The following is a 72,089-nucleotide window of genomic DNA, read 5'->3' as shown; positions in this document are numbered from 1 at the left end:
TGCTCTAACACTTTATTTTTAATTTTTTTCTCTACCTTCTATAGTAACTTGTCTTGTCCATTTATATCTTCATTTGACTTTTGGACTACCTCTACTAGTTGATACAAAATTGGTTTTGATGAATCAACCTCTATACCTATAGCTTCTTCCAAAATATTCTTGGCATCCTCAATGATTTTAAATTCTTTGTACCTTTCCTCTCTTAGCCTCTTCTACTTGGCTTTCTTTTGGAGAAGTTCACCAAATGTCTACATTTGATCTGGATTGAGTTTGGATATGTCCCAATTTGGGATTACTATATCCTCATCAAGGTCTATTTCTTCCTTTTCTTTTTCTTTACCCAAAAATTTTCTGCTCAGTTGAGGCTTGGTCTTAGTTCTCCTTACACTGATTTCTTGCTTACTAGGAATGGAAACAATAGTAGACATAATAGGACTCACCATAAAAATTGATATTGCAGTTATTGAAGAAGTTCTTGTAGAAATACCTATAGTAGCCAAAATTGATGTATCCAAAATTGATGTGTCCAAAACTAATGTGTTCAACACGATAAAAGAGGGAAGATTTTGTAGCTTCATAGATGAAGTGAAGGTTGCTTTAGTCGATGATGTGCTGAGCTAAATTGGTGCAAAGATTGATTGGATGTTTATGTTGTCAGTGGTAGTCACAATTAATCTAACTGATGTTGTCTCTGCACTTGATGTTGTCACTATTTTTCTTGGAGAGTGAGGGAGTGACATAATAATTGTTGCATTTATCTTTATTGGATCAATTTCCTCATCATCCTATGTTCCTTCCTTAGTGGCCTCTTTTTCTTATTCCTCTTCATCATCAATGTTATCAAAATGTGTTGTTTCTTTATCATTATCCTCTTCATCATTCTCTTCTTTATCATCATAACCATCTCTCACATCAATAGGAAAATCACTCGGTTTATGAAGATGATATACATTCTTCCATGTATGTGTTACATTTCTTAGAACATGCTCAATATCATTTATCAGAGTCAAACAAGTGTTGAATTTTACAGTTAGTTTCTCCTCATTTTTCTTTAGAGATTCCTTAACCTCCTTGTCTGTTAAGCTTGGAATATGCTACCTCAGGATTTTGAGCATAAATGTCTTTTACAATTTGCATGGAATTCCCATCTTGGCTTAATCTTATCCATCAAAATATTAGTAATCTAAGAAGTAAGCTAGTATGTTGAGTATTTCCACTTACCCATTTTATCCATCACCAAATCTTCAATTTTCTTTTGTCCTTCCTTAGTACTGATTTCATACTTTAATGCTTTAAAATTTGTTATACCTACCCCTACCTATAAATCCTTCAATCTATCTTGGAAGGTGGGTGGAGGTTTTTTGAGTATTATATCTCCTTCTTCCTTATCAACTTTCTTCCTTGAGGATCTCCTATTAAACATAGCAATCGATGGCTTACTAGGCTTTGTAATGATTACCTTGCCCTTCTTTTTTAGTGGTTCCTCTTCCTCTGATTCTTCCTCATCCTTTAATTATTCATCCTCCCCTTTTCCCTCAGTCAACAAAATAGTAGAGCTAGTTTTCAACATGGCAATTATCTTCTTGCCTTTGTTTATCGCCTGAGGGAGTTTGTGACTGTGCTCCACTCAGATCTAAGGTTTCAGCAATCGTAGAAGTGAGCTTGAAGTCCGGTGCCTTCCATTCTATACCACCAACTAGTATGTCTAAACCTTGCTTTGCCTTGTTGTTTCTGAATGCTATCTTCACTTAGTAGGGTTTGAGATAACTTGAAATCTTTCGATAGTAATTCACTCAAATCACTTGGATGCTCTTGAAGATTGCACTACGTAATAGCTCTTGAAATTTCATGGTCAAAATGACTTTGATTTCATTCTTTTTATCAAATTTTGCCACAAATGCTCAGTACAAATGGTAGATCAAATTGACAAACTGTCATCCACTTTCTTTTATTGATTACTCAGTGAAGTCTTCATGACTCAGTAACCATATGCATCTTAGTTACTCTCAACCTCGCTCGATAAGTAAAATAACTTGGTAGTAATTGGTACCCTTTTTACTCGATGATCCTTTTGTATCTTGAATATAGATATAGATCCTTTTGTCCTTTCAATCTAGAACTGAATTGGATGTCTTCTTTGGTAGCCTAATTCTAGTTCTCCTTTGTGAAATCAAGTAGAAATTTTGGAGCCACCCAATTCTTGAGTGACTTGTTCATCATTGTTTGGACTTGCATTCTTGGTAGACTATGGAACCCATTGATGTCTCATCTATTTTCAAATGTTATCAACCTTTGTCTTCTTTTCATCTTCAATTCTACCATTATTCATATAGTTCTTGGCAAGGTGACCAAGTTCATTATAAATAAAACATCTTTTAGTAGTATCTCTCCTCCTCATACAATTCTTTACACAATTCATTCCAATATGTCCAAACTCTCCATAGTAATGACATATGGACTAGGTGTTGTAGTCCCAACCAAATACAACTTTTACAATTTCTTCTACTAGATTCAATATCTTGGTTTTGCATTCTAATAACTTGTGTCCATGCTTCTTAAATTTTTGACTTTTTCCTTCAAATTTTGGTTTCTCTTTGCATTCATTTTCCTCATGACCATGTTGATTACAATTGTAGCATTTTCCATTGAATTTTTCTTTCCCATTGCTCCAACATTTATTTGATGTATGACCTAAAATGACTACAAGTAGGTCTTTGATTCTTTTGAGCTCCTTGCTTAGAAGATTAACCTTCTTCTATATATCCAATACCTACTTTTCCTTTCTGTCTATGATGATTTTTTTCATTCAATTGATTCATGTCTGCTTGGGATTTCATTATTCTTTCATTGATTTTCCTTTCAGAGTTTAGATCATTCTACAATCTTTCATTTTTTGACCTTAGATTCATGATTTATTCATTTGCATTTGTAAGCTAATTAATGAAGTCTGTCTGCTGGAGGGATAGATGTTGAATCTCATTATCCTTTCCTTCTATTTCTTCTTTTATCTTGTTTTTCTCTTCCATGACTTCACATAACCTTACTAACTGAATTTCTTATTCTCTTCTTATCTTTCTTACATCTTCTTGTAGTGAACCATTCTTTTCCAAGAGTTCTTTGATTGATTCATTTGCTTCATCTACACTACTTGAATGAAGGTATTTAATTCTTTCTTCAATGTAGAGGTAATCATTCATTTGGATTGCAAGATCTTTTCATCTTTACATGGATTGAGAGAGTTTCTCCTTTTCTTTCTTGACTTGGGCAATAGCCATTTTCAAATCTATCTTCTCATTGTCAATAGCCTTGTCAAGTCTAAATATCTCCATGGTCTTTGATCTTTTCTCAAGTTGTTAAACTTTCTCCTGAGAACCACAATGCTTTGATACCAATTGTTGAAAATATTATTAAAGGCTAAGTTACTAGGAGTGGAGGGATGAATTAGTAACTTCTAAAACTTTAACTTTAACACTTAATCCAACTATCCAATTAGTTTTTAGTCCTTCACATATAATCTAATCTAATTGCATGCATAAGAAATTGAAAACATGAAAACATACATAACACTTTGACACATAGATTCGGTGACCCAAAAACCTTTCAAATAGAAAGTAAAATTAGGGTGGGGATGATACCCACAAGCTTTAGTACTGCAGTATAAAATTGGTCCATTAAGGCTTTGACCTACCCTATTAGGAGCAATAAGGACTACTAGGTCCACCTTGTGAAAGGATTTACAAACATACAATGATGTATGCACTTGATAAAGAGATTTGCATAAGACTGTTAGGTCTACCTTGTTAAAGGATTTGATTGATCTGCCTATTAGGATGAAGTAGTAGCTGATCTATAATCTATAACTCAGTTTGCTAAATGAGATTCCTTTAAGTGTATAAATCACCTTGCTATGATAGATGAATCTTTGCTGCTCCTTATACTATTGTAGCCTTTGTAATTCATGCTTCTACTCTTACATTACTTTCTTTTGATACCATACACTCACACATTGGATGTGATACAATACATTACATATATACCAATCCAATTACACAATTACAAAGTCAACCACAATATAAGTTTATTGGCTCAAGTGTAGACACTTGGGCTCTAAAGGCTGACTCGGTGAGGTTCTGATAATCAGCATCCACTGTCAATGCTTGAAATCATCATGCACTTAGTAGACATAGAAGCTCAGTCCATACTGATCACTTCCAAGTATTCTTGAACTCAGTATGCACTGGTGACTTGATGAATACTATGAAACTCATCATATAAACTAAGTCTCTTAGTTTATATTGTATGACTCGGTAAACACTATCACCTTGAGCTCAGCATAAACTGAGTCTCTTGGTTACAACTGCATAGCTTGATAAATGCTAAACTCCCATTATATCAACTATGAACTCGATAAGCATTGCACAACTCAGTTTGTACTGGTAAGCTCAACATACACTAAAATGATTGGTTTACATTGCTGATCTTCACAATAATTGTAACTATTTGGCATACACTAGAGTTTGTCCAAAGGACTTGGTAGTAACTATAGGACTCAGTGACAATTAAAATGCTTGGTTAACACTATTAATTTTACAATAAGCTCAGTAGATACTTACAATCTGAATAAGTGTATGTCACTAATAACAAGTTTGACTGATATGTCAACAGATGGTAACCATAAAATGATCCACTTATTGAAAGTATCTGGTTAAAGATATTGACCTTGCTAGGAATCTAATACATGCATATAGTATCTTGGTCATTGTTAGAGTACTTAGGCCTTGTTAGAAGCCTCAAACCCAACAGGATTTCCTTCAACCCTATTAGGAGTTATTACATATACATATACAAAATGTCTCACAAGGTGAGCTCACTGCCCAAACCTGTAATTATACAATAAGAATCTTCAATATAAGAGATAATTACAAAACTTTTTCACAGTGTTGATATCTTCAATATCTAATCTTTCCTTTCCTACTCATAAAAAAAATTTCATTCCTCCAATAATACATCAAAATTTGCATATAATATAGTTTTCACAATCTTCATTATATCTACACTTAACTTCACACTTTACCTTCTACCTTTAAACCTTTACAATTCTCAAAATACTATCCAGTCGACCTTCAAGCATTCACACACTTGACAAGATATATTATTAAAACTTGTTGTATTAAGGTTAACATCTAGAATATCATCCATAATTAATTAACTAATTATTGTGTAAACAAAATAATTCTTTAATCTGTAATTATCCATTTCCTATCATGCTCTATTGTGTCTATATATTGCCACAACTCATAAAACTATTACACGTTCTTCCATACTAACTATACTAAATTGTACACTAGAACACGTCATCCTGACACTTTGTCCTATATATACCTAACTATGTATGTGCCAATATTGTCTTTGTATCTGTGCGTATCAAAATTGTATCTATTCTCCAAGATAAATTAATTTATACTTAGACAATTTTCTAAGTATGAATGCCATAACTTGGTTTTCAAGCTCTACCTTCTTCCTACTAAAGATATGTTGCCATAAATGTCAACATTCAATATTTACCTTATCCAAATTTCTAGCACACTTCGCCATCTATTATTCCTCATCCTTAGGATCAATATTAATTATTCACACTCTAAGTCATATGAACAACACTCTATCCATCGTTTCTTATTCTTATATGAATGGAAATCAATTTTTCACATTTCTTCCCCTATTGATATAACTCAATGTTTCTTCCCATTGACATATATCTTTCCATGAATAATTATCCATCTATACATCTCCCACATACTCTCAAAAGATATTTTTCATGTACAATTCTCTCCCATTGATGTTAATGACAAAGGCTTCACTATGTCAATCATCTACTCCAAATCTTCAACCAACTCAAGTCTCTAAAGATACTATTATATACCAACTACCAAAAGTCCTTGATGACTCTTCTCATCACAAATACTCCCCCATATAGGAAGCATCAACATTTAGTCTAGATAAACAATAGTGCTATGTACCACTAGAATGGTGCACTCTTGGCATCATTTACTCAAAACTAGGCAGGGGCATAGCCCCAAGCATAACATCCAAATACTCAAATGTATCTTTAGGAAATGACTTCATAAAGATATCTTCAATCTTCTATTTTCTACTGACATACTATAATATGATTTATTTCTCTACAACTTTCTCTCTCAAAACATGATACTTAATGGATAAATGCTTAGTCTTAGAATGCAACACAAGATTCTTAGACATACATATAGTACTTTTGTTATCACAATGTATGATAACAAGTTCTAAAAACTCTATCGTAATGTCCTTCAACATCTTCTTCATCCACATAATATGATTACAAGATTTTTCTACTACTGCATACTCTGCTTCTACTATACTTTGTGAGATACAGTCATGTTTCTTTCTTAGCCAAGAAACATATCTTCTTCCAAGTAAAAATGATCCATCATTGGTGTTTTTTTTTTCATCCATATTGCCTGCCTAATCTGCATCGCTATATGCACACAAAGAAAAATCACTTCATCCATCATACCACAAGACTAAATTATATGTACCCTTAAATATATAAATATTATCTTTACTATTGCATAATGCACTTCTCTAGGATATGCTTGAAATCTTGCCACTATACCAACTACATTTTCTATATATGGTTTAGCGTGAGTTTGATATTGCAAACCTATCATGGATTTATACTTCTTTAGCTCAATTGTAGGTGTCTCATCTTTTTTGGATAACTTGTGACTAGTTATCATAGGTGTACTAATAGGCTTACAACTTTTCAAACCAAATATTTTCAACAAGTCTTTTAAATACTTAGTTTGTGATAGGAAAATACCATCACTGTTCTATATAATTTGTGGACCTAAGGAATATTTCATCTCACCAATTATAATCATCTCAAATTTATTCTTCATATAATTAGAAAAATTCTCACTTTCTTCATCATTACCTCCAAAGATTATGTCATCCACAAATATCACAATAATCAACAATCTATTTTTATCTATTTCAAATACAAATTACTATTTTTCGTACCTTTAACAAATCTCAACATTTCCAGATACTTGTCCAATCTTGCATACCAAGTTCTAGGTGATTTCTTTATACCATACAATGGTTTCTTCAATCTACATACCATGTCCCTTTCTTCTATCAATTGAAATCCTTTAGGTTGCTCTATGTAGATTTCTCCGTCAAGTTCTCCATTCATAAATGTTGACTTTACATCCATCTAATACACTTTGAACTTCTTACTTGTTGCATAAGCCAAGAACATTGTTACTGCTAGCAACACGAAAAAATGTCTCTTCATAATCTATACCTTCTTGCTGTGAATATCCTTTGCATACCAATCTTGCTCTATTTCTCACAACCTCACCTTGTTCATTCATATTATTTTTGAAAACCCATTTATTTCCTATAACATTCTTGTCTTTAAGTATAGGAACCAATTTGAATGTCTAATTATTTACAATCTAATTTAGTTCTTCCTTTATTGCTTGAATCCAATGATCATCCTTGCATGCCTCATCTACACCCTTTGGTTCAAATTGATAAATCAAGTGCAGTTCTTCAAGTACTATTTTTGTTGTTATAACTCCTTTTTCTTTGCTTCAAATAATTTGATTAGATGGGTGATTCTTTGTCAAATTTATGCTAGATGTAGGCCTTACTATTTCAACTCTTACTTCTTCTCTAGGTCCAAGTCTTTGTTCTTCTCTCTATTCAACAACTTGAACATCATTCTACAAATCATTGTTTGTCTCAAATAAAACTTCAATATTTTCTATAATAGGTTTAGGATTATCTTTGTCTTCATCAAAATTATAATCAATCTTTCATTCTTTAACTCCAAACTTTTCATCTACTTTTATATTTGCACACTTAACAATAGTCTTAGTTCATTGATTAAAATATCTATAAGATTTTATTGTCAATCAATAGCTAAGGAACCTAAAATTTACCAATGTCATCATCTCTCTTTATGTAACACTTACTTCCAAAAATTCTAAAATACTTTACCAGGGGAGCATGTCCAAACCATAATTCATAGGGAGTCTTGTTTGTACCCTCTTTGATATGCACTATGTTCATTGTATATGCTAACATGTTTACTGCTTCTATCCAAAATATCTTGATACAACATTTTAAAACATCATGGCTCTTGTTACTTCTATTTAAAATGTCTTTGATACATCATTTTCAAACAGCATAGCTCTTGTTGCTTCTATTAAAAACCTATTTCTTCCTTCAACAATCCAATTTTGTTCACGAGTCTTAGGTCTTGATAGAAATCTCTTGATTCTATTTACTTCACAAAAGATATTGAGCTCATTCAAGGTAAAATCTCCACCTCTATCTTATCCTAAACATTTTATCTTTACTCTAGATTCATTCTCAACTCTATTCTTAAACAACTTAAAATTTTCAAATGTCTCAAACTTTTCTTTAAAAAATGTTATCCACATCATCCTAGTGAAATCCTCAACAAAAGTCATGAAGTACCTTTCACTTTAGAATCCTCTTTTTCTAGTAGGACCACTCAAATTTGTATGAACAATCTCCAATTTTGTTGTGGTAGCTATTAACCTCTTGCTAGAAAAAGAAACGTTCTTCTACTTAACCATAATACATTCTTTATGTACAACATTAGTAGGCTTCATAATGTTTGGTAAATCTTTGAAAACAAATGTACTACTAGCCTTCACAATATTATCAAAATTTATATCAGAAGATATTCTATGAAATAATCAAATTTTATCCACCTTTTCAACCAAACATGTCATTTCTATAGGGTTCAATTGATAAAAATTACATTTGGACCTATATTAGTGTCAATCAACTTACCATCTTTATCCTTGATAATGCATGTCTTTTCTATGAAACTCAATTGATAACCTTTATCAACCAACTATACAGGACTCAATAGGTTATACTTTAATCAAATACAAAATAGACATCATTAGCGTCAATCTTTCTATCAAGAGTAATAGATCATATTCCCTTGATGAAAAGCTTCATTATTACCAACTCTAACAATCCCTCAATCATGACTACTAAACTTAACAAATGTATTCATGTCTCTAGTCATATGATGCAAACAACCACTATCTATAATCCAATCATTTTTTTTTTCAAATTTCATACTCATTGTCTTCATTCCCATACAAACAATATCTTGGCCTTCTAGACTTGAAAATATTCTTATACTTTTTGTCTCTTTTAGGACACTTAGAAGAATAATGGCCAAACTCATTGCACATCCAATGTTTAAAGATTCTCTTACTATCTAGTTATCTCCTCTCAAGTAGAGAAAATCCTTCTTCAATTGTTCTATCCTCTTCAGATCTAGATTTTTTGCTGCTAGCATAGTCTCCATTAGATCTTTCACTTCTTGATAAAGAAGGGTTAACACTTAATGCACTAAAAGCTATTTCCACTCTAGGAAAATCTTCACATTTCATCAAGCTCACTTCTATTTCTTTTGATCTTCCAAGTAGAGTCTCTCTAGTAAAGTTCTCAGTGTAGGTATCACTAACTCAATCATTTGTACTATCTTCTTGAATGATGGAATCAAAGTTTTTAATATCTTCCAAATAATTTAATTTAGTTTTGGATCCATTGCAACACTTAATTCTTGCACCAAATTTTGATATTCTACCAATATAACTTCTTATAGATTCATCTTCCATCATTTTAGCATCTTGAAACAAACATATCCAATTTTGTAATATGATTCTTTTAGCATGCACATCACCTTCAAATGTGGCTTCTAATGATTTCCAAATTACATGAGATATTTCTAAGAATTTTACCTAACTATATTCATTCTCAAGAAGAGCTAACAATAATACTTCTTTGGAAAACATATTGCACATAAACAAATCTTTTTCAACTTCACTACAATCCTCAAGTTTTCTTTCTTCCACAATCTTCTTTCCATTCTTTGTCATTAACTAATATCTAGGACCCATACATACTAAATGAGTCTTCATCTTCTCCTTTCAGCTGTTATAGTTAACTCCATCAAATTTAGGAATGTCTTTTTTGAAGTGGCCCATCATTGATCTACTTAAGTTTTTAAGCTTTTCCTTCATGCACTTGATGCTCTACTACCAATTGTTAGGAATTAAAATCCACAAAGATAACTAAGAGGGTGGGGGGAGGGGTGAATCAGTTATCCAACTAGTAAAACATTTATATACCTTATTATTATTTAACCATGTGAAACAATATAACCAACAACCATAATAATATACACATACACAATAGAACCAAATATATTAACTAGGGACACCCTTGATCAGAGGGAAAACCCCTGTGGGGATGATACCCACAAGATGATGTCCTAATATAAATTTTTTTTTGTTAGACTATAGACCCCATTAGGAGTCTATGAAAACATTTAGTACATATTAGTCCCTATTAGGAGACTTTGAATTCCTATTAGGAGATTCACACTTTGATTCCCCCAAATGAATAATCTCAAACTCCTCTGTTCTCATGATTGAATCAATCCTCTTTGATATCTCATTACTAGATCTACCAACTTGCATCCAACAATCCCTTGGATCATTTACATGCATTTATCAACTTTTCATATCACTTGTACAATTTTCACTTCACACATAAATCACATACTTTACTACAAGGAAAATAGCCTTCCCTTATACTATATCCTCAAAATAATCCATTGAGTCAGCCTTGAGGATTTCCTAACTAATTATAATAGGACCTCATTAAGATATTACAATCATTTTAAAATTACACAATACTGTCATCTCACAAAATTTACAACTTATCACACATGTGACATTTGACCTTTCACACTTGCAGATATCATCATTAGGTTATTTACTATCATTTTCTCACTTCACTCATCACAATTATGTCCCTATTAAGAGATAGAATCCAAACATCAGAAAACACACTTGTTAGGTACTCTATCTATACATTGTCCTCTCTAATTCTTAAATAAATTTCACATGTCTTTGACTCTTTGTAAGCACACTTGTCCACTTCATTAGGACATAATTTAGAATATCTCTTGAATTGCACTCAACCTCATCATCAATACACAATATGTACAACCTCATTATTTTTCTTATACTCTTTGAGCTTTCATTTAAACAATGCTATGTTGACATCAATGACAAGCATAGTCATGAATGCAACATGTCAATCATGCGAACCATCTCTTGAATTCTTAGGAGTACCAAAGGAATACAATCAACATTCATACTAACATTCCCTACTTGTTGTACTGAGTGGTGTCACTCCTATCCTTTCTTTCCAAGGGTGTACACTTGTAGGTGTTGGTGTGCCTAAGAGTTATTAATATTGCTTCCAGGAACATTGGGGCATAGCACAAAAAAAAATCCTATTAAATACATCCTAGTTAGAATCTAACCTAGTTCACCTCCAAAAGGGATTATAATCTTTATGGAAGGAGAGGGAAGAGTCTCTCTTGAAGATACTCACCATAAGTATACATCTGCATGCTTGATGGTGTTATATGACATCGACCCTTGCTAAGAGGGTAACCTTTGAACTTATATTATTGATTCCTTGGAAATACCATAAACACAACCTCTAAGGGGTGACATGGATGTGTGAGGTGCACATTCACACAAAAGATCTAGGAAAATGACTATGTATTCTCTAATATTTTATTTCTAGGGATAAATTGTGTTTGTTAAGTTAGTATTGTCAAAATTAGTGCAGGTTGTTAAAACTTCCTCATCCTTACAAGTTTCTCTTTCCTTAGAATAATTGTATGTGACTACTATCTATATAAAAATCTATCTTCTATCAAAATATTGTCTTGAAATAAACCCTCCAAACTAAAATGGTCAAATTTACCTTGAAATTTTTGAAAACTAAAAATTTGGCATGAACACTCATATGGTTCTATGAGAAATATTATACAAGCTAGCACCCAAAAAGTGGTTATATGTCTTTTCTCATACATACTCTAGGCCTAAGTCATATAAGACCTAGTTATATCTCATACAAGACTTGCTAAGGAAATTTATCAAAAGAATTCTCAAAATTTGTCCAACCTAAAAATATTTGTCATTAATTGTAGGACTCTATATTTCCTTGTATGATTCAAGAAAGCACTCATCTGGGAATACATTTCCTCATATGATCTTATTAAAAAATAATTTCTAGAGCCTCAAAACTTGTTGTCTGATCTCTTTGTCTATCTCGGTCACTATCTAGGAAACCTTTATACATATTTGTATTAATAAATATTCCAAACCTAAAAATAAGTCACTTTGTTGAATAATTTGATCCATGTGGAAATTAGTCTATCAATTTAGTTTCATGCTTAGCTTGTTGTATTGTCACACCTCCTTATCATGGTAGTCAAACATTTTAGTTATTCTATCCACTACTCTAATAATTTGTACCTATTGTAAATCACTCTCCCTTTCATCTTTATGTACCTTGAGAAAAAATTTAAATGTAATATTATTCTAAACTTGTCACACTTTTTTATCTATGACTGTTGTAACTAGAAGTGAAAGAGAGTGACTTAGGAGAGGAAGAGGTAAATGTACAATTAGAGGTATGGTTGTATTATCTTCTTGATACACATTGAGTTGAATAAAGGATCCTCATAGTCTCCTTCCTATGTCACATAGACTCCCATATCTAGTAAAGAGTAGTTAGAGTCTCCATGTCATGTAGATTGACCTTACATAAAATGTACTTTTTCAATAAACTACAACATGATTTGGAATTCACTATTTCAAGAATAATCTAGAGACTGTATCTTTGACAGGTCATATCTTGAACTTGATTTTATCACCATAAATAGGACACCATTACCTAATTTTTTAAACATAAAACTTTCACATATACAACCTATACATACTAAAAAATTACACAAAGATAAAACGGTTGACCAAAACCAAGAAAGAGGGGAAAAGAAAAGAAAACAAATAGAAACAACAATATTAATATATTCAAGCCAATGATCATGAAGAGATACCTCAAGAACACATAGAAAGATGTCAAACTTTTTTGCAAAATGATTGAAATATTGATGAAAGAAGAAAAGATAAATACTTCCTTGAACTAGCCAAAGAAGGAGCCACAATACTTCTACACTATGATGTAGAAACTATTCTAATCAAAAAGGAAGAAACTCAAACATCTAAGCTCCATAAATAAATCTAGGCTATGTAGGAACAATTACAACAAATGATGAAAGAAAGAAAAAAAAACAAAATAATATGCTTTGGATGCCATTTCTTTATTTATATTTGAAAAGAACATGTTCATGCCTCCTTTTCATGCATGATCAAACATATCTCGTGCATTTGTTTCCATGTAGTATGGATGGACAACCTATGGAGTGGTTTTATAGGTTACCCATGAGAATCAAAACCTTTGATGAAATTTCCAACTTGTTCATGAAAAAATACTCCCACAAAATTCAACATCCAATTAACATAAAAGATCTTTTCAACCTTAAACAAAGAATGAGGGAATCATTCTTGAATCTTTTCCAAAGATGGAAACAACTATATACCAAATTCTCTTGCAAGATACCTAAAAATGAGAAACTTGACATCTTCATTGATAACATTTTGCTTGATTTTGGTCATATACTACAACTCCAAGTACCTACCATATTTTATGAGATAATTAAACAAGTTTTTCACCTATAGCAGTTCATGGTAAAGAAGGTTGAGGTGACCCTAAAGAAAGAGAATAAATTGGGGTCTAACTCAAGCAAAGATAAGACCAAATATGTCAACAAAAACCATCGTGTTGTGAATGAAAAATTAGTGGACACTATCAATCCCAAATCTCCTAAAAATGTCTTCTATCTCACAAATATCATAAAAGAAACTAAAGATATAGAAAAGGTTGTCACGAATTCTAAACCAATTGGAAACATCTTGAAAGATACATCTTGAGATCCTATAACCAAGCATGACTATACAACTCTCAATGAACCACTAGAAAGGGTCTACAATACACTTCTTCAAAATCAAATCATCAGTCAAAGAGACAATTCTTGACCATGCACTCCATAACCTCTACCCAAATGGTGCAATATGTAATAACCCTAAAATGGTCCTATAGGCTAGAATGTAGTGCCCCACCTAGAGATCCTTGGAACAACTATAAATATAACCTAAGATAATAAAAATTAAAAATTAAATAAGTATGGATGCACATGAAAATCACATACAAGGATCACAAAGATCATAATGGAAGACTAACCAAACATCCAAATACCGATGGATCTCCAAATGCCACTACCAAAAAGACATGACCAAATTGAAGGACAAAAACCAAGAACAACAGTAGAACACAAAATCATTGAAATGTAGAAGTGAGGAAACACTAGCAAACCCAAAGGGTAGTCAAAATTCCAATTTGTGTTCTCCAAAAAATAGTGGAGATACCCACTATTTTTCATGTGAGAACAACAAACTCATAGAATCTTGTGCGAGGAAGTACCTCTTCATGAGAGGAAGTAAACAACGACATGCAAGGCTCTTCCCTTTACACAAGGAAATGTACCAAATAGCACAAGGAAGTGCTTAGCGCAGCAACCAAAAGAACCCAAACTAGTGTGGGGTCTCACACAAGGGTAAAAAGATAGAAATTAAATTCCCTCCACACTAGGGAGTATCAGATCCACATATCAAGGGAAAGACAATTGAATAGATGATTGAATGATGGATTTTGAATCTAACCATCTAACATAGCAGTAAAAGAATGTACTAAAATCAACAACATAGTGTACAGAAGAAACATCACAATGAACTAAGTGTGCAATCCCTCCAGACCATAATAGCATCATGAGACCTTGAAGGTCCTACCCATCTGTTGTGCCTAACATCCCAAACTACCGACTAGATAGTCAAAGTTGTCTTATGAGGATGTCACTACTAAAGCGTAATAACATCATAAGAACATGAAATCTAACATGCTAAACCAAAAGAAATAGATACGCCAACTTAGAAGATAACATCATCTAATCATATGCTAAACATCATAATAAGGGAATGTGTCAATAAACTAAGATCACCTAAACATGATATACAAGCATTCCAAAGAAAGCATAAATCATAAGAAAGTATACTCTGTAATCTTAACTACCAAGTGAAAACATCCAACAATGGTCGCACTTGGATAATAGATTGTCTATGTATATTGGTCCCTAGTAGTGGTATAAGTAGCTATGCCTCCCAACCACATGAAATGCATAGGTCCACACCCGTCGTGCTGATGGAGATAATGATATAGCCACAACCACACATAAAAAACATGTCAATGGCTAAAACTCACGCTCGACAATAATGATGACTAAAACCAAGATTGTGAGACAATGCAAGTACTACAGGTCCTAATCAGACACTCAATGGGTTACTATGTAGGGGCTTACATCATGGAGTGTCACTTGGCATTGACAAGCCCAAGATTGGATCATGAAGATTGAAATCCTCAACAAAAGGCTCTAACACATAACATTTTTATCATATTAAGTTTAATTACCACCTAGTGTTTTATTTAGTTATCACTTGATTAAAACATCCTCTGCCAACCCTTGGGGGAAAATGATCATGATTTTATGAGATAGAAGCCCCTCCATATGCTACCCTACCCTACCCATGCTCATCCAATGATGAGTGCCCATAGGAATGCATATTCCCAACCCAACCCAAAATGACCATAACTCCACTGAAATACAAATAGGAGATCGAGCCTCATAAGTAACCTGACAATGTACATGCACATACTCATGTGGGCACACCAGCATCAAAAAAAGCATAACAAAAGGACTAGATGAAAACACAAGTAAAAATATCACTCAACCAAAAATAGACTCGAGAGGACACATGTGACACACATCCCAATGCAACAAAAAAGTACAAAAATGATCTAACTAGCATCCCAACTAATGATCCAAGCCCAATGACCAAAATCATGCCACTAAAACTTGAGAAAATAGGATGACACACAAAACGAGGCAAAAACCCCAAAATTGAAAATTTTCAAAATAAAAACCCATTTGGTCTTAGGGAAAAAAAGCCTCAAAAATCCAATAAAATTTTGGTTCAAACACCATATGAAAAAATGGTTAGCATAATGGTACAAAACCCCAAACCCTTATCCCAAAAGCTGGGAAAACATTAATACCCAACCAACAGGGAAAAATTCAGAAAAAATAAATAGAGAGGAACACTGGTTCTTGGCGTCCAAGCAAAAAACTAACAAAAATAGATATAGAAACTAAGCTGAAATGATAAAATGGGAGAGCCCTACCTAATAGCAAAAGGGGCTTAAACAGGAAACAACACAATAAAATAAATCACCCATAGAAACTGCCAAATATGAAGGCAAAGCAATCTCTTCCCAAGCCAAATCCAATGAGACTGACCTCATGAAGATCCCATGCTCTCATCTCTCACAAAGAATAGAAATGTGATCCTCCAAAAGAGGATTCTGAGAAAAGCTCTCAATTTTGTATTTTGCAAAAGTGAGAAGTGAGGGATTAAATTCCTCTTTCAATATGTATTATCTTTTCGAGTGAATAATCGATTAGGGTAAATAGCAAGTTAGAGTAGCTAGACTCCAAATCGACCCAAACAAAAATAGGCTATTACTAGTAATAGGAATTCATCTATGGAAAAGTTGTAAGAAATTAAAAATTAATTAAATAAAGCCCAAAAACCCTAAAACCAAAATCACAGAAGGCCTTAACAACTTTGTAATAATGCAAAACTCTAAATGCACTGACATGCTCACTGGTCTAATCACATAATACAAATGAATCTAGATTTATCAAATCACTGGAGGATTTAATTAAACATTTAATTAAGATATGTCAACCATACAAGGAAGAGATTAGTAAAATATGAATAGTTGAATCAATAACTCCATGTGCCACTTCTAGGGATATAATTACGGTACACTAGAACACATGATCAAGTGCAATTGCATATAATATCATAACCAAAGAAATAAATGCATTAAATACCTAATTTAACCATTTATTAAATTATATTGAAATAATCCATTTACATCACTCATGTTTGCATAAAGCATAATGAAACAAGAATGAAGTAAATCACCATAGCATAAATCCACATATACCCAAATCAAAGAAATGTCCAAATACTGGATAACCAGATATCATCATAAACCTATTGTCATCTCAAAATGGAATCAACATGAAAATATGATAAACTAAACAACATAGTAGTATAGCATCTATGATACTGAAATCAAAGTATAACACTCAACCTTGAGGTCATCTCAAATGTAACATAACAAGTGTACCAAGTATCTCACAAAATAAAATATAACAAGGTTCAAACTACTAACACAAGAGGCACTACATCATCCCCCAATAGTATAGGATTACTCTTGGAAGTTAGAAAATAGATAGGGGTATAGTCCTCTCAATCGTGTAGCATATTCACAAGTTGTAGATGTCTCATTACTCGGGTCCCATTACATCCTTACCTGCTCTATGTCCTAACCTCTCAAAATGAGCCCTCAATGTTGAAGGATACATATGGGCTCCAAAGAAAGCTACCCATCCTCCATTTACAAAGCATCCCAATCAAGAACATGTGTCACATCAGGAGTATACTATCTCAAAATAGAAACATGGAAAACATCATGAATGTGTGATAAATGCTAGTCGATAAGAATTAGGACCAATCCTCTTGAGGATCTCAAACAATTTGAAAAAATGTAGTGCCAACTTAGAGCCTTTCCCATAACAGATGGGGCTCTTCCTTGGATGCACTCTCAAAAACACCCTATCACCAATAGAAAATTACCTATGGGAATCTACATACTTCTTCTACCTATCTTGAGCAGTAATCAAATTCTCCCTAATACGAACAACCTGTTGCTCCATATCATGAAGCATCTTTGAACCTAAAAGAACTCGGTCCTCTAGACAATCCCAACTCAAAGGGATACAAAATAGTCTACTATATAAGGCCTAAAAAGGTGGCATGCCAAGAGAACTATGATATCCATTTTTGTATGAAAACTTAACAAGGTATAAATAATCCTCCCACTTCACTTGCCTGTCCATCACATACATGTGAAGCATATCCTCTAGAACCTAGTTCACTCTCTCAATCTAACCATTGGTCTCTAGGTGATAAGTCAAACTAAAATTGAGCAGCGTAGCCAAAGCATGCTAAAGAGACATCCATAGTGCTAAGGTAAATAGTGGATCTCTATCTGAGATAATCTAACAAGGGATCTCATGCAAACAAAAAATATCTTCCAAGAAAACATGGGCTACAGAAGAAGTTGTGTAGGATGTTCTCCTGGGTGAAAAATGTGCTACCTTGGACAACTTTTTCACATTCCATATTCTGATGTTCTCTTGTCCTGATGATGGATCATGTAGTATGATCCGAAACGTCGTTGTTGCTAAAAAAACTCACACAATCTAATCCAGAAACATTGCTCACATACTAATGGATTGTGGAAATATGATTATGTTAACTTTTCCACTGTCACCATGATACAATCATGTCCCTATGATGACATAAGAAACTATGCGATAAAGTCAATGGATATCATATGCTATTTCTACTCTAGGATGGTATATAGCTACAAAAAGACTTGCCAAATACTGATGATTTGCCTTCACTCTCTTGCACTTGAGATATTGAGCCACAAAATTAGAAACATCATGCCTCATCCCTACCCAAAACTATAGTTGTTTAAGATCAGGATGCATCTTCTTGACACCAGGATGTGAGTAATATGGTGCATAGTATGCTTCTGACAACACTAAGTTAAAAAGATCACTAGACAATGGTACATAGATATGTCCCAAGTTTCATAATAGTCCATCAAACTCAAGCAAATAACTTAAAAATCTCCCCTCAAGGGTATGTCCAGACTCGATCTCCACCCTCACCTCTTCATACCAGGTGTCACTAGGCAAGGCCTCCAAGATATAGCCTTGCAAATCAACTCCCAATGACATCACTAATACCTCATGTTGCCTACTGCTCAAGGCATCCATGAAGAAATTCTCCTTTCCTTCAATGTAATGAACATCAAAGTCATATTCACACAAGAACTCCATCTAGCAATGCTTTCATGCATTCGAGTTTGGCTAAGTAAAAATATATTGCAAGATCCTATGATCACTATGCAACTAAAATCTATGTCCCAAAAGGAAATATCTCTAAGGAATGAGAGCATGCACTATGACTACGAGCTCCAAATAATGAGTGGGTTTAATTAAGCTCATGGTCCTTAAGTTTCATAAACTCATATGCAATCAGCCAACCATCCTACATCAACACCATACCCACACCTTCCAACGAAGCATCGGTGCAAACCATGAAATTGCTTGCAAGATTAGGCATTGGAACGACTAGTGCACCAGTCAAAAACTCTTTCAGAGCATTAAATGTTGCCTTACACTAGTCTGACCAAACATACTTCTTCCCTTTCTACTAAAGAGAAGTAACAGAATGAGCTACTTGTGAGAAGTCCTTCACAAAGTGATGGTAGTAACCTGCCAAACCCATAAAACTATAAACTTCTGGGACATTAGTGGGTATCGACTAATGGATGATAGCACAAATTTTCTCTAGATCCACTACAATACCATCACCAGTGATGATATGCCCCCAAATACTTCAGCTTTGACTGGAAGAACCCACATTTACTCAAGTTGCCATACAACTGATGGTCTCTCAAGCACTACAACATCTAACATAAATGAACTTCATGCTACTCAAAAGTCTTTGAATAGATCAATATGCCATCCAAGAATACAATGATATATCGATTAAGGTACGTGTGAAATACTCCATTCATCAAACTCATAAACATTAATGGCACATTGGTTAACCCAAAGGGTACAACTATGAACTCATAATACCCATACCATGTACAAAAAGTTGTTCAATGAATGTTAGCCTCCTGCATAAGAAGTTGATGGTATCCCAACTTAAGATCAATCTTTGAGAACACTCATCATCCCTTCATGTGATTGAAAAATTCATCTATCCTCAAAAAAGGGCATTGATTCTTCACCATCACCTTATTCAACTACTGGTAGTCAATGTGAAAATGCAAAGATCCATCCTTCCTATTCACAAATATGATTTTTGCACCCCACAAGATACACTAGGATTAATATGAACCTTGGCCAACAATTCCTCCAACTAAAATCTAAGCTCACACAACTCCTAAGTAGTCATGTGGTAAGGAGCTCACGAAATTGACTCTGCTCCTGGTATTAGATCAATCCAAAAATAAATGTCACTTTATGGTGGCATGACTAGAATCTCATCAAGAAACACATTTGCAGTCTCATGAAGGAAAGGTCATTCATCATGTTTCACTGTATGGCTCTTGGCTTCCTTGAGATTATTGAAAAAAAATAAGAAACATTTGGCAACCCTTCTACATACTCCTCTTTAGAAAATTAGTTGAGATCATCTAAAGTGAGACTAGTCATTGAACCCCTACATATTTTGTTAGCATGAATGTTGATGCTATCACTATGGGGGAGCATTGTAGAACATTGATATGATGTATTCATGACTTTTTTTGTCATTGATGACAACATAATAGTAAGTTTGTGCAGAGTGATAGAGTAATAGACTATGATCTTTGATTAAGAACAATAAATTACTAGTCTATTGATGTGCAGTTTCCAAGGTATACTATAGTATGTTTGTTACAAGGGTAAGTGCCTGAAACTTGAATTGATAGTATACAAAAGATATTATTGATCTATAGAGAATCATATGGAAACAGCGTATTAGGAAAGTAGTTCCTATTGTGTGATTGTTGCAGTTAATCATAAATGTAATGAAAGGTTGTGCAGCTAACTAGAGATAGTATACTAGTCGATGATGATGTTAGAGGATGTGCATGTACAAAAGTCTCACAAGTAAAAGTCTACTTATGACCAAAAGCTAATAGCATTAATTAAATGTGTATTAATTTAATTGATGTACTATAATTAAGGTGGAAGCCAACACAAGGATTTATTATTATGCATGGTATAAAGGAAAGATGTTTTCCATGTTTAACATATAGAGAGCATATGAGACTTGTGAACTACTAAGAAAGCAGAGTGCTAAAGAAGCAAAGTGATTTACCTATGCATGTAAGTGACCTTAAGGGTTATTATTATTGAGAACTAAGTTCTAGATCTAATTGCATGGTCTGAAGGAGAAGAAGTCTAACATACTTGGATAGAGGAAGAAGTAGAAGCTTGTTTTACATCTATTATTATGAAAAGAGTACTACCGAGGTCAATTGGATAGTGGGTTCATTGATATTATCTTGAAGCTATTTGAATAGTGGGTTCAACTATCTTCCACAACTCCTAATAGGGTTAGAATTTCCTAACAAGGATTCTCCTAATAGAGACTCATTGTACTGAATGTTGTAATAGACTCCTAAGAGGGTCCATCCTCTAACAAGGAATATTTATATTAGTACATCATCTTGTGGGCATCATTCCTACCAGGGTTTTCTCTTGAATCAAGGGTTTCCCTAGTCAACATATCTGGTGTAATTATTTATGTGCATCTTTATATGGTTGTTGATTACTTTGGTTGAATGGTTAAGTTTGTCTAAAGAGGATAAATGTTTTAACTATTGGATAACTTATTCACCCCTCCTCCTCTTGGTTATCTTGGTGGACTATTGTTTCTAACAAGTTCCACTTGTCCACTTGTGTCATCAATACACTATACTGACTTATGGTAGTGGTCTATGTTTGCTTGATGGGTAGCTAACCAATCCATGCCCAACATAATTTCATATGATCACAAAGGTAGGATACGAAGATCAACTATGGTGGTGAAGGTTCCCAAACTCAAAATAAAACCACTGGTCAAAGAATCTACAACCACTTTGGAACTCATGGCTACCTCAACTTGCCCTCTATCAACTTGATGCACTACCATTAGCCCACATTGTTGAACAAAAGATGGAAAAATGAAAGAATCTAAAGCACCTGAGTCAAACAAAACTAAAGATGAAATACCATCAATGTAACTATAACCTCAACTACTGTACCTTGATGTTCAACTTGATGGTTGTCAACCACTAGAAAGACTTGATGATTCCTTCATCCATCTCTCATAGTAGGCTCAAATCTAGCTTCACTCTTCCTAGGTCCTATAGATGATTTAATATAACACTCAAAATATTTATGGCTAGGATGATCACAAGAATAATAGTTTCCCCTAAAGCAAGAACCTATATCACAACCACCCTGAGTAGCACTAGGATAAGGTGTACTACCCCTGCTAGAATTTTGTTAACCACTTTGAAGAGGATGATCCTACTAATATTTCTACCTATGACTATGATCATCTCCTTTCTTTTTGAAGATACTTGAATATTGTCCACCCTTGTTCCAAAAACTTTTCCTATTCTCATGGTGATAACCACCCTAAAAGGGTGTAGATTGGGCCTAGCCCTTTCTTGAGGACTGAGTAAACTAAAAATATTGCCTTGAGTTCCATGCACTTTGGTTCTGAGAACCTAATTTACTACTGAACCCTCTGGTCACATTACTCTCAACAATCCTTCCCTTCTCTATAGCATGTGCAAGTGTCATCGGCTAGTGAATGTAGACATCTTGAATGATAGTGTCCCAAAGGCCCCTAACAAAATGTTGCATGAGCATTGCCTCATCATGGCATTAACTCAAATATTGTCTCAACCTAAGGAAATTCTTTTCATTCTAATCCACCATCATATTTCTCTATTTGAGCTCATGAAATTCATCAGTATCGACCTCACGGTACTATGGAGAAATAAATTTCTCCCTAAACATCTCCTCTAAGATCTCCCAAGTGAGATCTTCCACATCTATATGGATCTTCTCACTTTACATATCCCACCAAATAGAACCATGTTCTCATAGCTACATGATAGCACAAGAAGACTGTATGCTTGGTTTTTCACTTTTAATAATTTTGTTGCATTTCATGATGAAAACCTAGTGGATTCATGGTTTTAGAGTAAAGATGTGTTTTCAATGCTAATTGAAAACCATAAGTTTCATGGACCCCTTATGGTGCAAGAGCACCTAAGCTACAGAAGGTCAAAGTTTCAAATATGAAAAAATTGAATTTTTTTTTGGTTGATTTATGATGTATAAGGTCATTTGGATATTTTTAAGGTCACATTGAATCATTATGCCAAAATATGTAATGTAATTACAACAAGTTACTAAAGTTTCTTATCAAGGTCCTAATAGATAAATGAAGTAAAATATGTCAAAATAACCCATGAAAGGATAAGAATTATGTAAAAGGCCATAAAATGTCCTTTGTGATATGTTTGGATGGTTTTTGCAAAGTTTTTATAAAAGTTGTAAAAAAGACAAAATAGGAAGTTATATGGTCATAAGAGGAAGTTAAGTAGTGGTAACTTCCATATCAAGACTTAAAGGCTATAAAAACCTCCATAATATTTTTTCATAGGCATAATGTAAAGTTGGAGAAGGATTGGGAAGAATTGGAAGCATTTTGGTATCATATTTTTATTGTTCAATCTATTATTTTGCTCTCTTGAAAATTTTCCCTCTTGTTTCCTGGCCTTGTATGCACCTGCACAATCTAGAAACAAGTGTATTTATATTATTATATTGTATAAAAGTGAATAATATTCCCATTCCAATTTTTTTTGAATTGATTTTATGCAATTTTGAGAAATTTATGAGGGTTTTGGTGAAAATTGTTTGTAACTACCCAAACCCTAATTCACAACAACCAGTTTTGGGAGAATCGTCATAACTTTTTATTTAATTATTGGATCTTCCTATAACTTGGAGAAATTTTCTATATCTATCATTTCTACAACGCAACTAGAGCGATTGGATTTTTTATCAATATTTTGAGAGTTACGAATGATTTTTTATGATTGTATTTTCATGACCAAAATATAGGAAATTTCATAGTTGGAAAACTCTTTGTTTCCTTCTACAAGCAATAGATAGACAAAAGATTTAAATGATTCATATTTCATGAATAAGATATGGATATAAAAGTATAATGGTTTTATATCTTTAGTTAAACTTGGTAGTGGTTATGTGATTTGGATAAAGAAGAAATGCCTCTAATATGAGAATGTATTAATGAATATGTTGTGATCATATGTTGCATTTGGAATTGTATTTAATTTGATGAAGAACTTGAATTTGGATCAACAAGATCCTAAAAAATTTATGGTTTTCCATGATGCTCTACATCAAATTTGTATCAGAGCTTGAAGATCTTGAGTGTGTGGGTAAAGTGCCGAGGGAGGCAATCCACACCACGACCTTAGAGATTTGGTATTTGATCCTTGCTATTAAGTTACTTGGTTGCAGGTGTAGGTTCACTTGCTGTAGATAGGTGGACATGAAGTTCTACCAAATTCCATAGGATATGGTCTTGTGTGTCACCAAGAGACAGGGGAGAGAGGAAAGAGCGGACTCCCAAGTGAGGATAAAAGTTGGTGTTTGTAGCAGCAATGGGGGAGTGGACTTCAGATGAGACATGCACCTTAGAGATAGCCATGTGAAATCCATTGATGGGAGTCTTAGTTTTAAGACATGGTACACTAAAGGTATCAGGAAGACAAAGAAGAAAAGAAGAAAAGGAGGCAAAGAAACAAATGAAGACTTATTTGAAGAAGAAATTTTCAATCTAATTTTCTTGTAAGTTATCTCATCCATGTTTCCAAGGGACTTGGAAACTTTTCAAGCTTGAAAGTATGGTGCAACAGAACCTAAGCTAAAGAAGGTCAAAGTTTAAAATATGAAAAAATTGAATTTTTTTTTTTTTATTTATGATCTATAAGGTCATTTGGATTTTTTAAGGTCACATTGAGTAATTATGCCAAAATATGTAATGTAATTACAACAAGTTGTTAAAGTTTCTTATCAAGGTCCTAATAGATAAATGAAGTAAAATATGTCAAAATAACCCATGGAAGGGTAAGAATTATGTAAAAGGCCATAAAATTTCCTTTGTGATATGTTTGGATGGTTTTTGCAAAGTTTTTGTAAAAGTTGTCAAAAAAGACAAAATAGGAAGTTATATGGTGATAAGAGGAAGTTAAGTAGTTGTAACTTCCTTATGAAGACTTAAAGGCTATAAAAACCTCCATAATGGTCATTCATAGGCATAATGTGAATTTGGAGAAGGATTAGGAAGAATTAGAAGCATTTTGGTATCATATTTTTATTGTTCAATCTATTGTTTTTCTCTCTTGAAAGTTTTCCCTCTTGTTTCTAGGCCTTGTATGCACATGTACAGTCTAGAAACAAGTGTATTTATATTATGATATTTTAGAACGGTGAATAATCTTCCCATTCCTTTTTGTTTGAATTTATTTAATGCAATTTTGAGAAAGTTATGAGGGCTTTGGTGAAATTTGTTTGTAACTGCCCAAAACCCTGACTCACAATGACTAGTTTTGGAAGAATCATCATAACTTTTTATTTAACTATTGGATCTTCCTATAACTTGGAGAAATTTTCTATATCTATCATTTCTACAACTTTACTAGAGAAATTGGATTTTTTATCAATATTTTGAGAGTTATGAATGATTGTTTATGATTGCATTATCATGACCAGAATATAGCAAATTTCATAGTTGGAAAACTCTTTGTTTCCTTTTGGAAGCAATAGATAGACAAAAGATTTAAATGATTCATATTTCATGAATAAGATATGGATATAAAATTATAATGGTTTTATATCTTTTTTTATACTTGGTAATGGTTATGTGATTTGGATAAAGGAGAAATGCCTCTAATATGATACTATATTCAATTTGATGAAGAACTTGAATTTGGATCAACATGATCCTAGAAATTTTATGGTGTTCCACGATGCTCTACATCACCTTATTATTTATACCCTAGTGTTTGAAAAATTAGGAAAATGTTGTTTTATTTAAAAATTTCATAGGAAGCTTTCCATCTTAGAATTTTCTTTTATTTTCCACATGTTTATTTTTAAATACTTTCTCAAAAAAATCTCTTGCTACTAACCTTTGTCTTAAACCATGGTTTTGACTTCGTGTTGACTCACTATTGTTTTTTAAAAGTACTTTAACTATAGTTTGGTCTTTTCTTTCTAATCATTGATCAAAGAAAGATCAACAATGAGAACTTGCCTACAAATTAAAAGTGTGTGAACTTTATGAAATGCAGGGAAGTGTCTTGGTAACGTGTAGCCCCTGATGATGCAGCTTTCTTGCAAATGGAATATGTGAAAACTTTATGAAATGTGGGGAAGCATCTCAATGACATGTAGCCCCTAATGACATCATTTTGTTATGCATTGCTAGCATGCAAAAGTTTCAAAATAGCCGGAGCGTATCAAAATACATCACGTGTCAAAAAAATTTCATTAGCTACTATTGCTAACTAGATTTCAAATAAAATGTGTCTCATGAAACTGTCGATTATTTGAGGATTGATGGAAAGAACTTTCCTACTTTATGAAGATGTTTGATATTTAAAGAAAGTGGGGAAGTGCCCTCATGATATGTGGCCATGTGGGGTCAATCATTCCAAAAGTTTCCCAGGGGTGCTAAGCTAGTACATGTTCTATATGTCTTGTGCTAATTTGTTGAGCATTCTACACATTTACTAAGTTGGAGGGTGACTATGCAAGTGAGCCTAAAATATTAAAGGAGAATAAAGAAATTCTAAAGGTCTTTCATGATTGTTGATCTCATGAGATCGACAACCGATGCTTTCCCACAATTTGAATTTTCTCTAACTTTAGCAAATGTGGGGAAGCACCTTGTTGATGCATGGCTAGTTCCAAAAAAGGTAACATAGTCATTTGGTTTTTAAGCTAAGTCATTTGATTCCTCAAAATCAACAATTGAATTTTAAACTCCATGGTGCAACATAAAATATGACTACTGGGGTAATAATTCTAATAATTGTTATTTTGTGTGATCTTCATTTTACAGTAAGAATTCCAGTTTTCCATTATTGAACATGAAGGTTGCAGAATTATCACAGAGTGAAGATTTTTAGAGCTAAGGGCACAAATTTTTGAGGGTTTTGATTTTCTATTAATAATTTTTAGAATGGATAAATAGTGAAATTGGATAAATTACTAGATTTCTAGAAAATTAGGAAAGAACTTTCACAGTAAGACAACTTCTCAAAATGCCTCCTCAAAGGGACTTTTCAATAAAAGAAAATTACTTAAAAAGGGTTGTGCATGATTATTTCATAGAGAAAATGCCACAATTAATGAATGAGCATGCTAGGGGAAAAGAATTTATACCAAAGAGCCCTAGGTTATTGGTTATTGGGGGTTTTCATGACAAAGAAAACTAGTTAAGAGATGCAGAGATATCTGTCACAGGTTTAGAGCTTTTCCATAAATGGTTTGCAGAAAGAAGACTTGATACTCCCCTGAGTAATGTATGAGATTTTGACATTGGAAAATTAATTATTCTGGGAGTTTTCTTTGATGATGATTTTCTCACAATAATGTCAAGGAAGTATGATCGAATAACTAGAATAGTGAAGAACTGTGTAGGTGATAATCTTTTTAGGGTTTCACTAGAATTGATCAGAGAGATTTTCAAATTAAACCCTAACCATGTAGTTCATGAGAAGATAGATATGGAAGACCTCCAGGCTAGGTATGATACACAGAGAGTGTATCTAAGGGGAGGGCCACTACAAGAACATTTTTTCAAAATAGAACAATTACCCTTGGTTACTCCAGATTCCCTAGAGCCAGTGTTGATAAAATACTTCAACCCCAAAGCACAAACATTGTATTTCTCTCTTAGAGATATTTGGCATGGATGAGAAAGATCACATCCCAAGTTCCATTGTCTTCATCATTTCTCAAACCCTTCAATACAGTATTACTTATATTTTTGACTTTGCTACTCTCTCGGCAAAAGAAATTCACACTAGTTTAATGGGTATTGCAAAGGATAAAGTTAATAAGCCCTTCTGTTATATATATATATATTTGTATAAGGGAGTTGCCTTTTCCTCTAAAGAAATGAAATTGGAATTGGAAAGAGATGCAGAGAAGCTCCCTATCCAATTGTGGAGTGTAGATATGACATGGGAGGTAATAGATACAAGCTTTGTCAGATTTGTTAGGTATTTTCCCTCCAGACATAGAATGTTGTTAGTAGGAGATAGCCCTAGAATAACTCAACCTCTACTAGAACTGATCAAACTAAAGGACCATGCCAAAGGGTTGATGGTAAGTCACAATGGGGGAGACATCATCCCATATCTAGTGTCTACTATATTTAAAGTCTATGGTTTTCTTGGAAAACCACGTGTGCTACCCTATCAGGTGTCTTTGAAAGTAGGAATTGTTGAGCTCCTATGGTAGATAGGATCAATGGAAGAAAGAAAATTGCTGGGAAAATCCAAAGGTACTTTCTTCCCCAAGGTACTATTGTGCATAATTTTGTTTTTATCAAAAAGGGATGGATGACCTTGGACAATTTTTTTGATAAATATTAAATGGCTCAATCCTATGCTCACTTTATAGACCTAGAGGGATTTTATGACTTATTCAAAGAAAGAACTAAAGCCAAAGCTCATAAACACATGGTGTACTTTTTAGAGAATATAGTTAGGAATAATTTCTCATTGCAAGAGTAGGAAGTTAGGAAAGAGAAATGGAAGGAATATAGCAAGGCCCTAGATTTTATAAATTCTTTTGAGCTAGATTATGATCCTTTTGCTAATAAAAAATACTAGGGTTTGAAAATAGATATGTTGATGGATAACTTTGTTGGTTTTATGCAAACTTTGAATGAGAAGAAGGAAATTTTGGCTCAAGCACACCCTAATAAGGCCATTGAAGTGGAGAAGAGATTGGCAAATAAGATGATTTTGAACCCAGGGTAGTACACATTGTAGAAGAAAGTTGGGTATACAGTAACCAAGAGTGTATAGTTTATAATACAAAAGACCACACTCTGAAAACCCACCTATTGCACCTGCACCCAGGAAACAAAAATTGGAGCAGGGATCATCTTCTAAGGTTCAATAATACTCCCCTACCCAAACCCCACTCTAGATAGACGATGAAGTATCCTTAAGAGAGTAGTTGAGACAAATGGGAGGGGAGAGGGATATTGTAATCACAACAATAGATATAGGAGTGTCTAAAGAACCTCCTATGTCAACACTAGCCCTCATTATAGGAGACTAAAAATATGAGGAAATAGATCTTTTAATATCTTGGGCCTTTAATAAATTTATTGATGATGAGAGTTTTGTCAAGTCAAGAACATTCACTCAATTTTTATGGAGGAGACATATTGTCAATTTTGAGGCCAAGTGTAAAATGATCAAAGCAGAGCAACCTGACAAAAAGGAATATTAAAATTGAAGAATACATTAAAGCTAGTGACATGGAAGAGTTTTCATATATAACCCTTGAAGGGGGAAGATAGTTGTTGAATGATTACAAAATTCTAATGTTACTTGAATGGGATATTTCAAATGCCATGGTTTTTGACACTACGAGAAAAGTGAAAGATACTTAGTTCAAATCTTAAGAAGAGGTCTTGCAAGCCCATAAGTGATTGAAATACAAGGAGGATCATCAAGCATTGGTGATATGGTCTATTGAAAAAAGAGATAAAACTAGGATACAAGAAGCCTCAAGTGTTGAACATATAGGTAGCCTCATGGTCTATAGGGTAAAAGAGGTAGATAGGGAAAAGGTATCCAGAATTACCAAAGAAATGGTGGACTTTGGAGTTGTTGTTGCTACAAAGGACAAAAACAAGTTCCTAGAACTTAATGCTAGATTTGAAGAGGTGCTCAAGGCCTATGAGGAATGAGGAAATATAATACATCAATTGGAGGCCCAAATTGCTCAAGTGGACAAATAATTGGGAAAGAGAAAAGTGGGAGAATCTAGCTAACCTAGGATCACTTATCCTCCTCATCCTCCAATTGAACCTTTCAAGTCAACTCCCCTCATAGAGCTACCAAATACACCATGGAGACCTCAATTTTATACAAAAGAGGATTTGGAAGAGGAAAAGAGAAAACTATGGATATTGCATGATGAATTGGATATCATTTATGAGGAAAAACTAAGAAAAAAAATTATGTACCTAGTAGGAAAGATTGTAGGCTGGCCTACATTTTATGAACAATTGGAAAGAATAATGAGCATATGGAATGAGATGAAAAGTAGTGAGGATTATTTGAAGCTAATTGTGAATAAATGGAATAATAGGGACAACGACGTCACTCTCTTATTTTTTTAGTCATTAGTCTGTCTTGTGAGCAAACAGAAAAGACCTTTGACTTGACTAATAATCTCTCTGATTTTGATGATAAAAGAATTGCATTGCAGAAGAGAATCATAAATTATCTTTCAAAATATATGGATAGAAACTTTGATCTTTTCCCCTATGCACTCAAGAAAATAGATAAATTAAAAGATAAAGAGGAATGGGCCAAAGAATTGGATGATTGGTTATGCCTTAGATTCAATAGGGTAATAAATGAAATAGGACATGCATGGCTAGCAAAGACAACTGAGAAGGTTGTTAAGGTACAAGTATTCTATGATTCTTTTAAAGAGGAGTTTATTAAAATAGATAAACTAGAAGAATATTTTTTGAAAAAGCAATATGAAATATTGAGTTTTGATTAACCAGATGACACTTTTCAATAAGTGGATGGTAGGTCTTGTACATTCAAAATAGTTAATATTTGGTGAAACTAATGAAGATGAGGTGGACCAAGATGAGCTATAGATAATTGATGCATTAGTTAAAGAAGAAGAAGAAATTATAAATAATCAACTAGAGAAACAAGTACAAAAATTCAAACTAATGACTTGGTAGCAAAAGAATCAAGAGTAACTATTATTTTGTTCAGTACACGATGACCTAGATGGAGAACCATAAGCTAAAACTCAGCTTCCAAATATTAGATCTTGGTCCCTCATAAGAAAATCTAGTGGTCACACACCCAAAGGAATAACAATTACACCAAGGCCAATCACTAACTCCTTAGCAACAAAGAAGCCATAGCAGAAGTGGTCCCATAAAAAGGAATATTCATGATGAAAACCATTTTATTGCACCAAATTTTGTCTTTTATGATAGTCACTTTTTGTAAATATCTTTCTACCTTAAGGCCAGCTACCAGTGTTCTCTAGGCTTGAAGCTTGTTGCATCTCATTCTATATAAATGAGATCCCAAGGCTAGAGAAAGGGTCTGAACTCTTATGTAACTTTTAGTTTTTCTCAGCTTGCATCCAGTCCAATATTCTTGATGTTAATTTTGTGATGCATTTTTCTATACAAAACTGGGAATACATTAATATTTTATCGATCATGTTGTCTTGTTCTGAGTTGTTCTGAGTCTTACGTTAGTATTATGAGATTTTCAATGAAAATTAATACAAAGAAGAGTTACCACCCTTTTTTTTTTCTTTGAATCTTGTCTCCATTGCTATTAACTAGTTATCTTGAAGTTGTGTGAGCAAAGCTTATTCAATTTAATGCAACTATAATAGGTTGTATATCAGTTTTCTATTATGTTTAACTCAATGGATTAAGTAAAGGCTTTAGTAAGGTGATAAGATTTCTAGACAGTAAGAAGGATATGCATAAGAATGAGGTTTAGAGTAAATTGCTGATAGTATTGTTTGTAATGCAATTGATCAAATCAAAATTGTTCGGTAGACTTTAAATGCCAATGGATGAGGCACTGATTAGTTTATTTAGTTTGCATGAGAAGAGATCATATCATTTCATGAAGCAAAAATTTGAAGTCCAAATAAATTTTACTTTCATGAATGAAAAATTTAATAGGTGGTCATTAATTGTTTGTATTTAATCTGTGTTGTGGTTAGTTGTTGTAACCCAGACTTACCTATAAATTTGAGAAGAATTGTAGCCAAATATATGTTATAAGGGATAACTATTGTGAATAAATATCATTAAGAGAGTGAAGTGTAAAGATAATATCTAGTTTTGAACCATTCTTATCCCTCGGGTGCACCCCTCTTGGCTTTGTAGAACCTAAAGAGTAGAAAATCTTTGTGATTTTTTTGAATTTGGGTCTAGATCTAAAGACTTCTTAGTTGAGCATAGGAAATAGCTAATCTTTAGACTAATTTTTTCTTCACCATGTTGGTATCAAGTATTTTGCTGCTTGGTAATTTAAAAGACCAATAAGGCCTTCATGTTACTCCCATAAGGTAATAAGGAGAAGCAACACCTCATGTCTATTAACTAGCTCTCAACCTTGAGTCCCATCCCATGGCCATCAAAAAGTGGTGGTTTGGATCTTTCAAGATTCTACATCATCTCTCACTGAGTGAAGTTGTCGTCATCCCGACCACGACCCCTCCATCAATGCCTTCTTCCACTAGGTGGTGTACAAGAATGTTCCTGCTCACGGTCACATTCCTCTTCCCTATGTTTAGACCTGTGGAAACCTCCATGATGAGATCCCTCTTCCTAATCATGATCCTATCAGTATTCTTTTATACAAGTGCCCAACCAAGCAAGAATCTCCTGAACCACTAGCATCAATACCCTAATGTCATTTTGTTCATTATTACCCTATTCCCCGACTCTATCCTAACGTTCCTCTTCCTAGTGTTCTTCTCGATGGTTATTGATATGGGTACCACCTCAACAACCAAGTCTATGTGTAGGAGACATCACTATGGAAGCAACAAGATAGAGTCAAAATCATTGGTCATAAGCATAGAGTCAAAGCATGAACCACACAAGATATCAAAATAGATAAACATAAAATAACAATACACATATGGAAAACAAAACAATAGTGGAAGAAGATCCCAATGTTGTAACATGGGCTCTCATACTAGATGTAATACCCCACCCAAAGATCCTTGGAACAAGGATAAATATAAGCCAAGATTAAAAAATTTAGAACAAGTATGGACACACATGACAATCACATACAAGGATCACAAATATCACAATAGAGGACTAACCAAACATCCAAACACCAATAGTTCTTTAAACACCACTACCAAACTAACACGACCAAACTGAAGGATGAAAACCAAGAACAACAACTAAACACAAAATAATCAAACTATAGAAGAGAGGGAACACTAGAAAACCCAAAGGGTACTCAAAAGTCCAATTTTCATTCTCCAAAAAATAGCAGAGATAACCCTTTTTTTTGTGCAAGGACAATAGACTAACAGAATCACATGTGAGGAAGTACCTCTTCATGCGAGGAAGTACAATACTACACACGAGGATCTACCCTTCACTCAAGGAAATGCACCAAAATATATAAGGAAGTACTTGGCCCAACAACCAAAAGTACACAAACTAGTGTGGGGTCTCATGCAAGGATGCACAACAAGCCGCACAAAGAAACCCAACACACCACACATGATTTTGCATTCTCATGTGAGAAAGTACAATTTGCACAAGGAAACAAATCAACAAGTCAAAAAACTAAAGGGTAGAAAGCTAGAAAATGAATTTCCTCCACACTAAAGAGTACCAGATCCATATATCGAGGTAAAGACACTCAAAAAGATGACTGAAAGATGAAAGTTGAATCTAACCATCTAACATAGTAGTAAAAGAATGTACTGAAAGAAACATCACAGTGTACAGAAGAAAAATCACAATGAATTGAAACAAAAAAACTAAGTACTTAGTTCTTCCCAACCATAATAGCATCATGAGACCTCAAAGGTCCTAGCCATCCCCCACACATAACATTTAAAATTGTCAACTAGATAGTCAAAGCTATCTTATAAGGACGTCATAACTAAAGTATAATAATAGCATAAGAACAAGAAATTTAGCATTCTAAACCAAAAGCAATAAATACTCTAACTAAGCAGATAACATCATCTAATCATATGATAAACATCATAATAAGGGAATGTGTCAATAAACTAACATCAACTAAACATGATATACAAGCATTCTAATGAAAGCATAAATCACAAGAAAGAAAACTCTGAAATCTGAAGTACCAAGTGAAAACATCTAGCAATAGTCACACTAGGATAATAAACCATCTTTGTACACCAGTCCCCAGTAGTAGTATATGTAGGGGTATGTGCAAGATCATGGTCAACCAAACTATGCCCTTAAGTGGCAATAAAAAATTATAAAATTAGGGTTATGTCAACTTGACATGCAATTTTGTACTTGTTATGAACTTTATATGAAAAAGTTGAGACAAAAGAATCTCTAGAAAATTGAATCTAGTTTCTAATCTATTAAGACTTATCTCAAAAAAATAAAAATTGATTGGTCAAAATTTTGAATTTTAATGCAATATTACAAAAATATCAAAACAAAAATAAGAAGTAGACGTATGTCTAACCACCTTAACCAAAATCAAATGATCATAATTTTTAATAATATTCTAGATATAAGTAGTAGACTCATGCTTGGATGTGACACATATTTTTGGGTATTTTTATTTTAAATAAATAATAATTAATTAATTTTTGGCTTTAGTATATTTGGAATTAAAAAAAATCTCGTGTCTGACCACCTTAACTAATTCAAAACTCTATAAAATTCAATTTTTCAATTTTTTTCCTTATAGTAGAAGAAACATAGAATGTGATGCATCTTTTGGATTTAAAAAATGTTGTACCATTTGAAAGTTATAGTTGTTTTTCAAGTAGTGTGTCAGTCAACACTTTATACGTAAGTCCATTAAAAAAAGTGTAATAATTACTTACTAAACTCATAATTTGACAAACCTTACATTTATGGAAAGATAAGAACATTCTTAAGAAACCATTTTCATTTCATCTAATTTTGGTGAAAAAAAAGTCATCAGCTACATGTTTGGAGTAAAAATCACAGAAAAATAGGCCGAAAGAGCATTTTTAGCATATTTTTAAAGTTGACCATATAGGTTTGGTATCAAAAAATATAATAGACCTTATAAAGATATTAATTGTTTTCATTTAGTATCAAGGTGGGTGGGAAAAAAGTTGGAATAGATTTTGAAATGGTTTGAGATAGTTTAGAACTATAGATTTTTCAAATTGCCACTTTTTGGCACACCATGATCCTGCACATACCCGTAGGTATGCCTCCCAACCACATGAAACCCATAGGTCCACTCCCATTGTGTTGATGGAGATAATGATCCAACCACAACCATACGTAAAATAAAACATCCATGACTAACACTCACACTAGATAATAATGATGACTAAAGCCAACTCATGAGACAATACAAGTACTACATGCCCTGGTCAGAAACTCAATGTGTTACTATGTAGAGGCTAACATCATGGAGAGTCACTTGGCATCGACAAGCCCAAGCTCAGATTGTACAAATTGAACTCCTCAACAAAAGGTTCTAGCACAAAATATTTTTTTATCTAAAGTTTTATTACCACCTATTGTTTTATTTAGTTATCACATTATTAAAACTTCCTCTACCAACCCTTGAGGCACAATTATCACTAGGCTATGTGATATAAGCCCCTTCATATGCTACCCTACCCATGCCCATCCAATGATGAGTGCCCATAGGAATGCATATTCTAAACCCAACCCCAAATGAACATAACTCCACCAAAATACAAACGGGTGACTGGGCCTCATATGTCATGCGATAATATATGTACACATACTTGTGTGTGGCATACCACCATCATGAAGATCATAAAAAAAGGATTGGATGAGAACACAAGAAAAAATATCACTCAACTTAAAACATACTCAGGAGGATGAATGTGGTATGCATCCCAATGCAACAAAAAAGTACAATAATGATCTAATTGACATCCCAATGGATGATCCAAGTCCACAACTAAAATCATGCCAAGAAAACCTAAGAAAAAAGGGTGGCATTCAAAGTGAGGTAAAAACCCAAAAATTGGAATACTTAAAAAAAATCCATTTGGTCTTAGAGCACAAAAGCCTCGAAAATCCAATTAAATTCTAGTTCAAACACCGTATGCAAAAGTTGTCAACATAATAGTGCAAAACTCCAAATCCTCATCTAAAAAACTAGGAAAATTTTCATACCCAACCAACCGGGTAGAACCAACAAATAGAAATGGAGGGGAACACTAGTTCTCAGCCTCCAAACAAATAGCTACAAGAAACAAATATAGAAACTGACCTGAAATTAGAAAATGGGTGAGCCCTATCTGATAGCAAAAGGGGTTGAAATAGGAAACAACACAATAGAATAAATTACCCAAAACTATCAAAAATGACAGGAAAACAATGTCTCCCTAAGCCAAATCCAATGAGACTAACCTCACGAAGATCCCATGTTGACAAGTCTCATAACGAACAAAAACATGATCCTCTAGAAGATGATTCTCAAAAAAGCTCTCAATTTTATATTTTGCAAAAGTGAGAAGTGGAGAATTAAATTCCTCTTTCAATACTTATTCACTTTTTGAGAGAATAATCAATTAGGGTAAATAGCTAGTTAGACTAGCTAGACTCTAATTTAACCCAAATGAAAACATGTTATTCCTAGTAATAGGAATTCATCTATGGCAAAGCTACTAGAAATTAAAAATCAATTAAATAAAGCCTGAAAGCCCTGAAACCAAAATCATAAAAGGCATTAACAACATTGCAACAATGTGAAACTCTAAATGAACAGACACACTCACTGGTCTAATTACATAATGCAAATAAATCCAAATTTAACAAATCACCAAAGGATTTAATTAAATATTTAATTTAGATACATCGACCATATAGGGATGACACTGGTAAAATATGAATAGTTGAATCAATAACTCCATGTGTCACTCCAATGGATATAGTTCATGCACACTAAAAAACATGATCAAGTGAAATTATATATAATATCATAGCCAAAGTAATAGATGCATTAAATACCTAATTTAACCATTTAGTCAATTATACTGAAATAATCCATTTGCATCATTCACTTTCGCATAAAGCATAATGAAAAAAGAATGAAGTAAATCACCATAGTATAAATTCACATATAACCAAATCAAATATATGTCCAAATACTAGATAACTAGATATCATCATAAACCTATTGTCATGTCAAAATGGCATGAACATGAAAATATGATAAATTGAAGAACATAGTAGTATAGCATCTATGATATTGAAATCAAAGTATAACATCTGACCCTCAGGTCATCTCAAATGTAACATAACAAGTCTAGCAAGTATCTCTCAATACAAATTATAACAAGGTTTAGACTGCAAACATGAGAGGCACTACATAGAAACTCTATTTTCTCCTAATCAAGGATATATTCCTAACTATACTGACCCTAATACTAGTATAATTCATCAAAAAATGAAATTCAATTATGTCAACTCAATTACTGGCATAATTCATAAAATATTCAATCAAATGATCAAAAAAATTAATTAATTCCTAAATCAAACATTAAATGGCCTATTGTATTGGATTAAATAAGAATATTAAAATCACTTTGCTAAGTTAATTATTAAAAAGGAACAACAAATCCTAGTAAAAGACATGTCATCTTTAAGGGGAAAATGGGCCAGAAGTGATTACATGTGTATACACTCAAAAATGGTTCGTGCCTACTCTTTCATCACTTTTACATCCTAACTTGTCCCATTTTTTTCATTTTTCTAACTTTCATCTTTTGGCCAACTTGATCATCATTCAATCAAAATGCAGGTCATCTTAGAAGCAATTTAAAACTTTTTCAATGTCATCTTATCATGATCGGTCCTTTAGAAATTATTACATCCTCCAATGTCTTATGAACATTCATTAATACATGTCATGTGTCCTTGTCATATCATCACTTCAATCCTCAATATTGTTGAGTCCTTGAATGTCTTCTCATGTCCTTATTTAATCAAGTTAGTAGCATTGAATATGTTTTTTTATATTATTATGATCAATCCTTTCAATCAATTTCAATCAAACTTGTGGCATTTACAATGTTGATTAAATGTTGTTTATCATCAGTCATTTTCATGTGTCCTTGACAAGTATTAAATTAATGTCCATCTTGTTAGCCCCTCTTAGGAGTTTCTTCTTCTTCAAGTTTTAGTTTTAAAAATTTTGGTTTCCAACAATCTCATTTTCAAAAAATCTTAGAGCGACAACTTGTTAATTAAAACCCTAAGTAAGATAGAGAAGGTTTTCCCTTTATTTTAACTTTTGAACATATTTTCAAGGTTTTTATTTTACTAAAGGGAAGGGATTATAAATGTATTATATCCTAAATTCCTTTGTGATTTATTTTACTTATACCTTTGTCATAAGTAATTAATAATGTTAGATCCTTTAAAATTTCAAAATCTTGATAATATTTTACCTATGGTGGACCTATGATATTGGTTGTTTTGTAACTGTCAAATCTTGGTTGAATCAATTATTGTCACTTTATCATTGTTGGGATCTGTAAGATTTTTAATCACCATGAAAATGTGACCTTTTGATGCATGTCTAGTGGGACCATGAATTGTAGCAATTGAAAATTATTGTGAACTATTGAATAAAAAATAAATCAAGGGTTGTTGTAATTTTTTTATTGCAATATGCAATCTCATTGAGAAATGTGACAATGTGACCTTTCAACACGTGTCCTAGCTAGGCTAGAGCATGTAGTAGAGCTTCTATTTTGACACCTTTGATCTTGATGAAGATCTATGGTCATTCAGTTGTCATTACAACAAGAAGTGTGATGTTTTAAAAATGTGATAATGCAAATGGATGCCACGTGTCATGGTGGGCCATCAAAAGGAAAGGCAAATGTGAATTTTTCCATCTATCAAATAAAAAAAATTGAGGGTCATTGCATTTTCCTTATGAGAAGAAATTGTTGACATTCTAGTCATGTTTGTTATTAGTAACATACACTTATTCAGATTGTGAATTCATACTAAGCATATCCTATAGTTAATAGTGTTAACCAATCATTTCAGTTATTATCGAGTTCTACAATTTCTACCAAGTCCTATGGATAGATTTCAATTTGCACCAAGCAGTTGCTACAGAGGTGATGATCAACAATGTAAACAAAGCATCTTAGTGTATATTGAGTTTACTAGTACAAACTGAGTCGTGCAATGCTTACTGAGTTTGTAGTTGATGTGATGTGAGTCTAGTGTTAACCCAGCTACTCAGTGTCAACTAAGAGACTTAGTTTATACTGTGCTTGCAGTGATAGTGTTTACCGCACTATGTAGTGTGAATCAAGTGATTCAGTTTATATGTCGAGTTTCATAGTATTCATCCAGTCACCAATGCAAACTGAGTTCAAGAATACTTTGAAATGATCAGTATGGAGTAAGCTTCTATGTCTACCAAGTGCATGATGATGCCAAGAATTAATAGTCAATGCCTAGTATCATAACCTCACCAAGTCAATCTTCAAGAACTAAGTCTCTACACTTTGGCCAACTTTGTACTATTTGTGAAAACTTGTATTGTGGCTAACTTTGTAATTATGTAATTGGATTGATATATATGTAATTTATTGTATCACATCGAAATGTATATAATGAAGTAATGTAATCATTAGAGAAGAACGAATTACAAAGGCTACTATAGTATAAGGAGCAACAGAGATTCATTTACCATAGCAAGGTGATTTGTACACTCAAAGAAATCTCATTCGGTAAACCAAGTTGAAAATCAGAGATCAACTACTATTTCATCCTAATAGGTGAATTAGTAAAATCCTTTAACAAGGTAGACCTAACAGTCTTATGTAAATCTCTTTACCGAGTGCATACTTCATTGTATGTTCGTAAATCCTTTTGCAAGGTGAACCTGGCAATCCTTATTGCTCCTAACAAGGCAAATCATTAGAAGTGATCATTGTAAGCCTAAACAGGCCAAATTTATAATGCAGGATTAAAGCTTGTGGGTATCATCCCCACCTCAGTTTTACTTTCTATTTGGAAGGTTTCTAGGTCACCAAATCTTGTGTTAAAGTGTTATGTATGCTTTCATGTTTTCAGTTTCTTATGCATGCAATTAGATCAGAATTCATATAAAGGATTAATTGCTAATTGGGATTAAAAAAATAGAAGTTACTAATTTGCCCCTCCCCTCTTAGTAACTCAACTTGTCATAATATTTCCAACAATTGGTATTAGAGCATTGTGGTTCTTAGTGAAAAGTTTAGCAACTTGAGTAAAGATCAAAGGCAATGAAGGTATTCAAATTTGAGAAGGCTATTGACAATGAGAAACCAAGATTTGAAGAAAAATATCACAAATGTAAGAAGCATAGGCATAAATCATCAGAATACAAAACTAAGATATTGAATCCAACAGAACAAATTATGAAAGCTATATTTGGTTGGGATTATAACAGTTGGTGTAGATATCATTATTGTGGAGAATTTAGACACATTGGAATGAATTGTGTAGCTTGCATCACATAAGGAAAAGAGATACTACCAAAAGATGTTTAATTTGTACATAACTTTGTCATCTTGCCAAGAATTGTATGAATACTAGAAGAATTGAAGATGAAAAGAAGGTAAAATTTGATAACATCATAAAAAAAATGAGACAACAATGGGTTTCAAAATCTACCGAGAATACAAGTCTAAGCAATGATGATCAAGTCACTCAAGAATTGGGTGACTCCACTATTTCCACTTGATTTCTCAAAGGAGAATTGGAACTAGGCTACTAAAGAAAACATCTAAATTAGTTCCAGTTGATAGGGCAAAGGATCCATATCAGCATTCAAGATGCAAAGGGATCACTAAGTAAGAAACATCAGCTACTACCAAGTTACCTTCCTTACCGAATGAGGTTAGGTTATAGAGTCTACTGAGCAAGGTTGGGAGTAACTAAGTTCTATGTGGCTACCAAGTAACAAAAGACTCCACTGAGTAATCAATGCAAGAAAAGCTAATGATAGTTTATCAAATCAATTTAACATTTGTACCAAGAATTTATGGTGAAATTTGATAAAAGGAATCAAATCAAAGTCATTTTCCCACTGTAAATTTACAACCAAATTGTACAAAGTGATCTTTAAGAGCATTCAAGTGATTTGAGCTAATTGCTATCAAAAAATTTCAAATTCTCCCAAACTCTACCGAGCGAAGATGGCAGCTACTAGTAGCAAGGTGAAATGAGGTTCAAACATAATTGTTCATGGTGTAGAATGGAAGACATCAAATTTCAAGCTCACTCCTATAGTTTTTGAAACCCTAGATCTGAGTAGAGAGTAGATAAAAATCCCTCCTAAGGTACTATTGATCAATAATATCCATTCTCATTTTAAATGTGCAATTCAAGATATTGGTACTCTAGAAATGGATGAATGTGTAAAAGAGGTATGCATTGATGGTGTATTGAAACCTAAGCATCAACATTGGCTTAACTCATATTTCTCACATGCCATGAGATTTCCAAGTGAAATAGATTAGGTTTATCCTCAGTCATGTGCACAACGATCAGCAGTGGTTGGAGCAACCAATTTTAATAACAAAGAAGATCATCCATAGGATCACTAGTCTCCCAATGTTGGTGAAACCTAAAACAACTAAAACCCTAGGTTGGGTTAAACTGGAGAAGAAAATCCTAGCCAAGTGGGATGGTAGGCGAATGAAGATTAGCAGTGTGACTAATATGGAACTCAAGTTTGACATACATATAATTGCTCTCAAGATTTATAGTTCGAGTAGATTGAACAGTGTGTCTTGTGTCTTTCACTTGACCTTGCTAAGCTACTATTGAATCAGTTCAACAAAAACATGGAGAGCATCAAAACATCAAAGAACAATCCATGTAAGTTTGGCTCACTATTGACATGTTTATTTTTCTATGTTCAAAAATTCTTTCCGTCAAAAGGTACTATTGTTTGGAGGAAAGATGTGCCAGTACTTTATCATATTAATGAATACATTACTAAAATGGGAAAAAATTACACTAGTATCATGGACAATTATTTTGATGCATTCAAGGAGAAAATAAATAATAGATTTTGAATCCCCAAGAAACTAGTTGAGGATTAAAAAGATGATGTCTATTTTATGGTGGATAGTGATAACGTATACATTTAGGAAGTTAGGCCTAGGATTGCATGGGTGAAACCTCTAGGATATGAGGTAAACATTGATGAAACAAAGGATATAATTGAGGCACTGATAAATGAACTAGTTTGTTGGCCTGAAATTCTGTATAATAGGTTTCGTCTTGCCCAGATAAAATTTTAGGTTTTGATCCTTTAGATGGTGATTAGGTTTCCAACTAAGTGCGTGTTTTTATTGGGCTAGTCCTTTCTTCCTTTTAAAAATTTTCCTTAGCGCAAGATTTTAAAAAAAAGGGGAGGGAAGGAAGATTAAGCAAATTATTTTATTCACCTATGTTACCGCACCGTCGGATTTCTTTTAAATCTACGGTTGTCACTAGCTCACCATGAGGAGATGCGAGAGAATTAGGCACAGTGAGTTGGTGACATTATGACACGTATATGTGGTCATCAGGAATAATAAATCTAGCATCCAAATTACTCCAAGAAATTGCTAAGTCGCTATCAGAATATACAAGCAAGTTGCTGGTAGCGACATAGTGAGGACGAAATCAGTGCTAAAGGCGGTTGTTTTTTATGACCAGAAATGATTTGGAAATGCTCGGAAAATTTCTTTGCAGACTGTGCTACTTTTCCCAGTGCCTATTTTTCGGTGGGTCATTGCATCGCTAGCCGAATATTGTTATGTTTTTTCGGTAGCGACATAACGATTGACCCAATAGTCAAAAAACACGACAAAACCTGAGATAAAGTATGATTAAAATATATATGTGCATGCCAGCGCATTTTTCCAGCTCAGCAAAAAATGTACCATGGACCCACTTCCCAGGAATATAATACAAGGTTTTTCGACCGTAAGATTGGGCCAAGATCGAGGGTTTTCGTTAGCTCGCTATGAAGAAATGCTCAGAAGTTAAGCATAGCGAGTTAGCGACGTGATGGCCCACCATTGATTCTTTGAGAAGTCATTTCAAATGTATGCCACATGATTAATATAATTTCAAAGGCTATCACTAGCTTGCCATGGGAACATGCTCGAGGTATAAGCATAGCGAGTTAGCGATGTGATGACATGTGTACATGGTCATCCATGGGCCCAGTCTAAAGTGTCAGCATTGAAGGAAAGGTGCAGGTGGAGCTATCCTATTGGTTTGATTGCAAATATGTTAAGTACAGAAATGAGCCAGCTTAGTTGTCATTACCAGATCGCAAGTTTTTCCAAGAATTGACGACGCATTTTTTAAAAAAAGGGAGAAGGGTGGTGACATTCTGTCCCACGCATTTATGATGAATGAAGATTTCACATGTGAGAAAAAGGCAGAGTATAATATGTAAGATTTTCTTTTATTATTCACTATAGTCCACTCCAGCAAAGATTTTATTTTCTCTGAGCATAGGCACATGTTGATCATTTCGTGATTAAACATTGGTGAAGAGGTGAAGACAGTTTCATATCTATTTGAAAGCGATTACAGAAGTTCAAAAGAGGATAAATTTGGTGAATTCAAGTAAGTATTCGATCATAACTTCTGTAATATTCCAATTATTACAATCAAGATGCCTCCTAAAAAATCATTCTCTGGGCAAGTTAATTATATGAATAGGAATGTCCACAATGATTTCTTAGAATTACTCCCAGGATCCACTACAGATTCTGCACAAGTCAAAAGATTAATTTCATTGAGTCCTAGGCTTAAAATTGCCGATGGCTTGTATGACAAGGGGAACTGGGTAAGGGATGCAGTAACCAATCAAACTGGCCTTGTTTTGTTTAGAGAGGAATCTGTTTGCCCCTCACGCTAATATATAGAATTTTGACTTGGGAAAGTTAGTAGTTCCTAGTGTTTTCATGGACTACGGCTTGCTAGAAGATATTGCCAAAAACTATGACCAAGCCATTAGGGTTGTGAGAAGAAGTGATGGTGTGCCTCTAGTATCAATTAACCCTAAAGAAATTAGAGAGGTTTTTCACTTAGAACCATTATTAGATTTCCACGTGCCAATCAATTTGTTGGAATTAGAAAAGGAATACAAAGCAAAAAAGGATAGAATTAGGGGAGGTGCATTGAGGGCACACATTGGTACCATAGGAACTCTACCAGTAATAATTGCGGCCTCTAAAGAACCTTTTAAGAAGAGCCTTTTCACTTCTTGGGCTGTAGAGATATACAAGACCCTGTGTCGTGTTCTTGGTGAAGATGAGCAGGATTTCATGCCCATTGACCTCATGTATATGATGATTCAAATTGCCTCTTTTGGTGTAGATGTCATTTTTTATTTTGCCTCCTTTCTAGCTGAAGAAATTCACATTGACTTGGTTGGAATTGCGAGAGGTAAGGTGGAGAAAGATTTTGGCCACTATTCCTTATTAATGCACATGTTCTTGTTCAAGGGGGTAACATATTTTGGTAATGAGATGAAATTAAATAGAGAAGAAAATGGGGAAACATTGCCAGTCCAGTTGTGGAGTGCAGATATGACTTGGGATGCAAATAAAGCTAGTTTTGTTAGATTTGATAGATATTTTGCCTCTAAATTGAGATGTCTATTTTTGAGTGATAATCCCAGGATCCCTAAAGTATTAATGAATCTCATAAGGCCTATGGATAGCCCCCATAATTTGAAAGTTTAACACAATTGGGGATATATTATTCCATACCCAATTTCCACCATTTTCAGAATTTATGGTTTTAAAGGGAGCCCTCATGTCCTGCCTTACCAAGTACCCCTAAAGATAGGGATGGCAGAAGTCTTATGGCAACTAGGAGGAGTAGAGGAAATGTTCTTGTCGAAGAGGCAACTAGGGTCAATTTTCCCTACTTGCACAGTGGCCCGTCAGTTTGTGATTACTAAAGGAGGATGGCTCTTTTTGTACAAAATTATGCATCAGTATATGATGGTTGTCTCCCACCCCTGTTTTTGTGATTCTGAGGGATTTTTCAATCAGACTGTAAGGCATAGAATCAAGCTAGGACCAGTAAAGCATGATTCATATTACCCAAAAGACATTATAAGAAATGAATTTTCTTTACAAGAACAGGAAACTAAAAGAGAAAAATGGAGAGTTTACTCCCGAGTCCTAGAATTTATTCATTGTTTTGATCAGAATAATAGTCCTTTAGACAATGCTAATATAGAGGCTGACAAAATAAATAAGCTCATAAATAACTTCCCTACAATAATGGAAACCATGAATGAGAAGAAAAAAAAATTTATTAATTCTTCTCTTGATAAGGCCAGAGAAGTCATGAAGAGGTTAGCCTTCACTCCTAATATAGGGGTTGGTCAAATAATTGTATAGAAAAAACCTGCTTACACTATAATTTAGAATAAAAAGGCTCCTATAGATAAGGGAAAACAAATAATGGGATCCACCAGCATAGTTTTAGATGAGAGACCTAATGAGCCTAGCCGAAAGAGGTAGAGGGTGATAAGAGAAGGGAGACCTCAAGCTGAGGAATATTCACCCACCCAATCTCCTTTGAGAATTGGAGAAGAGCAGCTCACAGGTGAGCAAGTTGAAGAGATTGGATCACAAGGAGGTGTTTTTATTACCCAAGCAGAACTGGATGAAGGTAATCCTCTAGAGCCTCCTCTCCCAATTTTGGATCTGACAAGAGCTGATTATAGAGGCAGGGAATTGGACCCTATATTAGAACAAGAAAGTCATCAATTTTTGACTAATGACAATTTTGTAAAATCAAGAGCTTTTCAGCAATTTGCATGGAGAACAAACATGAACATCTTTGAGGAGAGATGCAAAAGGATGAAGACAGAGCATCCAGAAATGGATGAAGCTTCCATACAAAACCAAATAAAAGAAGAAATGATGAAGGAATTCCAAAAAATTACTCCTAAAGAAGGAAGGAAAATGGTAAAGACCTCTAACATATTATTGTTGCCAAATTGGGATATTGCATACGCTTTAATTTTCAATTCTATTTCAAGAAAATTGGAATTGCAAGACCCAAATAAAAAGGATTTCCAAGGAACTGCATTCATTGAGGATCAAGCCGCTAATATGGATCTAGAGCCACATCATCACAACCAAATGAGTCTAGGTTGATGGGCAACATACTTGTAAGAAGGGTTGCTGACACCTCCCATGTACAGGCAGCCTATTGGAATGTGGAGTCTTCCCAGTTTCTTTTGGCTACTGCTAAGAAAGAGGAACATGTTATGTTTGAGTTACAAAGCAAGTATGAGACAGTGGTGGAGGCATACAACAAAGAGGTAAAGAGGAGGATTGAGCTTGAAAATAAGGTATTGGAACAATCCACCAGGCCTAGAATAACCTATTCTCATCCCCCAGTAGAACCTTTCAAGTCTACCCCCCTCATTGAAATGCCAGATACACCCCAGGGACCACGATATTATACTACTGAGGAATTTGAAGAAGAAAAGGCTAAACTATGGGCCTTACATATAGAGTTGGAGTCTAAATATGAAGATAAACTCAGAAAAGCTCTTACATATCTGGGAGACAGAGTTGAATGGCCATTAATCCATCATCAATTGGTCAGGGTGATTAACATCTCAGAGGAATTAAAAGGAAATGATGAGGCTCTGAAGCCTATTGTGGACAAGTGGGTAAGAAGAGAAAAGGAAGTAACCTTTTTGTGTTTATCTGTTATAGATAATTCCCATGATCAGATTGAAAAAATATTTGATATGGTTTCTGACCTTGCTGACTTTGATAATAAGAGGACACATTTATAGAAGATAGCAATAAATCATTTAGACAAATATAGGAGTCAAAATTTCAAATTATTTCCTCATGCCCTGGATAAGAAAAATTATTTGAAAAGCAAAGAGGAATGGACGAAAGAACTTGATGATGCATTCTATTTAAGAATGAATCAAGTAGTAAATGAAATCGGGCATGCATGGTGGGCCACCACAACAGAGGAGATGGTCAAAGCCAAAATATTCTTTGATTCTTTAAAATAGGATTTCATTGATATTAATAATATGGCTGATTATGTAATAAAAAAATAGAAGGACATTTTGCATTTCAGCTGGCCAGATGATGCATTATTTGACAGATGGATGGTAGAAATGGTTTCTAGCGAATAGTTGGATGCAGATGACACTGACAGTGATAATGTGCAGCATGAGGGATTCCAAACCACTGATACTATCATTTCTCAAAACCAATCAGAAGAAGACAAGAGAAACCTGTCACTTTAAGTTACAAACCCGGGACCACAGGATGCTGATACGGCTAGAGAAGAAGACAAGATAGAAGTTGTTCCTGCCACCCGAGATAAAGACGAGGAAAGCCTATAGGTGGAAGTTAATATGCCATCATTAGAAAAAGTTTCATCATTGGCTAATTTAGCAATTACTTATACAGAGAAAATAGATCAATAACCAATCAGCAACACAAAATCGTATAACAAAAGCTGATTCACTTAAAAGAATGTTTTGATCTAGGACATCTTCTGTTACCCGCATTTTGTCTTTTTATGACAGGTGTATGTAAATATTCTTTGTAAAGGACACCTGTCTTTTCTTTTAGCCTGAAGCTTGTTGCATCTCACATTATTTAAGTGAGATCCCAAGGCTAAAGAAGTGTCTGAATTCTATTTTTCTAAGTATTATGCTTAGTCTATTTTTTTGGTCCAAATTTTGAAAGCAAGTTTAAGATGTATTTTCTCTATCAATTCTCTAAGAATACATGAATATAGAATGAGTTGTGCTTCTTTCTGAAGGTCATTCTGAGTCTATTGTAAAGGATATACTATTTTCAAAGAAGATGAATACAAATTGTGAAATGTCTTCATATTATTCTTTCTGAATCTTGTCTCCTTTCAATTACTTGGTTGTCTTGATATTGTATAAGTAAACACTTGTGCAATTAAATGCAATCTAGTTAGGTTGTACATCTATTTATCATTGCTGCTAATTCAATGGATTAAGTAAAAGTTTTGATGAATGTGATAAGGTTTCTTCAGTAGTGGAAAGGGCTTTTTGAATGATGAATTCTGATAACAATTGCTGATAGAATTTTTTGTAAGGCAACAAACCAGATCTGAGAACTTGCTATAGACTCTGAACCCCAATGGATTAGGCACTAATCAAATTGATTCAGCTGAAGGAGAAATATATCATAAATGGTTATCAAAATGCAGCATTATTAAATCAAAATTTACTTTTATTTCCTATAGATCTTCAAAGTTGGCCAGCACTTTTCTGCATGGAATGTTCTAGCTTTAGTTAGCCACTATTGTTAAGAACATCTGCAGATCTATAGAAGAATTCTTGGCCATATCTATTTTATGGGATGTGTTTACAAAATTAGTAAGAATTATGTATATGTCTGAGGATTTTGAAATGAGAATCAAAATGAAACTAAGAGTAATCCTCATGCAGTTGCTCCAGTTTTAAATCATCCCTGGGTATACCCATCCTAGTTTTGCAGAGCCAAAATAGTGGAAAACCATCTGTGGTTTTGTCGAAGTTGGGTCCAAATACTTTGCATATACAATTGTTGATAAGAATTGGCTAGTCTTTAGATTGTGTTTGTACTATCATTTTGGTATTAAGCATTTTGTCACTTAGTAGTTTTAGTGCATTTTAAAACACCAACAAAATGGCGACTTTGCTGGGGATTTTTCCAACACATCTATGAGAAAGTACTGCAGTTTCTTTGGTCCTGTTGTGTATGTGTGTGTCATATTATCTAAGTTTTTCTTGTGGTTATAAGGGAATCTTTTAGAGGCAAACATTGAGAATTTAAAGAAGATAAAGCCCAAGTACCATTTCTACACACTGACGTATCCAGCCTACCCAAGTGTCTTATCTAACAAGCAAGAGTTGCAGTCTTACGACATCAGTGATTGGTCTGTCTATGCCAAATATTTTTGTTTCTACTTGTGTATTATTTTCCTTGAGTCAGCAATAAGTGTCATTAGTTTTTTCCTGAAATAGGGTGGCGACTCAGTCAAACTTTTGAAGCTAGTGCTTGTTGTAACAGAAGGTGAATATGACTGACAAGAGAAAAAACACAAGAGCTTACATAAGAGCCAATCCCGATGTATCAATGTATACAGATCTACCCCATGGTGGTAGAAAGAATCAAAATAAGAAGAAGACAAATCCAAATCCCACTTGGAAACCCAGAGGCAATCCATCTATTAATTCCCATTATCAACCAAGAATAGGAAGAGAGTCTTCTTCGCTTAGTTTTGAATCCAAAACTACAAGACTCTTAGGAGGAATTTTCAGTACCCCATTACCTGATGAAAGAGTTTTCCAAGATAAGGATATGTCCACTATAGGATTTGCTTCATCAAGGCCAAATCCTATAGCAGACATGAATTATAGGCTAGGACTTAGGAATTCATTTGATAATCCTTTTAATCCTAGAGCAGCTCTATACGTGGAACCAAATCTTATAGATTTAGATGACCTTGCTCATTTAGAGGCAACTTCTACAGATCCTAAAGAAGTGCACTCTGAAATAGGATTTTTGAAGAAATGGACTGCTGAGGAAGAAGCTAAACGCATTCATCTTGAAAAGGAGAAGGAACAAGCCACCTTGGATGCCTTAATAGAAAGGGATTCTTTGCTAAGAAGGATGGTTTCTTTGAAGGAGCAAAACAAAAAGTTAGAAGAAAATACCACAACTCTCCATAAGGATGTTTTTGGAGATGTTGATAATCTGAGAACTAAAGTTCAAGAACAAGAGAAATGCCTAAATCAAAGGCAAGAACCAGTTATTGCTCAAATCCAAGCCTATAAACCTGTTCAAGTAGATCCTGTAGAGCCCACTGCAAAAGCTCCAGATAAAGTGAAAGGCAAGGCTATAGGAATCCAAATAAATGAGCCTCAAGCTATACCAAGCAAACCTATACAACCCTCCATGTCAAAATTAGATCTAGATCTTGAGAAGGCTCGAAAAGAGAGAGAAGATCTTGCAAAATAACTTGAGAAGGTTGAGAATGAAGCTCAAGCTACAGAAACTAGGAGGAAAATCCAATTCATAAAGTCTAATTCTGCATTGGCTTCATGGCCCAATTTGTCTATTCCGCCTGCAATTCCTGCTCCAGCTAGTGGTCCAATAACCTCAACCTAGGGAGTACCCCAATTTGCTCCTACCTCATCTACCACCATTGTCACCCAAGTCCCATTTGTCCCACCTCAACAATCCCAGGCTGCTCCTCTGAGTCAAGCTAATATAGCTAGCACCTCAAATGTTCCTGGTCTCTGGAAGAAACCTGTATACCTAGAAAAGTATAGACAAATATCATTTGCTGGTATTCCTGGTGCTCCACATCCCATATCGTTTGATTTGAGAGATAAAGTGGTCAACTTCTCTGGGAATAATGTTGTTACTGGTGAAGAACATTTGAGAATTTTCATTGATATGTTGAATGATTATGAAGTTGAACATGAAGATATGGTAATGAAATTGTTTGTGCATTCACTAACAGAGGATGCAAGGGATTGGTTTAGGAGGTTGCCTGATGATAGTATTACCTCATGGAGTGATTTTGAGAAATTGTTCAAAGAGCAATATGGAGACAACACTAATGCAGGATTCATGTTGAATGAGTTCAACAACATTAAGAAGAATCCAAATGAGTCTACATTTGATTTCAATGTAAGATTCTAGAAAGGTATGTACAGACTATTTCAAGTTATGAGGTTAAATGAAGATGTCTATCTCACAACATATTTCAATGCCTTTGATAGCAAAATGGCTTATCAATTGAGGGATAAGGATCCTAAGACTTTAAGGGATGCCTATAAAATTGCAGTAAATATAGAGAATAATAGGAAGGCATCTGGTAAACTGAGTAGGAGGGATGATCCTAAGCTTTTTAATCCTCAGAACAATAATAAAAGGGAGGGTGACAAAACTCCTATAAGAAAGAAGCCCGAAGAACCTACTATAGGCCAGGTTTTGGAATTGCTCAAGAAGATGAATCCCACCAATTTCAACAAGCCAAATGTTGCTGAAAGACTCCCTGTGAATAACAAAAATTTAAATAGGCAGCCTAGAATGCAAAATTACCCTTACACCACTCAGTGGAAAGATGGTAAGCCAGTTCCCAACCAGACCCACAATGTGAAGGATAAGGGTACTCCAGATCCCCTACAAAGGAATTTTTGTAAATATGAATGATGATGTATCATGGTGCATTATATGTCAATCACCTCATTCTGTCGATTATTGTGTTGTTGCTTAGTCATTTGCCCAAGGCCAAGGAGTGCAACCTGAAGAAGAAACTGAAGAGAAAATCCATGATGACATAAGTTGCAATATGATAAGCATGCGTGATGGCTTGATAGATTTTGATTTAGAAGAACCTGAAAATGATATTACTAGCCAGAGAATTTCTTACCAACTACATCATCAACAAGTGCTTTCAGATGATGAAGGGTATGATACAGATAAGGTATGCAGTACATTTTCTGATGTAGGTCTCACAAGCTTAAGAATGCCCTCCAAAGAGGAGATTGATAGAATTATAGCAGAAATGATTTCACAAGTCCATAGTAATTAAAATTTGAGAAACAGAGCAATAAATAATGCTGCAAGAAAGCCATCTAGTGTATTCATCAAAGACATCACTCATAAGATGAATGACCAAAACAAGAAAGTCAATGTAGATGTGCCCAAGATCAAGGAAAACAAGGGTAAGAAATGGGAACCAAAGAAGAAGGTTCAATTTCATATAAGTGAAGCAACAAAACTAGGTGTGCAACCAAAGAAATCAAAACTTGATGTTATCAAGCAAAATGTGGTGCCTACTACTCAAAAGATTCTGACTCCAGGTACTATTGTAAAACCCACTATTGTTCAATCTGTTGATATGATATCCATGTTATCTCAAATTACTATAAAAGTGCCCTTGTCTGAACTTTTTAGGATTGAAGAGCATAAGAATAAGGCTTTGTCATGGTTGGGTGGAATAGAAAACAATAATATTGTTATAGATCAAACTGTGTCCCAACAAACCCCATTAATAATAGAGGATAGTGGTACCATATCCCAAATTCCTCAAATGTTTCTAGATGATTCCTCAGTGGCATTTATAGAAGATATTGATCCTTTTTTCATCAATCTAATCATAAAAGGGAAGACCTTAAAAAATTGCATGATAGACTTAGGAGCTTCCAACACTATAATGTCTTTCAAAGTAATGGAAGCCTTAGGTTTGAAGGTGGATACCAAGCAGGGCAGATGCAGAGGAATGGATGCTAAGGAAGTCCCAGTCATAGGTACCATAAGTGCCTTACCATTCAAATTGGTTGCATATCCTGAAGTAGAATTAACCATGTCTGTCCTTGTGGTAGATATCCCTCCACACTATGGAATGTTACTCTCTAGAAAAAGGAGTGCTGCCATGGGGGGAAGCTTGCAATGTGACCTCACCTATGCCACTTTTCATATACGAGACAAAGCTGTTAGGGTAAATAGGGAGCCAAGGGTTAACCACATTTTAGGAGATGAAATTGACAAAGATACCACTTGTTTCCTAGATACTAGGATTAATGCTTTCAGGGCTAAATTAATTATTCAGGAAGTTGAAAACTTACCTGCTATCATTGAACATGAAGTTGAATGTTGCATGAATTCACCAAAATTATGGACAATGTTCTTTGATGGGGCTAGTTCTAAAGAGGGTGCAGGGGCAGGTGTAGTTTTTGTGTCCCCTAAGAATAACACTTTTAGGTATTCATTCACCTTGAAGTTTTCCTGCACTAATAATATTGTAGAATATGAAGCATTGCTGCTAGGACTCAAAGTTGCCATACATCATAGAACTAAGAAATTATGTGTCATAGGGGATTATGAACTAATTATCTCTTAGATCAAAGGAACCTACTCATCCAAGAATAAGAGATTGAAACAATATAGAAATGTAGTCTGGGATTAGATAGAATTCTTTGATGCATTTGGGATCTCATGGAGAGATAGGACTCAAAATAAGATGGTTGATCTGTTAGCAAATGTAGAAATCAAGCCAAAAGAGATATCATTTGTAGGAATCTCCTAGATTGAGGTACAAAATAGACCTTTCATACCTGACAACAAAGGCCACATCCATTATTCTTTGAAAAGTGGCACCAACATTGGTTAGGCAAAAAGGCATTTTACTCTAAAAATAAGTCCCCCAAGGTGTTGTAAATAGTTTTTCTTACTATTTTGATTCTTGTACAACTAACTAGTTATAACCAGAGAAGCCATCCATCGTAGACATGAGTTTTGACCCAGTAACTCTCTACAACATGGCTTCCATGTTTGGCAATTCATAATTATCCCTCAATGATGATATGCTCAAATTTGTGAAGTCAACACATAATTTGATATCACCAATCTTCTTCCTAATAGGAACTAGATTTGACACCCAAGAAGAATGCCTAATTCGCTTAATAATTCCAACATCTCTCAACTTTATCAACTCTTCTTGCATCTTTGGTGCCAAAGTTGGTGTGAGGCCTCGCCCTGACCCATCGTAGCATAGTGATACATTACCCTTATTTTGTTATTCACGACTCAAGATGTCGAGACAATATCTGATGCTTAGAACATATTTTATTATTTCATGTTGTGTGATGTTATTTTCAGATATATTTGATGATTGTCATATAATGTTTCATGTGTATGTATGTTGATGAAATCAGTAAAGGTAGGATCGAGGCTTTGATTTAAGATATTTTAAATGGTTAAGAATTAAGTAGGATAAAGAAACCCTTATTGATGTATGTTTTAATTTATGTGAATTTTTGAATACGTATACATTTATGTACATATGATTTTATGGGACTATTGATGTGTGCAATGAGTGTGCAGATACTTAGCCAAGAAACCCTACAGAGGAACAGAACTGATCTCCATGTGCTAAATTTGAAAACTTGGTTGATTCATAATTCACGTTTTTTTTTTTTTGTGAGATGTATGTATGCATTTTCCTTGCTCAGTGAATGTTAAATGTTCGTAACTATGTTCTCTCCGTGTTGCTTGACACTCATAAAATGGTTATGTGCTTCAGTGGCTGTTTAGGGTTAATGTTTAACCTTTGGACCAAGTTGGTTTAAGTTAGAATAGTAAGTTGGACCTATTTTTATTCCTAGATTTTATTTGACTCTAAACCTCTTCTTAATGCTTTAAAACTTGTTTTTTTTCTAACCATAGGGTATGGGTATGGGTTAGGGGTCTTTTCCAACCCCTAAGCCCCTAGCTTTGACTTTTGAGGGCACTCAAAAAGTCCCTTTTTGCCTTTGTGCGAAAATGGATCATGGGTATCTTGAGTTACCTCACCCCATCTCCACTAGGGGGTTTAACCATAGTGTAGGTTGAGCTAGGAGTTCCAGGGTGGCTAGTGGGAGAAACTAGTTATTGCTCCTTTTGGGTGGTTGAGTTGGAGGCTTATTTGGAGGCCTTCCTTGGACTAGTGGTGGTTACCCAATCTCTACTTTTAGAGAAGATTTTCTTGAAGCTTGAGGAAGGAAAGGGATACTCTACTCAAACTTGTTCATTGCCATTACCTCTTTTTGAAGGTAGGAAATTCTCATCTCCCTTATTCAAGTTTTATGTTTGGTTTCATGTTCATGTTATCTTGTTGTTGCTTCACTGTTGTATGGTTGTGGGTATGTGGGAAGATTTGAAAACCATGTCTTTTTGGTTGTTTTCCTTCCTTGTTTATGTTTGCATTTTTTTTGTGAGTTTTTCTTACATGGGTGTTATGGTATTACTCACCCTTGGAGAGGGCAGAAGTGACCAATTTTGGGAAAGGTCTGTTTAGTTGGACTCCAACTTGTGTAGAGTCTCTTCTCGGGATGAGAAGAGGGATAAAGGGTAAGGTGTTATGGGCCCTTACCCATCAGCACAAACCTGGTATGAGTATGGCAAGTTTAAATGGAAGAACGGAAGTTCTTGGTTATTAGCCCCGATTGGGCATCTGAATGGGTGTTGTGCTTGACATCTCCTATTGGAAGAATCCACCTTTCCCTAGTCTTCATTCATTTTGAATCTTATTGTTTAAACCATGTATGATTATGCATGCTTCATGTTCTTTTGGTTCTGCTTGGTTGTCACCCGATCAGTTATTGGTTTCCTCCATGGTTCTTGAAAAGAGATTTAGAAAATATTACAAATTCCTTCATTTTGATCATGAGGAAAAATTTGATTTAATTGTTGGAATTGGGATTGAGATCCTATTGTAAATTGTATTTTAAACCTTATTGTAAATGGCAACGAAGCCGGGTTTTCTTCCTGGTTCTTTCCTGCCTGAGCCCTTGAATCAGGTTGATAATAAAATAAGTGATTGAGTAACTTTTGCTTCTATTAAAATTTTTGTATTCTATTTTTTCATATGAATGTGCATCAAAGATAAGATGGAACAATGATATCCGATTATGCAATATTCAAATTATAAATGTATGGTATTTCCTTGAGTTTGGTATGATTTAGTTTATGTAAGGTTGTGTTGAAAGTGAATTTGCAAGAACATGAAGGAAAGAATTATGTCAAGATATCCAACTTAAATCTGAAAACACGATAGAGGAAAGAACGTGGTGTGTTTTAATACTCCCATCAAAATGAATAGAGCATTATCATTTTGATCTCTTTATTGTTTCAATTGCCTTAAGACTAGTTTTGTCACTATGTTATTTCAATTTTGCTCCATTAGTTATAATAGATAGTTAAATGAATATGTAGATGATTATTTCATGTAATGTAGGTATCATTGAAATACATAGCATCTGAGGTTCATGAAAATTATTAAGCAGGAATTCATAAGAAATTTACGTAGATTTTGATGATCTTGCAATAGTTGATTTGTTGAGCATAATGCATAAAAAAGGTGGTAGATTAATATCATTATGAATTAAAAACATCAATCCCATAAAGCTACATAGTAAGATCTAAGCCAACAAGTAATGTTCAAAAATGCATATAAAAGAGGCCTGTCTCTGGAATTTGTATGGCAATCACTAATATAGTTCACTCTATTACAGACTAATAAAATAATAGGCCATCATTAAAATAAACTTTTTCAAAAGCTATCCTAAATATCCTAGCTAAACTCTATCAATTCTTACCAAGATAACTTTTGCAATAACTACTCTCTCTCCCCTAGGCGTCAGCTCAAAAAGGGGGTGGAAGAAGAGTTTTATATTTGTCAAATCCTTTGTGGGTGACATCACCCTATCTTGTCCTTTCTGCCAGTAAGGGCATGGCGTCATAGCATTGGGATCTTGGTTGAGGTGAAATCTTTTTAAAGGGAAATTTAACTTGTTGAAGCGCTTCCCCTTCACCCTTGGGGCTCGGATCTGACACGTTCTGTCACATGCAGGAGGGAGGGGACAGGCCTGTCCTCTACCCTATGTCAGCGCTTGGAAAAGCGCATGGGTTGGATGGATCAGCGCTTGTGGAGATTTCTCCACGCTATTGGTGCAAGGGTCTGACATCCCTCTCTTGTCAGAGGAAACTTTAGGCATTACTCACGCCTCCATTCTTAGAAAAGGGAGTGGGGGTTTTGGGTAAGTAAATTAGATTAGTATTTTGTTTTATATTGAAGTTGTTAGAGTTAGAAGTTAGTGTAGGTGTGAGGAATTGTGTCTAGTTATGATTATGTTTGTTAGTAATAGGTTAGTATTATGTGGTAGATTTAGTTAGTTTAAGTTTTAAGTTTAGAGATAAGTTAAGTTAGTTAAGATTTAAGTTGTTATTATATATGTTTAGTTACAAAAAATTTAGATAGTTGATTTTAGTATAAGTCAGTAAGTTTTATATAATTTAAAATATTGTTTCAATTATTATAGTTTTATTCTAAATTATAATAGTTCAATGTTGCATTAAATTATATTTTTTTCTTATATTCTCTGATGCATTTAGATTAGTTAGGTTAGTTAAGTAAATTTGGTTAGTGTTCTATATGTTTATATATATATATTTAAATGTAATTTTTGTTTAGTTTTGTCAACGTCTTCTTTAAAATTAAAGTTAGTTTAGTATCAAAATTATATTAGATGTTATATAGTTTAGATTTTAATTTATTTAGTATTTCTTTTAAATAAATTTATCTTTTAATATAGTTTAGTTGCGATCATAGTTTTAATTTAGCATAAATCGAATTGGTACCTGAATGGTGATTTTATTTGAATTACAAGGTTAAGTTAAATTTTGTTATAAGCATCATGATAAATTAATACTAAATTTTAGGTTCTATCATCATGCAAATTTAGTAAGATTAGATAGTTAATTTTTATGTTAAAATAGTTGAAATGTTTAAAGTTAATAAATTATATATATATAATATGTTTTAATTCTAGTTAAATTGTTTTTCCATAAAGTGACTTCCAATATCGATTAGTTTGTAAGTTGATTATTGTCTAAGAGTTTTATAGTTGATTTTGATTATACTTTCTCAATGAATCTGAACTCGAATACATTTGCTTTGTCATTTAAATAATTGTTTTCTTATTATTAAAAGTTAATGTAAGAACATAAGTTTATTGATATAAATCTTATAACTAAAGTTTCAAATCTTAATTATAATAACCATCCTCTTGTTTATAATCTTAAGACGTAATATAGAGACTGACTTAAACTGTAATCACAATCATTTTTAAACTTAGAGTAATTTTATCGTTATTAAAAAAAAAATTTGTTGTGTTCTTGCCCTCATAGTTTGGGCATGACAGTTGGATTAATAGGCCTTTCTTTTTGTCTAAAAGGTTTGGCTCCTTCTTTCAATGGGATTTCATGCTGAAAGAAAACCTCTCTATAGGCCTTTAAGTCATCATAAGACCAAGAAAACACATATCTATATTTTATCAATAGTTCAATTAAAGTTTGTCTAATTTTAGGAGATAACTTCTTTCCTATATACACCTTCTTAGATGCTTCTTTGGTCCCAAGTTTTATCTCCTCTAAGTCCTTTGCATCATGGTCCTTTTCACTTATTCTAAATTCATCATGATTGTCAAAAATAATTTCTAATACAACCAGTCCCTTAGGGATCTTATTTGATTTGAATTGAACCACTTCCTCAAAAAAAAAAATGTATTTACCATCTATGGTTTCTACAAGATCTGTATAATCAATCTCCTACACCTAAAATTCATCTTCACAAATTAGAAATATTATTATATCTCTACCTACTTCAAAGACTTGCCAATTTTGGATATTATCATGGATTGATGGTCTGTTTTGCACCTCCACTTTTAACAGACCAAAAAAGGTTATATCATCAAACTTAATAGAAATATTTTCCAATAGATCTACCATCTTATTATTATTTCTATCCTTCCATGTGATTCCAAAGGCATAAAAAATCTCTATCATGTCCCAAGCAACATTTCTATATTGCTTCAGCCTTTTATTCTTAGAAACATATACTTCCCTTACCCGGGAAACAATCAATTATGAATCTCCTATAACATGCAAACATCTTATACCATGCTAATGAGCTACCCTCATTCCTAACAGTAAGGCCTCATATTTTTCTATGTTATTTTTACATGGAAAGTTCAAACTAAATGAGAACTTCTAAGTACGGCCATTAAGAGAAATTAAAATAATACCTAATCTTGATCCCTCTTTGTAGTAGGCTCCATCAAAATAGATCATTCATAAGTCACCCTTTTTTAATTGTAACTCAACTCCTTTTGCAATGGGTGCTTTATTTTTTTCTTTATTTAATAACAACACTTCAACCCTAAAAGCATTTACATCAGTGTCTACAAAACATGTTATATCATCTTCAACTTCTTGTTCAATCATGTAAACACTCTTGGGCTTTCTATTCACTTTTACCAACTTGTCATCAATTTGAAAAGTGGCATATGATAGATCACATCACAGACTTCCCCACATTGTTGCACTCCATTTTCTAGATAATAACATGCCATATTGGGGTGGGATATCGACAACTAACACACTCGTGGTTTGTTCCTTTTCAAGATAAGAAAGTAATTTATAAGGCACTGCTTTTATTGTCCCTATGATAATAACTTCCTTTTTTTCCATAGCACAACACCTACCCTTAGGAGTATCTACTTTAAATCCTAATTCCTTTATTACCTCAAAATACATTACTATATTAGACTCTATAGAGTTAATCATATAGTTCTTCAAAGTTTTTCCATTTACAATAATACTTAGGAAGAAAGGATCCACACTTCCTAGACACTAAATCATTGAATCATCTAAATACATAAGTGGGATTTGAGACACATCACACAACAACTTCAATTTCTAATTTCTTCTCTAGTTCATTAGGGAGTTGATTGGTATTACAATCATGATTACTCCTATTGTCTACACCCTTGGCCCATGCTATGGCTTTTCTCTTATGCTTAGGAATTCTTAAAAACTCTAAGAGAGAAACTTTTACTATGATTTGTGAACACAATAACAACATATCAATAGGAGGAGTAGTAGAGTTATCAATTAACATACCTTTTATCTCCTTTTGCTTGTCAGATGAACTTGGAGTATTCTAATTTTTTTGTTTGTCACACACAGTAGTGATTACCAATGATCCCTTTTCATTTTTACTATCATTAGTCTAAACTTCAAGACCTTTTACAATATTTCCATTCTTGGCTTCCCATTTTATTAATAATTTTCACCTTGATATTTCTTTTTTCCTTTGGCTCACCAACCCCTATTTTCTTTGGATTTATTTTCTTAATAAAAACACTAGACACCTTGTTTGATTCATTGTTTTGTCACCTATTTCTGGTCCAAACTTGAACAACTATATTTGTAGTGATCTAATAAATTTCCTCTTTAGTAGGCATCCTTAAGGTTACTTCATTTTTTGATTACATCATATTATAAGCAGTATCCTCCTCTTTATCATCATCTCAGAAGACTTGTTGATGTACTACACTATTCAACTATCTTCTTTCATGAACATCATTACCATTATCATAACACTCGAAGACATCATTAGAATATGACCCAATCATATTGCATCCAACATCTTCAACACCACCATCATAACCAGGTTGCTCTTCATTTTTATCTTGATCAACATCAAATGACAATGCAACAACACAATATTTTGGTATATATGGTAATTGACAAACTAAGCACCATTAAGGATCATCAACCATGTTAGTAGATGTTTTATGTAGAGGATCAGGTGTACTTTTCTCACCATTATTTTTAGCAGGAGGAACAATGGGCTTTCCATCTTTCCATTTGGTGGTATAGGGAAAATTTTGCACTCTATTATGTCTATTATAATTATTATTAAATGGGGTTTTCTCACCAATATTTGTCTTATTTGCATGGTATGCTAGTGGATTCATATTCTTGAGAAAATTCAAGACTTGACCCATTGTATCATCTTCAAGCTTATTAGTTGCAATAGTTTTGTCAATTTCTTTCTTATTTCCCTTTGGATTTAACAATTTTGGCTCATCCCTTCTTCCCAAATTACCAGAGGCTTTCCTATTATTCTAACTATTGGAAACGATATTATAAGCATCTCTTAATGTCATAGGATCTTTATCTCTGAGAGAATAAGCCATCTTACTATCAAATTCATTGAAGCAAATTGTGAGACACACATCTTCCCCTAGCCTCATTAGTTGGAATGATTTCTACATTCCCTTTTGAAACCTTACCTTAAAAACAAAGTTTGACTCATTTAGGCTATTTTTATATTATTGAAATCATTCAAAAGAAAACCAATATTGATATTATCACCATATTGAGCCATAAAAATCTTCTCCAAATCATTCCATTTACTGATACTATCATCAGACAATCTCCTAAACCAATCTCTATCATCTTCTATCATTGAGGGAACAAATAACTTCGTCACTACATCTTCATGTTCTACCTCATAGTCGTTGAGCATGTCAATGAAATTCCTAAGGTTCTCTTCACTAGTGATGGCATTATTTCTTGAAGATTTTATGATCTTATCTCTCAAATTATTTGAAATAGGATGGGGGAAACCTGTTATGCCTACAAAAGACATTTTTTTATACTTCTCCATATAAATGGGTCTTCCCTAAAAACAAGGAACATTTTATGTACTTGATCCAATAGATTGGGTTTGTATTGGGATTTCAGTCTATTGGATTTGCTGAGTAATAGGTATCTGACTACTTGTAGTAGAAGACGTGGCAAGGACTGACTGAGATATATTTTGGCTAGTCACCATTGGTCCACAAGTAGGGATAGAGGGCATAGCTAGTGAAGATATGTTTGGCCAAGATGCTAAGGCATAATTGGATTTGATAAAACTATATTTTCCTTCTAGTCTTAGTTGCTTGGGCTTCATTTTCAACCTTTTCCAGCTCTTTGGCCAGATCTTCCCTCTCTTTCTTAGCTTTTTCTAATTCTAAATTAATTTTTTACATAACAAAGCTTGTGGATTTGTTAGGAAGAATTTGGGACTCATTTATTTGTATCCCTACAACTTTCTAATTCCCTTTATCAATGTTCTTCGCAATTAGATCTATAGCTAACCTTTTCAACTAAATTATAAGGTTGGACTTGTGAAATAAAAGGATCTTTCTTCTCTTTTAGAAGGTGTTCTTGTTCTTGAACTTTAGATCATAAATTGTTAACATCTCCAAACACATCAGGATGTAAAGTAGAAGATATTTCTTCTAATTTCCTATTTTTCTCTTGCAATGCATCCATTTTTTTGAGTAAGGTGTCTCTCTTAACTAGAGTATTCATAGTAACTTATTCCTTCTCATTCTCCTTCTCCTTCTTGAAACGTATACTTTTGGCCTCTTCTTCAACAACTTTTTTTCTCAGAATTTACACTTCACTAAGTAGATAGTCTGGATATGTGGTAGTTTCTTCTAATTTTTTAGGGTCACTCAAAATAATCAGGTTTCTCTCAATGAAATGAACATGGAGAGGGTGGGATCTTCTTGATTGAACACTTCTAGGTCTAATATGTTGATTTATTCCTCCTAAATTACTGGACCTAATAGCAATATCCCCCATAGATGAAACCATTTTATTTTGGAAAGGATGCTCCTCATGAAAACTTCTAGTAAACAAGTTACCCAAAAGCCTGATATTTTCAGATTTAGAGCTATGGGATATGACTTCTTTCTCAACTATAAGCTAGAAATGAAAACTATCTCTGGGTTTCCATGTGTGACTAGTTTCTACTTTCTTTTTAGGGTAGTTTTCTTACCACCATTTGGTAACTTTGTATATAGATGGATATATGGGTTTTCCCTAACATATGGTCTTGTATTCTTTCTCTTATTTGTCATTCTTCACTTTATTACAAGCACTAGTTAACAGAACCTAACACTGAGTTGTGACCCACTAGGGGGAAAAAATTTTGTATGAAGGCTACAGTATAAGAAAAACATAGGAAAAGTAATTTTCAAAATAGATCTGAAAAAGGGGTCCAACCCTAAAAACTTTAATAATGTATCTTTGAGGAATATAAACTCTATGAGGCCAATAAGGCACTATGCAAGCCCACAATATGTCAAACAACTTCCATGGTACTTAATATTTATAAATTTTCAAGGTTTGTCTCTTTAAGAAGAGCCAATACCAGTACAGGCATAGGAAAGAACAAACATATCACAATACTTGTACAACCTTCCACCAATGATCCCAATAGTCCTAACATGATTTATTTGGACAACTCCCCACTAGATATGTCATTTTTTTGGTTTTTTCAAATTGCCAAGTTGTAAACACCTAATACTAGGATGTAGAAGATTAAAAAAAGTCTAGGGATTAGCTAATTTCCATATTAATCTGGATTCATCTTAGGTCTAAACCAACTTCAAAAAAGCACATAAAGACTTTGTACACTTTAGGATCTACAGAGCCAAGGTGGGTGCACCTTAGGGATTGAAATGACTGGTTATTTTGATATACTTCTTCAAAACTACTCCTGTATAGCAGAGTAAGGTCAACAATCTTCTTGTATTTGTAGTTAACCTCTTGATTATAGTAGCCAACTATAAGTTAGAGGAAACATATTACAAATAAGTAATGACCAACAACTTTATTCTTTATTACAAAAAGTAAATATTGATTTTAATTTGTTTGTATTGTTCAACAGGATGAACATATCAACTTGCATCATAGATTTATGATCAATGCCTTATCCATTGATAACAGAGTCAAATCAATAAATAATTGACCTATTTAATAGCCTCGCAACTAAATTTATCAGTTGTTAACACTTTAATCCATTCTTATGATATCCCTCTCACATGCTTGGAAACCCTATCAATTTATAGAAGCATTTACTTAATTCTTTGAATTAAAAGCGACAATAAATTGACATACAACCTATCCTACTTGCATTAAATTATATGAACTTTTCTCATTCATCCCAAAATAACAAGCATATGAAAATGGAGACAAAATTTAGGGACATAGATACTCAAAATTTGCTCATTTTATTAATAGTCTTTGAAGATGATACATCACTAGTGTAAACTCCAAAATAACTAAAGATATGACCTAAATTGTCATTCACAATTTATTATGTATTTAGTATGCAAATTTGAAACAACACATAATTGACACAAAAATTGGACTGACTACTAACAGCGTAAACACTAAGAATTACACAAACTTTAGACACTCACTGCACATCTTGAAAATCCTTTTATAGGAAGGATTACAAAAAGCTTCAGATGGGAGGACAGATGTCAAAACTTGATTGAAAAGAAAATAAAAAGATATTTCTATACTACTACATTACAAAAATTCTTTGTATTTTGATAAGAATTAGGATGTAGTTGTAAAATTGGTAGATGGCTCTTTCTTTAGGCATCTTGAGAATATTTTTTTTTGTATCTTAACTTCCTATCATTGTCTTTGTATTTTCTTTATCCCTTTGTATTTCCTTTCTTTAACTACATCTTTATACTACCTAGTCACTTTATGTGGATGGAAATGCCTTTATATCTACCATAACCTCAAAGATAGCAATATCATTGTCTACATCAAGCCAAGTGGCATCCCTAATTGCATTCAACTCTTCAAGGTGTTTCCTCCACTTTCTATTTATTATGGCCTTGACCTCTGCAGTGATCTTTGACATCTTAGCTTCCAACTTCTATAACATATATATTAAATCATATATGACTACCACACTTGCTTCATCATTACAATATGCCATGGATCTAGGATAATTCAAAATATTTTCAAAAGAAGATGATCATTCCATCCAATCCTTGACCCCTCCATCACTGTCCAAACTTGTGGGCACCAAACTGGGTGTTTTTATCGCAATTGCTTTTATTTTGGACTGAATCAATTGCAATTTACCAACAAAGAAACTATTCAAATCATTTACTTTATTTGTCATTTTGTTAACATTGATAATTATTACCTTTGGAAAATATTTCTTTTATGCCAAAAGAGGTACAAGATTATCAAGAATCTAAGTGTAAGGGCCCCATGTACTGAAAAGTGGAGATAACAGAGAAATTGCCTTTGAACACTTGTATTCAGCCCCCTATAAGACAAGATAATTATTGTGTACATTTTGAGAGACCAGTTTCAATACATTTATCTTGTGAACCAATAAGTTCTATATAGTTCTAATCTAAATCTCCTTGCTAGATTCCAAATCTTCTTTATAAATTTCCACAGCCAAGCTTGATGTACCATCCATGTTATATGCTTGGCCCTCTGTCGCCATGCCGTTATCTTTAATTTTTGTAGTTGATCTGGTAGTGTTCTCTAAAACCACTATTTCATTTTCCAACTAAAGATTTCCCTATTCTATGACATATATCTTCTTCATTTCCTCTTCATAATGCCTCCTAGTTTTAATTTACCACTCATAGGCTCCTTCTAGTTGTTCTTCCAGTGCATCTATCCTACTTTTTCCCATCATTGTTGCTGAATTTTGCATACATGGTTCCGTTAGAACCTAGGATTTTTTCAATGCAAAAACAATGTTCTTCATGTGCCTAGAGGCATGGATGCATCCACTTCCTTTTTCTTTGGTATTTCCCCTTTCTCTTTCTGTACTTGAGGGATGTGCCTTGTCATAACCTTGCCCATGTAAAAATTCTTGTGGTTTTTGAAATTTTGATTAAACTTTTCTATGTCAATTGGCAATGACATAAGGCCTCCCAAGTTGAATGCTTCAATGAATATTTCCTTGTCCAACACCAAGAAGATACTCTTATACTTCCTATGAAAATACTTGTTCACTAGGTTATAACACTAGATCAATGCTTTCACTAGGTCAACATACACAAAGGCCTCTAGCATGACTAACTTTCCCAAGTTTCTAGTCCAAGGGTTGCAAATTGAGACTTTCTTGTTAGGATTAAGCCATAGATAGAATTAACAATTGCATGAAAACATAAACAATATCAAAAAATAATAGATCACACAAAAAATAACACAAGACACCAAGATTTAACATGGTTCACCCAAACCCTGGGCTACGTCCACTAAACAATAAGTCCAATATTATTATGATCTAGTGATTACAACCTAATTATAATCCATAAACCCTTACAACTCAATACTACCACAAGAAGCAATTTTTGCATCACACCTTATGAGACAATCCCTAACCCTAAGCCCTTTTATACAAGTATTTTTTCCACTTTAGGGTTAAAATAGTTACAACATGTCAACTATAAATTGGCAAATATAAACAATAGCCAATTGGTGAAAAATTGTCATTGGCAAATAGTAGGCCAAAAATTTATGAAGTTTCTATTGTACTTACCTGATCAGTCACCACAAACTAACATTTCTTTGTCCTATTCTTATAAATTACTAGAATAGTTCACTATCATTTCTATCACACCTCTGCATCTCTACAGAATGCATAGGGATCCCTAAAGGCATGATCATTTGAAGATTGTGCATTTGAAGAACCGGGTAAAATCTGCATCCATTCATCCACAAATGGGCTAGGGCTTTTCTATTTTGAAGAGGACTCTTCAATTATGGCTTGTGCTATCAGTTCTTCCTTTTGCATAATTTTTGCAAAATAATCTCAAGTATTCTAAATGCTAGATATTGGAAATTTGCTTGGATTCACTCTACAACTCTGTCTATGCTCTTAAAACTCAAACAATCATGCAACTGGTAATGAAAATCTTTGTGCTTCTTATTATTTATCTATATATGCAAAAGGAAGCATGGCATTAATGGTATTAAAACCCACATGTTTGAAATCCTTGAGAATTTGGTGGCATTTTCACTTTTTCAATTATCCATGAATCCAGCTAATATTTTTCCTTCCAGCTCACATATGGTCATTTTAAAACTATTTTATGCCTTTAAAACTAAGGGTTGTGATCATGTGATAACCTCTTTGTCACTTCTTCACAATAGTTTTCTTTCTTTCCTTATCCCTGACTGCGACCATGTGAAGAGGGCTATCTTAGCTATTGCACTTCTTCACTACCATTTTTCATAACTACATCCCAAGCTCATGATGTTGTGATTCCCTTCATTCTATTGTTTATCGCTTCTTTGTATTTGTTCAACATTTTAATTTACTAACCACTATGACCAAGTGATTGCCATCATTTTTTCCTTTTTGCATCTTCGCAATAGTTTAGAACTTAACACTTCTTATACTTGTGATGCTATGATGCCTGATATTAACCTTCTCACTTCTTCACAAATACTAGACAAAATGCTTGCTTTAACTATACGATGTTGCGTTGAACCTTTCTGATTAACCTTTACTTCACTTCATAAAATTGCAACTCAAAAGTTAAACTATCTTTGAAACCTTGTGATGTTGTAGTAGCCACTTTATTCTTAACACTTTTTATGTTTGCAATATCACAACCTTAAGTCTTAACTGCATCTTTAACCCCACAAATATGCAATCAAACCATTTCTCCACTTCATAGCTTTGATCTTAGGTTAGCCTTAACTCCATGCGATGCTATGACTTCTTTAAACCTTAATTGTTGTGATTATTTTTTGCACCTTTGTAACTTAAGATTTCACTATAACTTAGACACTTGAGATCATGCAAAGATTGTTTCGTTTAATTGTCAAATTCTCTTCACAATTTTTCAACTCCAAAATCATTTCTCTTAGCTTCACCACATGATGTTGTGATGACTATTATCTTCAATGTTTTCTCATTCATCTCTGCTTCACAACTTGAAATATCTTCAATGCTTATTTACCTATGACATTGTGATAACCTTTTAAAGTTAACTATTTCATGCCATTGAAGCCTTGCAACTTAAATCCTTAACTCAACACTTAACCCTATAAAGCCGTGATCATGAGCAATTCGTTGTTTCACCACCTTAACCATTTGTTACTCTTAACCATGTGCAAAGATGTGATAACCTTAAAACTTAACTACTATTGAAACTTTTCACATCCTCATGACTTAAACTTTAGGGTTTATCAGGCTACTTGTGATAGAGTGATGATTCAATCTTTGACTGCCACTTTATGATTTGTGCACCTTCAAAACTTAAAATTTTTAAGCCAAAATGTTATTGCAATCATGTGATCTCTATTGAATCTCTCCTTTGCAACCTTAACTTGACAGTTAACCCTAATAGTTGTGAATATGCACTGACCTATTATCATGACCATTTTGCATCCACAAACCTTTCAAAACGATTAGAGTTCACAAAGGGGTGATGTTGGGATTGAAACACTCTACAACATAGGAACTTAAACAAATTAAGAGGCATGAAAAACAACATGAGAAAAGGTTAAAAGATTTAGGGATACTAGCATATAAGCAAGGATTTTCACATATCCCTATTTAGTATTTGCATGTCAATTTAAGAACATTTTAAGAAATACAAGTATGACTATTTCCCTAGGGTTTTTTTCATGAGGGAAAATTATAATTTTAGAAACCATAAGAAATCTAAACACAATTTCTAATTGATTTTTAAAGAATATCACAAATTTTTGTTGGGGAAACATTCAAGCCATCAATATCAATGGCCAGTTTTTAGATTCTTAGTGTAAAATGCATAATTTGATTGTTGGAGCTTTAATGGTGTTTGAAAGCAACCTCATATGAGTGAATTTAGCATAAATTTTGTAATTCATTCCATGACCTGTTACAAATTAAGTGAAACAAATTTGAAGCAGAGTAAAAAAGAGCTTGGATTTCTAACTTAAATACAATGAGTTTTCATGAACGAATTATTTTCCTCAAATCAAAAGATTTTTTTAGTAAGTGCCCTAACATTCCTATGAACATTTTCCGTTTACAAATATTGTTTGAATTAAAAAGATGCCTCCCCAAAGGAATTTTTCTAGAAAGAAGAATTTCCAACATAGAAATGTACATGATGATTTCCTTGAACAAATGCCCCTTTCTACCAATGAAATGAAAAAAGGAAAGGAATTAGTTCCCAAGAACCCTAGGCTCATAATTGATGAGGGTTTCTATGAAAATGGAAACAAACTGAGAGATGCATAGAAATCAATGGGTGATTTGGAATTGTTCAAAAAGTGGTTTTCATAGAGAAATCATGATACACCACTAAGATATGGTTGGGAGTTTGACATTGGCAAGTTGGTTGCCCTAGTATTTTCATGGATGATGATTTGCTAACAATGTTGGCGAAAAGGTATGATCTTGTGTTGTGGGTTATTAAGAACCACATTATAGACAACCTTTTTAGTGTAACTACTAAGGTAATTAGATAAATTTTTATGATAAACCCTAACCTTCCTCTACATGAAAAGATCAATTTGGATGATCTTTAATCAAGGTGTGTGTTGATCTATCATTTTGCCCAATGCTTAATGGTAAGAATCCTTTCAAATTCCTCTCTTGAAAATTCCATTTGGGATCAACTCCAAGGTTTTGGGTGATCTTGTGACCTTTTGGAATTTGCTCAGTTAAAGATAAATGTATTTGTTCATAGGGAGGTCTTTGCTGGTTTTGACCAATTTTGGATAAGATTTTGAATATGCTTGCTATTTCAAAAGACTAATTACACAAAAAAGAAATATACTTTTGTATTTTTTCTATTTTTTAATGAATGCAATCTAACAATGTAGCTATATGAATTCCTAAATTATCCAAGTGTTTCTAAAAGAAAATAATGAAGATAGGGTAACAAGAAGTTTAAACAAATGACTTGAAAAATAAATTCCTAATGGACATAAGCTACAAAAACAATGCATTTGTGAGTTAATTCTTCGAAAAGATTAGTAGATAACCAATAAAAATAGGAGCAATGCTTCCTTAATTCCATTGATGCAATTGTCAATGGAAATTTAGTAACTGTAAGATGTTTCACTTTTCATCAAATCACAAGGCCCAAAAAATGCACTCATGTGAGACAAAAAGCTATGCAGGAACAAAAAAGTGATCTCTTCTTGAACTAAGTATGTCAGCAAAATTCGTAAAAATCATAGTAAACACTAGAATTAAAATATCGCTCAATCAAAATCACACAATAAAACTATTGGCTCCATTACATTCCATGAACATACATTCACAAAATATAACAGACTTAGGCAGGAATAACTACACTCCAAATGCGAGCACCAAAAGCATATATTATTGCATCAAAATGATGGTGGCCTGGAATACATATTACATTCTTGAATTAATTATAAGACATCTTCTCCTCAATTTGTGTTTAGAGTGAGAGATCTCTTTATGCAAACATATGCTTCTACACTAATTAAAAAAATCTATTTATGGACAAACTAACTCTCTAACTAGTGCTAAGTAGGACTACATCCATATTTATATCATTGAATAGATGCATAAGCCTTTACATATATTAAAAAAAGAAAGCATTAGAAAATAAGAAGAAGAAATCCATTAGATGATGTAGGAGTCTTTGGAAGTGCCAAAAAGAGAAGCTCCATGTTCACTAGATGTTGTTAGGAGTTAAACAATCATCAGAATGCATTTTTGGTGCATGGAAAGCTCTAAATTTGGAACTGGTAGTTAACTATCAGCGCACCTTTGACTTGCTCAAAAAAAATTGGCACACCTTCAAAGCAGCACACCTCACGCACCTCAGAAGCTAGCGCACCTCGAAAGAAAGTCCAAAAATGCAAAATTTCACCAAGTGTCAAAATTAAAATTCTAGCTTCTAGGTTTTGTTCCCCTTTATACCAGAGCTATGTCTGGGTATTTGCTCTTGAATTTCTCAATAATCTCTATGACTTTGTTGCATCTAGAAAATATAAAGCCTCATATTTTTCCTTCACTTTTTGCATATAGTTTCCCACCTTGATGTGAGTCTCTACAAAATCTCCCAATTTTATATCCAAATCTAATAATGCCTCTTTGCTCCTAAATGCCTATCTAATGTCATCATCAGTGGAAATTTCTCCAAAAGTCTTTTGAAACTATTCAACAACTTTCTCTACAGTCATCAATTTATACCTTGAATCATCTACAAAAATGTCTAAGCACGCATTACTGTAATGTTTCTCTGCCTCCAAAATTTCTCTTGGGTTTGATCCTTGAGCTTATGAATATCTGCATGTAATTTTTCCATTACTTTATTGCCATTCGCAATCTTCTCTATCCAATCATCTATTTTATCTAATTCATTCACTATATATGCATTCATTAATATCTGATACCTTTGACCCTTTATTGACTGTAATGCTTGCAAATCTTTACCCCAGGTATGCACTTCGCCCATTAGCCCAAAATCCTAGTTTAAAATAGCCATCAACTTATCTACATTATTTTGTGTATGGTGTAGTAGTTTGAGATTTCCTTGAATGATATCCACACCTTTCTATTCAAAACTTTCTTTCCATTGCTAAAAAGCTTTTAAAAATGGATCTAGTTGCACATTCTCCTTATCCCTTTTCCCAAGTGCCGCATTTACAGTCTCCTAAGAATTTTAAGGATCTAATGGACCAGCTACTTCACTAAGATATCCCTTTAGGATCTCATTTTACTTCTGAAGTGTTATCAATTCCATCTCATCCTACTCTAAGTACCTAAACACTTCTTTGATTCCCATTGTCACCATTAATTTGGCAATATCCATGGTGGGTTCCCAAGCACGACCTCCCTAATTTGATATTCTTTTAGAGTCAAGTCCTCAATGTATGCATGTGGAGGAGGGATAGCAACATGGGAAAATAAGTTCTAATTCTGATCACTAATTACAAAGGCCAGTGTCCATGTATCTTTTGTGACTGACTCAGGCTTCTTGAGAGCTTCAATTAATTCTTGAATTCCCTCTTCCTCAGTAGAATATTATTGCATTTTGTTTCTAATCATCACCTCTTTCCTCAACCATCTCAAAGTGTGTTCCATCATCTATTCACCTTTTGAAGAAGAAGGAGTTTGTTCTGCTAGGATTTTCCCCTTATCACTCCTCTCTGGAGTCTTCTCCTCTTTTGAGAGATCCACATTGGGAGTCTCTGTATTTGTCGAGTCCATAGTTTTCATCTCTGTGTCTTGGGAAATCTACTGAGGCTTCTCACATATTTTTCCTTCCTTTGACAATTCATCGATGGGTGTTTTTGTGGCTCTTCTTCTTGTTTAGGTTGTACCTATTCTTCATTACCCAGAGGAAGAGGAGTAGCTAAAACTTTATCCACACAAAATGAATCTAGATTTGGTGAGGTTAAAGCAATTAAAGGCTATGGTGATTGAGCTATAAATTGACTCCAATTCTCTTCTGGAGGTTAATTTGTTGGAGTATCCATAATATTATCACCTACCAACTTAGTGCCTACTAGCATGAAATCAAAATCTGACATCTTAAAGACATCAGCCCCTTCGTCCTCTTGCTCATCAGTCCATTATTGCAACTCATCCTTAGAGGTTATGGACTAAATAGGCTACATAGGAATGGAGGGTGGTGTAATAGTGGAGCTTCTTCTATATTCTAACTTTGTAGCCCTAGCAAGACGAGTTCTCTGACTCAAAGGAAGGTTATCTTCTTCATCTTCATCATCCTCTTCTTCTTCTTGCATAACTTCTAGAACTGATGGAAAATGGATAACCTTTCTAATGACCTTTTGTTTCCTATTGTTTGGAGTTTTGATCTTTCTTCTCTTAGGAGTCGATGGGGAGGCTTGTACCTATTGTTCAGGGAGAGACACTTTTTGTATTTCTATTTCAGCTCCTTGCCCTTGATCTGGTGGTGGCACTTTA

This window comes from Cupressus sempervirens, chromosome 5 (genome assembly GCF_028749045.1).
Source record: "Cupressus sempervirens isolate cs-2001-9-10 chromosome 5, ASM2874904v1, whole genome shotgun sequence".
NCBI classification, from domain to species: Eukaryota; Viridiplantae; Streptophyta; class Pinopsida; order Cupressales; family Cupressaceae; genus Cupressus; species Cupressus sempervirens.
The sequence above is the reverse complement of the archived record's forward strand: the minus strand, read 5'-3'. Positions refer to the sequence as shown.